Source organism: Jaculus jaculus, chromosome 10 (assembly GCF_020740685.1).
Source record: "Jaculus jaculus isolate mJacJac1 chromosome 10, mJacJac1.mat.Y.cur, whole genome shotgun sequence".
In the NCBI taxonomy this organism is placed as follows: Eukaryota; Metazoa; Chordata; class Mammalia; order Rodentia; family Dipodidae; genus Jaculus; species Jaculus jaculus.
The window spans coordinates 80,113,393-80,185,481 of NC_059111.1; the positions used below are offsets into that span (position 1 = coordinate 80,113,393).

At 36.2% G+C, this 72,089-nt stretch overlaps 1 pseudogene; it reads right to left on the reverse strand.

Annotated features, from left to right (window-relative positions):
* Positions 1-13,005: 13,005 nt before the first annotated feature.
* Positions 13,006-27,146, reverse strand: LOC101613157 (annotated as a pseudogene).
* Positions 27,147-72,089: the final 44,943 nt, after the last annotated feature.

Genomic DNA, 72,089 nt, shown 5'->3' on the forward strand with positions numbered 1-72,089 from the left:
TTCTTACCAACATTTGTTTCATTTGATTTTTTAATGTTTGCTATTCTTACTCTGGTGAGGTGGAATCTCATAGTTGTCTTAATTTGCATTTTCCTAATGGTTAGGGATGTTGAACATTTTCTAAAATGTGTGTTAGCCATTTGTAACTCCCTACTCCATTCTCTGCTCCACTTTTGGAGTAGGTTGTTTGATTTTTTTTTTTTTTATTGTGTAGTTTTTCTTAAGTTCTTTATAGATTCTAGATATTAGGCTTCATCCAGCTGGCAAAGATTTTCTCCCATTCAGTGGGTAATTAATTGACTCTGCATATGGTATGTTTGTCTGTGCAAAAGCTTTTTAGCTTTGTGAGATCCCATTGGTTGAATGCTGGTTTAATTTCCTGGGCTACTGGTGTTTTGTTCAGGAAATCTTTCCCCATTCCTGTATCATGGAGAGTGCCTCCTATTTATCTTTTTCAAAAATCATGTTTTTGTTCCTATTGAAATTGGGACAACCTCCACTCATTTCTTTCTCTTTATATTGTCCTATGATTGTGGAAAGGGTACTGATTTTTGTGTCTTGATTTTGTCTCCCACTACTTTGCTGAAGGAATTAATCACCTTTAGAAGTTTTGAGATGTAGACTTTTGGGTCATTTATGTACAGAATCATGTCATCTGAAAATAGGGATAACTTGACTTCTTCCTTTCCAATTTGAATCCCCTTTATTTCTTCCTCCTGTCTTATTACTTGGGATAGTGCTGCTAGGACTATGTGAAAGAGCAGAGGTAAGAGTGGGCACCCCTGTCTTGTTCCTGATTTCAGTGGGAACTCCTTGAGTCTTTCCCCATTATTATTTGAACTTTGGCTGAGATAGATAGATAGATAGATAGATAGATAGAAAGATAGATAGATAGATAGATAGATAGATAGATAGATAGATAGATAGATAGATAGATAGATCCAACATATTTATAGTGTATATCCTTTATTGTGTTAAGATAGAAACCCTCCATGCCTATTCTTTCCAGCATTTTGATCATGAACTGGTGTTGTGTTTTGCCAAAGGCCTTCTCCACATCAATTGAGATGACAATGTGATTCTTATGGTTAAGTTTATTTACACTGTGTATATAACTTTGACAAATTGCCATATGTTGAACAATTCCTGCATCGCTAGGGTGAAGCTTACTTGATTGAGATGGATAGTGCTTGTGAAGTGTTATTGAATATCATTTTGCAAGGATTTTGTTCAGGATCTTTGCATATAAGTTCATCAGGGATATAGGCCAATAGTGTTTTTTTCTTGTTGCATCTCTGTCTGGTTTTGGTATTAGGATGATTCACACTTCATTAAAGGAGTTAGGGAGGATTACCTGGTCTCTAATTATGTGAACCAGTTTGAGAAAAATTGGTTTCAGTTCTTCAATGAAGGTTTGATAGAATTCAGCTGAGAAGCCATCCAGTCCTGGAATTTTCTTTCTGGGGAAGTTTTTTATTAAATTTTCAATGTTCATGGATGTAATAGGTCTGTTTAGAAGGCTAATGTGCTCTGACTTTAGTTTTGGTAGAAGGTATGTGTCTAGGAAATAATCCATTTCTCCTGGATTATCCAATTTTGTGGAATAGAGATTTTGGAAGTATGTCCTGATGATTCTTCCAATTTCATTGATGTCTGTTGTGATCTCTCCTTTTTCATTTTTGATTTTGTTAATTTGAGACTTCTCTCTTTTTTTAATCAATCTTGTTTAATTTTTTCAAAGAACAAGATTGTTATTTCATCAATTTTTAGAGTTGTTTTCTTAAGTTTCCAATTTATTAATTTCTTCTGTGATCTTGATTATTTATTTCCATCTAGAGTGCTTTGGATTGGATTCTTTCCATTTTTCCAGTGTCTTTAGGTGAACTGTGAAGTTATTATTGGGTTCACTCAGTCTTTGTTATGAAGGCATTTAGCTCTATGAATTTTTCCCTTAGTGCTGCCATCATTGTGTCCCATAGGGTTTGGTAGGTTGTGTTTTCATTAACATTTAATTCTTGAAATTTTACAATTTCCTTTTTGATTTCTTACACAACCCATCCATTGTATAATACTGTGTTGTTTAGTCTCCAGTAGCTGGTGGATTTCTCGATGTGTCTCTTGTTCATTACTAGCTTGAAAAGCATTGTGATCTGATATGATGCAGAAAGTTACTTGAATTTTTCTATATTATGGAGGTACACTTTATGCCTAATTTATGATCTATTTTAGAGAAAGTTCCATGGGCTGCTGAGAATAAAGTATACACATTCTGTAGTGTTGAGGTGGAAAGTTCTGTAGATATTCATTAGGTCTAGTTAGTCTATGTTGTTGTTGAGCTGTATTATTTCCTGTTGATTTTCTGCTTGGAGGATGTGTCTATTGATGATAGTGGAGTATTGAAGTATTTGACTATGATGGTGTTGGTGTTTATTTTTTATTGTCAAGTGAATCTTGTTTTATAAACTGTGGTGTACCTGTGTTTGGCACATACAGATTTATAATTCTGATGAGCTCATTTTGGGTCATTTCCTTGATGAGTAAGAGGTGGCCTTCTTTGTCCTTTTGGGTTACTTTTAGTTTGAAGCTTGTTTTATCAGATATTAGTACAGCAATTATCAGCGTTTTTAAATTTCCATTTTCTTGGACTTCTATTTTCCAACTTTTTACCCTGAGGAAGTCCTATCTCTATTTAGTGGTGAGGTGAGTTTTTTGAAGACAGCAGATAGATGGGTCCATTTTTGTGATTCACCATGATAACTAGTGTCTTTCAATGGGTGAGTTAAGACCATTAATATTTAAGATTACTACTGTGAGGTTTGAATTAATATCTTCCATGATAAGGCATTTTATGGGGCTTGGTGCTTTCTTCTGTTTTGTGCTTTTTTGAGCCTAATCTAGTTTTGGCTATTGTGGTCTTCTTGTTGGCTCTAGAGAGTAGTTTTTTGACTATTCTGGATGAAGTATTCACTGAAGTATTCTCTGTGTTTGGGCTTTGTGTTCATATAATTATAGAGTTGACTTTTTCTTGGAAAGTTTTTTTTTTTTTTTCCACCATCTATTATGAGGGATAGTTTTGCTTGATAGAGTAGCTTAGGTTGGAAGCCATAGCTTTTTAGACCTTGAAATGTCCCATTCCAGTCCCATCTGGCTTTCAGGGTTTCCATTGGGAAATCTGTTGTCATCGTGATGGAATTGCCTTTGTATGTTGTTAGTTGTATCTTTATTACTACTTTTAACACTCTCTCTTTGTTGTCATTGTTAAGATACTTAACTATGCTGTGCCTTGGAAAGTTCCTTCTTTGGTCCTGTCTGTTTGGTGTTCTGTGGGCTCCTTGTATCTTTTGATAGATTGGGAATTTTTTCTTCAATAACTTTGTTGAATATGTTCTCTATGCCTCTGGCCCGAATTTCCTCTCTCTCTGATATACCCATGATCCAGATGTTTGGTCATTTTAGGGTACCCCACAGTTCAATCATATTCTGTTCACTTGATTTTTTTTTTTTTTTTACTCAACAAAATTTTTGGCCTCCTGTTCAATTTCTTCTATCTTGTCTTCCAGGTCAGAGGTTTTGTCTTCCACATGAGTAACTCTGTTAATGAGGGGTTCTAAAGAGGTTTTTGTAAGCTCTATTTGATTTTTCTTTTCTGTTGTGTTATTTTGTATTGTGTCCATCTCTCATTTGAGGTATGATTTCAGTTCAAGTTCTGATGTTCTTGATACTTCCTGGAATTCATTCTTACATTTGAGCAAGTCTTCATTAAGCTTAATCAATCAGCTGTTGAGATCTTCCATTTCATGACTCGCCTTAAATTCATTCAGATCTTTTTTGAGGATGAACACTCTAAGGGATGTTTCTGTCAAATTTCATTAATAGAATTATTGGTGTTTCGATAGTTTGCTTCCAGTTCAGCAATTCTTTTGATCAGGGTCTCATTGGTTGTTGTTTTCATTTTGAGGTTACATTCCTATTGGTTTATCTGTGATTTCATTGCAGGCTTCCATTGTAGGATTAGGCATCCTTGGTGGAGATCTCTCAGTTTTCTGACTTTCAGGGGCTTCTTTATGTTGTGGTCTACCATTCTTGGGGAGACACTTTATTCTATTGAGGAAGAAACAAAGTTTTCTCCTTGTAGGTTCTTCAGAGTGTATTCTATTTTTAATGTGAACCAGACTGATGTACTGATCTACAATGAGGTTATAATCAGAGATGCACAGATTTTGGAGATTGCAGATTCATCATAGGTACCTGCTGAACTGGGAGTTCTGGCTTACTCACTTCACTTGCATACACTCTTCAGCATAAAGGGATCATGGGTTGGGGAACCAGACTCCAGGAAGTTGGAGAACCAGAGACAAGATTCTAGCTCCTACAGTAGCCTGTGTAACTTCTGACTCCATTGGATAGGGACGTGAGTACCCAGCGGCCAGTCAGGATACCAGAGCAAAAGGTCTGCTTCCACAGCCTTCCCCCCAGGGACCAAGGCCTCCTCAAGCCAGGCTCAGTGGGACCTACTGGGGCCAGGGAACTGGGAGGAGACAGGGAACAGGGATATGGCCTATTCACTCTGTACTGCTTATGCATACCCTCCAGCACAGGCACAGGGTATCAGGACCAGGGAACTAGAGGTGCTGGGAAACAGGGATCTGGCCTAATCACTCCACACTGTGTCCACCCACTCTCTGGTGTAGGGTACCATGACCAGGGAACTGAGGAACAGGGGTCTGGCCTACTCACTCCACACTGCATATATATATATATATACCCTCCAGTGCAGGGTGTACCCACACTAGGAAATTGGGAGGAGCCAGGGGTCAGTGATCTGCCTACTCACTCCATACTGTACATGCATGCCCTCCAGGGCAGGGTACAGACTAGGGAACTGGGAGGAGCTGGGAAACGAGGATCTGCCCTACTCTCTGTGCTGTACCTGCACACCTTCCCTGTCTTGCCTACTTTCATAGTGTAGGCTGAGTTAGTAACTCAAAGAAGCAGAAAATGCAATGGAATGGCAGCTATAGCCTAAGCAGCAGAGCAACAGTAGGAACAGGTGACATTCATAGGTTGAGTGCAAAAATGGCAAGGGGACCAGCTGCTTCACACTTGAATACTGTTGAGTGGTCAATGCAGGAAGAAGAAGGGTTGGGGAGGGGTCAGTTGGATTAGAGGCAATATGGAACTGAAGAATAAGCAGGAGGCTTTAAAAAGCCAGAAAAATGAAACTGCAGTGCCTTGCCATTGTAATGGTTCCTGACAGATGTCCAGCCTTCAGGCCAAAGGTCCCAGACCCCTTACACCCAAGAGCAGACCTATCAGGGCTGATGAATTCAATATCAAGGTCCACACAGATGCCCAAGGCTGAGGAATCCTTACTAACTCATCTGTAAAAGAGCTATAGTGGTTGAGCTGAAACTGCTAGACCTACCCAAGAGCTGTAACACTTACAGCCAACATTAGATGTACCACTTGCCTGCTGATCAAATAACAAAGCCTACAAAATCTGCCTATACCCATAATTCAAGGAGTTTCTCCTTGTTTATCCATGTGTTGTACTTGGAAAGAGTAAAAGAACCTCAACAAGCTGATTGTTAACACTTTCAAAAAATAGGTCATTGGGAGTATACTTTGCAGAAGGTTTTTTGGGATATATATTGCCCTGGACCTATCCTGTTAGTGCTATATTTGCTCTGGGCCGACTATGAAGTGAACACACAGAGTCATCTTCCACATGTTCCCACTACCATGATGTTCTGCTCAAGCACATGGGTCAAGAAATCATGAAAGGACCCCTCACAACTTTGAGTTATAATAAAGTCTTCATTTCTCATTTTTTTTGATATTGGTTATGCCAGTGAGAAAAGTAATAATATATAGTCCATAAAGGTCTTATTGTGACCCACGTTTTAAGAAAAAAGTATTTAATCTATGAAATAGTATCTGTTCAAAATGGATGAAGAATACTTCTAAATCTACATGTATACAATGGGTTATAAATTCATGAATGGATGGATGGATGAATAAATGAATGAATGAAAACATTATGCTTAATAAAGCTTATTTATTGTAGCTAACTGATTGCACACAAAATATGCTTTATTTAATCATATGCACAAACATATATATTCATGTATACTCCCATGATTGGCAATGTAGCTTGTTTCTTTTCTCTTGTCTCTTTTCTTTCTCTCATTCTTCTTTTCCTCTTTCTTTCCTTTCTATCACCCTACTTCCCTTTTCTCCTATTCACTCTTTAAATTTTTATTAGATTTTTGAGATAGGGATTTTTCTATGTACCCAAAGCTGGCCTGGTGCTTGACCTGTTTTACCCAATATTGGGTTTAAATTCTGGCAGTCTACCTTCCTTAGTCATTAGAGTCCTGGGATTACAGATGGGTTCTACCTTGCCTAAATCCTTTTAAATTGTTTAGGAACATAGATTTTTAAGTATAACTTTCTCTATTTTTATTGATTTCTCAATATAATTCTGTTTAACATGCATATAGCTCATGAAAGACGCTGTCTAGTTAATATATGTGTTTCTCTCCCTTTCCCCTTTTCTTTCTCCCATCCCTTCATCTTCATCTCTTGGCCTGTATCTCTCTGCCTTTTATTTCTCAAACATAGCAGTGGCAGAGACTTCAATCTTTTTTCAAGTGTTTACATTTAAAGCAAGTGTTATGTAAATATTTAAATATTATCTGCAATTCATCTGACTTTCTATTTTATGTCTATTAATCCATTCCTCTGCAGAAAGATACTCCTCTAAAATGTTGCATGCATGAATGAAAAGGAAATGCTATATTAATAATTAGTGAAGGAAGAAGACATAAGGCACCATTTAATCAGAAAAAATATAAGCAGATCCACAAAACATGTTTCTGGGAAAACTGATAACTTATATAATAAGAAATTTTTGAAAGGCTATTTCAGAACAAATTGTGTGAATACATGTGTCCCCATGTATTCTGATTTTCCAACCACTGCAGGCTTGTATGCCTATTTGTTTTGTTATTTATCCATTATGCAATGGAAATCTGGTTTGCCAATTTCATGTTAACAGATATGGACCAGAAGAGTCTTTGTCTCATCCATGCTCAAAGATTAGACTTAACCACAGAGAAGAATATAAACTACCACAAGAGAAGTTCTGGCCTTATCACAATAACACTAAAATTGTGTATGCTAACATAAGCAGGTGAAAAAGATATTCATAAACAGAGGGAAATGTGAATGCTATTGCTAGCTCCAATCCCTGCTGCAGTGGCTAAAGGTTGTTCAGCTTATATGAAATCTATGATTGATTCTCATTTGCTTGGAAAGATTTTATTATACCCAAAGGGAAAGTTAAAGGATTATTGCTCTTATCACAATCAAAACACCAGGAATGAATTCCCACTGGGGAAACAAATATTTTAATAATCTATTATATACCCACAGCAGTAACACTGCAGTAAAATGTCATGGACAACCAAGATATTTCAACCTTTAATTTCACACTCCTTAGGCTAGCAGCCTAAATCAGACAGTCCAAAGATCCCAAGAGCCTTGTACTATTAAAACCAAATTCATTTCCAGCAAGTGCATTGCTATAACTTTACCATTCAAAACATACCTTAGACAGTTTGACAGCATTGAAATGTGTTTTCCTGCTCCTTTCTTAAGTACATATTCTATAAAATGAATAGAATCCATGGTCCACAGTGAAATATTTGGGCATGTGTGTAAATCCCTAATATATCTCTGAATATTCGTGACATGGATGCATGAGGATACACAAATTTAGGTGTTTATACAATTGTTAAAAAGAACAGTTTTGCTTATTTTCCTAGGAGTAATATAATAAAAAGTAAATAACATTTAAAGGGAGGTATGCCAGGCTGGAGAGATGGCTTAGTGGTTAAGTGCTTGCCTGTGAAGCCTAAGGAACCCAGTTCGAGGCTCAATTCCCCAGGACCCACGTTAGCCAGATGCACAAGTGGGCGCACACATCTGGAGTTCGTTTGCAGTGGCTGGAGGCCCTGGAATGCCCATTCTCTCTCTCTCTCCCTCTGCCTCTTTCCTTCTGTGTCTGTCTCTCTCAAATAAATAAATAAAAATAAACAAAATCTTAAAAAAAAAAAACATGTTTAAAGTGAAGATGCCAATATGTAAGACCCTACTGGTAGATTTAGAAGTTAGGGCTGACATAGCGGCATAGCCTTTAATCCCAGCACTTGGGAGGCAGAGGTAGGAGCGTCGCTGTAAATTTGAGGCCACTCTAAGACTGCATAGTGAATTCCAGGTTAGCCAGTAATAGTGGGAGAACCTACCTCAGAGAAACAAAAATAGATAGATATATAAGTAAGTAATAAATAAATAAAAGTCCCAGGTGAGAAAATGGAATGTAACAAGTAAGAGTAATTCCTCAAAGGCTGCATGAAAATTCACTGAAGTGATTGATGTCTTTCAAAATTTCAAGACATTTGCTTTGAAGAACTGAGAACTTAAGAAATAAAGATGTTTGATTAATAATAAGTTCCTAAATAATGACTTTTGCTGGTTTTTATTAAAGACAAAAAAACCTACCCATGCCATGTGAATATGAAAAATCAAAGGTCACCAATTATTTTTGCAGCTAGTATTACAAAACATTTAAAGGTTTGCATGAGAGTAAGACCAACTTTGGAAACACAAGGGATCCTAGCCAAACAATTACATTTGGCTGCCAAAAGTCAGCAGCTGACTACAGTGTTTTGTAAATGCTGTTCTGAACACTGAATGTGCAAATTGAGCCAGAGTGTAAAATGTGCAACCTTTAGCTATGTAATTTTAAAAGTAAAAATACCAAATCACAAGAGCAAAAATGCTTATCCTTCTGCCAGAAGCAATATTGTGCATTTTTCACATTAGCCTATAATAACAAAATACTTTGTTGCCTAAATATATTATTTTTATTCTTCAGTAAGTAAATGTTGAGTGAAGCCAAGATCACTAATTGATTACAAATGCAAATGTCTACTTCACTCTAAAAAAGTGTATAGAGATTGAGTTGCAACCACTGTTTTATTTTAAAATATAACAGGACTCAGTTCTACTAAGTTTTCTCTTCAAGGAGATAAAAAAACAGAACAAGGAGAATAAGTAAATCAAAAACAGGTTTTAGCTATTGCCACCAACAAGTTTATGTTTCAGGTCCATGGTTCAGAGCATACAGCAATCAGAAGATAGATGCTGAAAAATGACATATCAAGATACATCAACTGCAATGTCATAAACATTTCAAATATCCAATAGGTGAAAAATAAGGAAAAGGGTAATTGTAGAAATAAAACAACTCTATTGAGAAGAAGCAAGTACATTTCAAATAGTGCTGTAGGTTTTTTCCTACAGTTTCAGAGAGTAAATGGGTACATAGGAATATTGAATCTGCTTAATGGGTTAACTTTTCCTTTTTGGTGTGTCATTTATAAACTTGCTTTTTGTTTCCTATTGTTTAGTATGACATTCTACATTCAAATGAAAGACACGCCAAAATGATTAATTGCTAGTGTCAGCTCTTCCAGCAAAAAAAAAAAAAAAAAAAAAAAAAAAAAAAAGAACAATAAAGGAACTCATTACAATGAGAATGAGCCAGGTACCTTTGTTAGGCAGTTAGGGTGTCTGGATCCCAGAAAGTAAAGGAAGCAAAGGCAGAAATATCTGCCCTCTTCAGTCTGCAGTTGTTAGAGATCAAAGTGGGATCTGACTTCTTATCTCTTCCCTAGAACTGTTTTTCCACAAACCACCTGGGACCCTCTTGAGAGGGAGGTCTTCTTTCATAGGATTTCATCCTAACATTGTTGTTGGTCTAGTTTAGCCACCAGAACTTGAGGTCATGGCTGACCTCTTCCTGAGACAGCTCCTAGCCCAGACCAATCAGCTCTCTCTGGCTCATGTGAGCCAGGAGATCAGTTCCACCACCATAAGGTTATAAATATGTTTACCAGGGAAGCGCAACCTCTCTTGGTGGCACATTGATCACTTATTAACCTCCAGGTTCTGATGGTTCTCCCCCTTGCCACAGCCCAGCTGGTCTCAAATGAAAGGAGAACCTATTGATCCCTACTTCCCACATGGGCTCTTTACCCCCCTCCTGCCCTCCATATGGTAGCAGCTCTTTTGACATTGTTTTCTTTCCTCTCTTTTTATGTTCCTTCCAGGCCCACCACGTGGCTCTCAGACCACTTGAGTGCAATCATTTTCCTTCCCTTGTTTTTTTTTTTTCCTTCCCTAAATAAACTTAAAAATTTAATAATTATCTTTTTCTGTCTTATTTTACCTAGTTCTCTGGTGAGAAGTAGACATGAACCCAAGGTTTGGGATTCAAGGATTTTCCACAACTCCTAACACCCCATTTCAATAAGGCCTCCTAGTTAGTAAATTTGATTGAAATTTTCAGTCCCAGAACATCTGGTGACCATCATATAATATCAGAATGTGTGAGGTATGAAACCATTTCGTGATTAATGTTTACTCTGGTGCTCATTCATTAATGTCTAAATACACTTCCTTAAATTTCCTACAAACTTTCTCCATTGTGCAATTTAGCTAAGATGTTCACTTTAGAACAATGCCTTGTGGGTCGGCCATATTCAGATCAGCTGGATCATCACAACAAATTTCTTGTTCTACCATTAGGTGCCCACTATAATCAGGAGTTCATCTTGTCAGGTGCTCAGATAGAGTTTTCATGCCGTAGTAGTCGTCTGTTTTATGATAGAGCCAGCAATGCCACATTCATATGTAGCTATACCCAGTGTATTAATAAAATCATGTAATGGGGTGATTCGTGTGGTTTATATCTATATCCATGAGTACTTAGGCTTCACTGGTGTCTTGACCATCAAACCATCTTTCTAGCCTAAAGTATCTTTAAATGGGAAATATTTACCAAATGTAAAATTGGAATTTATGGGTTGTAATTAAGTTAGTAGTTGGTAAGTATATTTTCACTTCTATTACCATATATCTACCTAAACCTCTAATACAGTGTCATCTGAGAATTCCTATACAAAAAAGGTAAATATATATCCCATTTTTATAAACTATTATATAAAAAATTTCTAACAATGTGAATATGTTCTTCTGCCTCGAATATCGTACACCTATTGTCAGACCACATTTTATCATTATATGCTAAATTTCCAGTGCATCTTCTTCTGAATCAATGACTACAGCACAGTGTGTTTGTTTTAGGGTCTTACAAGATAGAGTACTGAGCCTGCGTAGGGGAGAAATGATGTTATGAAACAGAGAGCCAGCTCTATATTAAAATTCACATTGTCTTGCCATGGATTTTAACACTCCATTGATTTCAAACATATAATTCAGAATTGTTAATGACCAATACTATTCAAATTTAAATCATAACAGGAGGAACACCTGCATGACTGGAATTTTGCTTTTGAAAATGCAATCAATTACAAGCTTCCACATAGAAGATAATTCTGCTATGACTATGTCATAAAGTCAATTAGTTCAAAGTGCAGTGTCAATGTACCTCGCATATATAAAAACTGTCCTCTTGGGAAATGACAGAACATATATCTTTGGTTATTGTTGTAGGTATGTAAGCCAGAGATCTGGCAAAGCTACAGTATTGGTGACGCTGGCAAGCCACCAGAGAAGATTTATGATTCAACACATCTATTGATTCCACATTACTGGAACACATCCACTTTATAGAGCTGCTAATCCCTGGGTTCCTTGAAGCAAGAGCTGTGCCTTTGACTTGTAGGATATGGCACATGTATAGCATATAGATCAGTCTTGGAGAAAACTAGAGGGATACTCATATTCCCAACAATACGGACATTGTGTGTATGCCTCACACAATATGACTAGCTTCCATATATTACTTTAATGTTGTTATTGCAAATGTTTTCATAAAATTGTGTATTGCCATCAATGGTTAATAGTTTCAATCAGAAACTGAGTGCTTTACCTTTATTATGTTCAACATCAACCAAGCCTAAGTTTCACAAGTTAGATGGTTGAATCATTTAACTATACATTTGATTGGGTTAGCATCTGAGTGAGGTTCCTATGACAAATAAAGTAAAGAAAGTTTAAGGTATTTTTATTACATGATTTCTGAGTCCACATAGAGACTGAGTTGCTGTGAGGCATCTGGACTGGGATTGTGGAAGTAAGAATGCAAGCAGAAGTTCCCATTAAATTACATTTTCATGGTTCTAATGGTCTCAGTATACACGAGCTTTTAATCACTTCCTCCTGATTTTCTCAGTTTTCTATATATTTTTGCAATTTTAATGTTGTTATTCAGATACACACAGCCAGGCATTTAAAGTTGAAAAATGAAATATTTGAGAAAGACTAGACTACGGCTGGCTTCTAAGCAGAAAAGATTAGGTTAAAAATGCTATCTTTAGGTTCTGGTAAAGGACCCGTGGAGCTGCACTGCTAAGAAGAAGAAGCTGGCTTTCAGCAATGTGCGTTTGTTGTTTATTGAAGGTCTGATTATGCATGAGGACATGTTCTAACTTTGCTAACCAGATTGCTTTTCTTTGCTAAATTTTACATTCTTTAAAGGTCTGATGAATTGGAAACAACTGAAGTCTCTGTTGAGATTTGTGACTATCATCCTTCTGGGTAGAATTACTCATAGATCTTGTGAAAGTAGTAGAGATGTATCCATGATCAGCCTCAGACAGGGCAGTCATTAAGCATTTTCCATCGCAGAGATTGCTGTGCCAGATGGTACTTTCAAGAACAATAGATGATGTGCTCCAAACTGCCAAACATTTGTTAGGTGCCATTGCAACTACGGCTTTCTGAAGAATGAAGAAAAAAGAAATGTGCAGTGTTTAACAATATATATTTATCTATAAAACCATTAATTCACTAAAGTCAAACTCTGTGCCACTATACTGTAACATTTCCCTAAAAATGACCTTTCATATTTTTTACCCCATATACTGGTCCTGTTTTATTAGCTGACTGAAAAACTAGGCAACCCTCCCAAGCTCAAAGAGTTATGGGCTCATCATCACCAGCTCTGGCCCTACCCTGGCCCTTCTTGGCATTCTTCCTCTTCACATGACCTGGACGGCTACCACCATAAGGAAAATGGAGGCAAAAGTCGATGTGCTTCTGGGAATCCAGGCGTACAATGAAGGATAGGATGCTCTCCTCCTGCTTGGGGACCCTGATATGGTGCTGGCAGATGAGCACACGGGCATGGTGGATAGACTTGGCCAGGACCGGCTTGAAGACCTGGGTCTGCAGTTGCTTCTCCAAGAAATCCTGTCTTCAGGCTTAGGATGTAATCCATCTTCATCTTGCCCTCATTCAGCACTCCAATGTAAACAAGTCGCCACAGCGGGCGTTACCTTTGAAAAGATGCTGCGGGTCCTTTTTGTCTAGAGTCAGCACCTGGCTGGCAGCCTTGTGGATCTTAGCCAGGGTAAACTTGACCCTCCAGGTCATGTTTGCTCGGGAGCCCATACTCGCCGATCAGCTTCAGCTCCTGGTCAAGTCGGGATTTCTAGAAGGGTCTCCAGAGGGTCACATAAGTCTTGCAACAAACCTAACCCATCCACCCCCTAACACAAAGGGATCTTTCATATTTTCAAAAAAGATTTTTATCACACAATATGATTGTGATTTATATTGTCATAGCAAATGTACTGTGATACTTTTCCCAACGTATGAGATATTTATGATACATAATTTTGGGAAAAAAATGTTTCATTTTAAAACCTTAATTGTCTTATAAGTATGTTCATGTCCAAGAATACATTTTTATAATAGAATAGCAAACTGAATCTCATTAGGGTATGTTCTGTTCTCTTATATGACTGTGGAAGGTTTTCATTCTATCACTAGCACGTGAAAATGACCAGCGTGTTTTATATTCCCATTTTAATCTACCTCTCAGCTGTGTCCATTGAGCATCTTTACTGTGATGTAAATAGTTCCCACATGTCTCAGTTGTCCTCACCTGTCTTCTCCAGCCTGGTCTAGCTTAAATTAATATCCTTAATCACTGACTGCTGTTATATTCAAATACACATCTTTTCACTGAAACCCTCCCTATCCCTAACCTAACAAACCTTTTTAAATTTCAGTGTTTTTCTTTAATAACACCCTAATCATTCCACTGACCCACTGAATTAAGTGAAAAATGCTTCCTCTTTGACAGGCCACCCAACCTGGCTTCAGATGCCTGTGTCTACAGAAGTATGCCACAGCAATCAAAGCTGGCTGGGTAAAAGACCTTGGGGTCTCTCTAACACTGTACTTACTTTCTCTCTCTCCTTCATTCCTTCCCTTCTCCTCTCCCTTATTTTCTCTGAATTAAATTTGCATCTAGGCAAGCAAATTCTCTCTTATAATGTATTTGGAGATAATGAAATATTGTGGGATAAAAAGCCACAAGCAATTACCAAGTATCAGAAAAAGAGCACATGAGAGTCTTACCATACTGTCTTTCCTTCCAATGCTGCAAAAAAATGATTAAACTCTATATTTCCTGTAAATTAGTTCAGTTGTCTGGGATTTATCTTGGAATTTGAAGGTAAAAATTTCTATATAATAAGGTCTACAGTAGCTCAGAGGGGTGATGCACACCTTTAATCCCAGCATTTGGAAAACAGAGTTTGGAATGCTGTGAGTTTGAGTACAGCCTGGGAATACAGAGTGAGTTCCATGTCAGTGTGGGTAAAGTGAAATCCTATCTTGTAAAAAGCAAATAAATAAATAATTATTATTATGTATATAAAGATCAACATAATTTCACTATACTTGGAAAACATTACTATGATAATGGGAAAATACATTTTGGAAAAATGGAAAATACAGTTTTTCCTTGAAAGAAAATCTTCATGTAAAATATATCATCTTCAAGTTAATCAAAGAAACATTCACAATATCAAGGACTAAAGAATCAATATTAGCAGATGAATGCAATGAAAGACTTCATATGATCAACAGTTGAAATGAAATCAAATACTACTGATTTAAAAAGAAAATGTATTTAAAGATAACTCAGAAAATAGTTCAAACCATGTAGCATATTTTATAATGTATAACAGGTAGATATGATATAGAAATACACAGCATAAGCCTATGAAAAAGTATAAATTTAAATGATAAAAATTCAAATTAAATTATAAAAATATACCCTTTATCCAGATTTAGAAGAAGGTAACTTAAGTCTTATTAGATATTTGTTCACACATCATTTTATTTTTTATACTTATAATTTTGTTTTTGGTAAAAGTGATCCCTGCAAATAAAAACAAAAATAAAAAGTGATCCCTGCATTTATGTTTTATGTCTTGTGGTATGTATGTTCATGTGTACATGCAGGTGTGTGTGTGTGTGAATGTTAGTGAATATGCATATGGATACCAGAGTTTGATGTTGGGTGTGATCCTAACTTGGTGTCTATCATATACCTTATTCTTTGATACCAGGGCTAACCATGACAAATTGTTTGTCCTTATTTTATTTTTTAATTATTTATTTTTAGCATCATCTATGCAGCTGTTCTTTCCATGGCAACCTCACTAAATTTCTAGGGTATTTTGCACTCCAAATCTCCTTGTTCTTTCCATTTATTACTTGGCCTCATTATTGGTAGTATTTTGCATCCAATGTTTAGGTTTGTTTTTTTCTCTATATATGCATTATCTCCTTGAAATTGGATCATTTCTTATCTCAAACCTAATTTGTCCACATCAAACTTCTCATATCCATTGTGTTACCATAAATGTTTTCCCTTGTGGTTTGTCATCATCTCAGCTAATATCTTATGTTGTCCTGGTCTATCACCTTGCAATTATCAATGACACCCCCATTTCTCCTGTATTGATGTGTCACCTAATCATGTTAACTTTATCTCATATCCGCCTTGAGGTCTGGGTTAAGCTCATTGTGCATAGACTGGGAAGTCCAAGGATAATATGAGAAGAGGAAATAGACACAACAATCACTGGGAATTGATATAATAAATTTATTATTGCTTTGATGCATTCTGCTATGAAGCTAAGTAAAGAAAATTGGAGAAGTACATTGTATAAAAAGTAGGAATACAAATATTATGTCATGCTCTTCATTAATAGTTGATTTTAAAAGAAATATGGCATTCTTGCATTTGAGACCAAATGTTTATCCTTAAATAGATAATACTAAAGGTTAAGGTAGAATAAGATTGCAACCGTCCTCACAGAGCCTAGAAAGGAGGCACTGCCAAAGTTATGAGAATATAGTTATAAACTAATTAGAAACTATAAACATAAGATTCTCATCTACCTGGCTAGGAGAACGGGTGAAAGAAAAACATATGCATGAAATAAATTCCTATGTTATTTGAGAAAGCTGCATTTTTAACCAGTAGAAATATGTCAGTGCTATTTCTTCTGCTTCTTTCCTACTACTTGATGTAAGGAATGTACTCAATTTACAAATTCTATTAAACTCCTGTCAACTTGTTTAAAATACCTCACATATTCTTTTGTTTGCTTGTTTGTTTTGTTTTATCATCAACCACTTCTTTGTTACACTTTGACATGTTAGGCAGAGATTTTGCCCCTGACCTCTAACTTATGTACCAATCCTAAATTGTTATGTGACTTTGAAAAAGAAGACTTTTTGATGGTTATGGGAGACAGCTTCAGGTTCACTGAGAGGAACTTCCAAACAAGGCACAGTTATGGAAGAAGGGATATTTATTGAAGCTTATCGATCCAGGGGAAATTTCCTAATGGTAGAAAAAGCTGGCCTGTTTTTAAAGGTCCAAGCAGAGAGAGTGAGAAGCCATAAACCAAAAGCCACAACCACACAGCACACTTCAGGAACTCCATCCAGGCACACTTTGTATATCTTTAGATTGGAATTTTAAACCCACTACCACAGCTTAAGATCTTCCCAGTGACACCTTCTCCAGATAAACCTAAAATAAGGGATTATATTGGATTCGATAAAATACCACAATATAATTATGGGAACCCTCAAAGAAATCCAGAAAAAAATACAAGTAGTAAGAGGTGTTAGAATAAGAAATTAGAGGCACAGCAAAGTAAGCCTGAGGAAAACTTGCCAGGCATATTTAAGTATGGATGTACCTATGAAAGATGGGAGAGAGGAATTATTGTGAAATATGAACCAAAGACACAAGTAAGAACCATAATCCTAGCTGCATTTATGATTTCAGTTTTGGCAGAACTCTACGAGCAATTCTAAATACAATGTTCTGGACTTCCACCATTGACTGTCATTTCACATAGCTGCTTAATCTGTGTTGATATTTTTTCATAAAGAAATACCCTTTGTAAAGCCAGGTGTGGTGGCACATGCTTTTAATGCCAGTACTTGGTAGGCAGAGTTAGGAAGATTGCCCTGTATTCAAGGCCACTCTGAAACCAGCAAGTGACTTCCAGGTCAGCCTGGGCTAGAGCAAGCCCCTACCTTGAAAAAAAAAAAAAAAAAAAAAAAAAGAAAAGAACAGAAAACTAGTCCAAATAGCAGATAAATCATTGAGTCTAGTTACACTGAGAATGAGAACTTTATAACAATAGTCACATAATGATATAAGTGGTGGGCCAACCACCACTGTAGTAAAGAAGTGATTGACGTGTAATTAGCTGGGCATATTGAGAGGATCAAATTTGCTCCAATTTACAGCTAGGCCTAAGTTTCCATTTCCCAGAGAGGAAGGCAAGACTTCTGGGAAAAACCATGAAGAAAGGGCTGTTAATCAACAGCGACCCTGACATGTGGCTGGTGAAGATAGCCACCCAGTGGCCTGAGTCAGTTCCTACAATACCTCTGGACTATGACCAAAAATAAATAAATAAATAAAAGACTTACCTGAGATAGCAGGCTCCAGGGCTGAGTCAGTCCTACAAAGTCTCTACAACATGTCTAAACATGCCCAAGGATGGTAAAATCTGGGCTACAGCCAATCAAAGTACAAATGTAACTGCTGCTTGCTTAGCCAATCACTTTTTAAAGATGACCTAACCTTCCTAAAATTCCCCCAGCTGTGCTTAAAAGGGGCCTGTGACGTGCACCTTCATGGTCACCATTTTGTATGAATGTTTGACCCCCCCACATGCTGGCTGATTCTGCAGAGTAAACACTCTTTGTTTTTACATACCACTTGAGTCCAGGGTCTTTCTTCAGCGATTCTCAGACCCTTGCAGTATAATTTCTAGTTAATATATTCTCTGCTGTGTGAATGAGGCCTATGCAAACAAATGCAACCCTACTTGATATCTGGCCTGGGGCAGAGGGAGCAAAGGTCTTCAAGTCTGATAAAGGTCTCTGGTGTCAGTTTATAGCTCTCCTCCTTGCTAGGCAAAGTCATTATCTTCGAGGATTTCTAGACCAAGCTGTTGACATTTTCTAATGAGGTCTCATTCGATTTTTCTAATCTCTTCATAAGGGCTTTCCTTACACAATATAGATAGCCTAAGTAATACAAAAGTGAAATTTTACTGTAAGAATTTGTAAGAACATATGGAACAAGATCAAAGTAGTATGACTGTCCATAATCATTAAGTGCCAAGCAACAGGGAAGATAGAGACTGTATCTCTGCATATCACTGAAGCTCCAGAAAATTAGGTTTTTATAATGATAATCAATTACTATGAGCACATGAGTATAAATAATTGAATTTACTCAAAATGTCCTCAATGATAATGAAAAAAATATCACTACTCCTAGTCTTTTAATGATGTACATGTAAATGTGAATGAAAGGTCATAAAGCTCAGATTTATTGTGTATGCATTAGTATAGAGAAAAATTGAATATGAGGGCTGGAGAGATTGCTCAGTGTTTAAGGCATTTGCCTGCCAAACCTTATGATCTGAGCTTAGTTCCCCAGTACCCATGTAAAACCAGATGCACAAAGTGGCATATGAGTCTGGAATTTGTTTATACTACTTAGACGCCCAGACATCTCCCTTTTCTCTCTCTCTCTCTCTCTCTCTCTTAAATAAATACATAAAATAGTTTTTAAAAAATGTATATGAAGACCTTGAAAGATATTCTTTTCAGAAAAATATATGATGGAGCACAGCTCCCTGGTCTAGGTTCCCTGTGCAAATGGTATGCTCAATAGTGCTGAATGAGTAGGCCCAAACTGTGTTTCCTGGCTCCTCCCAGGTCCGTGGTCCAGGTTCTCTGGGCCAGATTGTGTGTAGGCAGGCTCAGTTCTGTGTGAGTAGGCAAGATTACTGTTCGCTGGCTCCTTCCAGTTCCCTGGTCCTGGTAGATCCCATTGTGTCTTGCCTGGGGAGGCCTATTCTCTGTATGAACTGTGAAATCAGACCTTTTGCACTAATATCCTGACTAGCCACTGGGTACCAACATCCCTATCCCTCTGAGTCAGAGAGAACATGGGCCAAAGAACAAAAACTTGTCTCCTCCTCAGTAAGAGTCACCCTAAAATAAGTAGACAACAATGCCAAAAAAAAAAAAAAAAAAGGAAAGTCAGAAACAGATCTACATCAACGATGTGTAGTCCTTCAATGGAAGACTCCATAGAAATCAATAGAAATGCATTCTGAAAATGAAAACAAAACAAACAATGAGACCCTGATTAAAAAAAGAAAAAAATAAATCAATGAAGTGGGAGCAAACCATCAAAGAACCAATAATTGTATCAATGAAATTTAACAGAGTTCTCTTCTAGACCATTCAGCTTTTGACAGTAGGCTTAACGTGATTGAAGAAAACATTTGAACCTTCCAAAGAGATATGAATAAATTGAAGGTGAATCTAAAAATGGAAGATCTCAACAACCAGTTGATTAAGCTTAATGAAGACTTGATCAAATACAAGAATGAATTCCAGGAAGCATCAAGAAAATCAGAACTCAAATTGGAATCATGCCTCTGACCTGGAAGACAAGACAGAAGAAATTGATAGGGAGGCCAAAAACTTTGCTAAGTTAAAAAATTGAGTGAACTGAATATGAGGGAATACCCTAGAATGACCAAACTTTAAGATCATGGTATACCAGATGGAGAGGAAACCCAAGCCAGAAGCATAGAGAACATATTTAACAAAACTATTGAAAAAAAAAAAAATTTCCGAATCTCTCAAGAAAGAGGTCCATCTAGATACAAGAAGCCCACAGAACACCAAACAGACAGGACTAAAGAAGAAACTCTCTAAGACACATCATAGTTAATACTCTTAACAATGAAAACAAAGAGAGTGTTAAAATCAGCAAGAGAGAAGTAATTTACATAAAAAGGCAATCCCATCAGAATTACATCGTATTTCTAAATGGAAACCCTGAAAGCCAGAGGGCCTGGAATGGAACACTTCATTCTCTAAAAATCTATGGCTTCAAACCCAAGCTACTCTACCCAGGAAAAGTATTACTCATAATAGATGGTAAAAGAAAAGTCAAATCTATGATTTGATGCACACAAAGCCAAATCTACAGATAATACTTGAGGGAATACTCACACAAAACAACCAACCAACCTCAAGAGCCAATAAGAAGAAGGCCACAATAACTAAAATAGACCAGGCCCAAAATAGCACAAAACACAAGAAAGCACCAAACCTCATAAAGCACCTCAAGATGGCAGGGATTAATTCAAACCTCACAGTAACAGCCTTAAATATTAGTGGTCTTAATTTGCCCATCAAAAGCCAAAGATTATCATGGTGGACCAAAAACTGGACCCTTCTATCTGATGTCATCAAGAAAGCCACCTCACCACTAAAGAAAGCCACTTTCTCAGGGGGAAATGTTGGGAAAACTCAAGAAAGAAATTGAGGAGTACTTGATACCTCCCATGCTCCTGAATATTTAGAATTAATATTGTGAAAATAGCAATTCTACAAAACAACAATATATAGATTTTATGCAATACCAATAAAAATACCAGCATCATTCTTCAGAGACTGAAAAAAGTGATCTCAAAATTCATATGGAAAGGCAGAAGGCTTTGGATATCCAAACATAGTCTCAGGGAAAAAAATAAATAAATAAAAAACCCTCTGATGGTATCACCATGCCTAATCTAAAGCTATCTTTGAAAGCCATAGTGACAAAAACAGTATGGCACTGGAATAAAACATAGACCAATGGAACAGAAGTAAAGACATAGACCTTAGGTCAAGTGACTACAGCTGCTTGATTTTTAACAAAGGTGTTAATAATGTAGACTGTAAAAAAGACAGCATCTTCAACAAATGGTGTTGGACAAATTCAATAACCATAAAAATGAAATTAAACCCACTAATTTCACCATACACTAAAATCAAATCCAAATGGACTAAAGACCTAAATATAAGCCCTGAAACTCTTCAACTACTAGACAAAAAAAAAAAAAAAAAAAAAAAAAAAAAAAAAATAGGAGGTACTGTCCATGATATAGGGCTGGGCAAAGATTTCCTGAACAAAACCCCAGTAGCCCAGTAAATTAAACAAGTACTCAACCAATGGGATCTCATGAAGCTAAAAAGCTTTTGCAGAGACAAACATACCATAAGCAGAGCCCACAGATTATCCACTAAATGGGGGAATATCTCCAGTAAACCACTGACAGAAGCCTAACATTTAGAATCTTGAAAGAACTCAAAAAATAAACAATAAAACATCAAACAACCCATTCTAAAAGTGGGGCAGAGAACTGAAAAGGGAGTTCCCAGGGGAAGAATTACAAATGGCTAACACACGCTTAATAAAATATTCAACATCCATAACCATTAGGAAAATGCAAATTAAGACAAATATGAGATTCCATCTTACTCAAGTAAGGATAGCAAACATTAAAAAAAAATCAAGTGGAAACAGTTGTAGGTAAGGATGTGGAGAAATAGGAACACTCATTCACTGTTGGTGGGAATGTAAGCTGGTACCACCACTATGGAAATAAATATGGAGACTCCTAAAAAGGATGCATAAAGACATACCAACAGACTCTGTATTCCCTTACAGGCATTTACCCTAATAGCTCCACATCTCAGTTTGTAGATATTTGCTCAATGATTCTTATAGCTGCATAATTCATTATAGCTAAGAATTGGAATCAACCCATGTGTACATCATTGGATGAATGGATAACCAAAATGTGGTATATCTACATGATGGAATTCTACTCAGCAATAAGAAAAAGTGACAAAATAATATTTGTAGAAAAATGGTTGAATTTAGAACAGCTCATTCTAAGTGAACTCACACAATTACAGAAAAACAATTGGTGCATGGTCTCACTCATCTGTGGTTCCTAAGCTGGATCAGCCTAAATTGCTGACATACTTGAATGGCATCTTAAGGCTTGGATAATAGGGAGGGTAGGGTTTAGGGGAAGGGGAAGGGTTGAAGGGACACAAAACTGAACCCAAGTTGAACTGGTATAAAATCCTTTATTCTGGAAGTTAGACTAAAAGTTAGAGCCCTCAAGAGGACCTTGGGGGGGGGGGGCGCTGAATCAAAGGACCCTGGAGAGGGTGAGATGAAACCTAACCTTAATTTTCTCCTGTTTCTCTTTATTCTCTTTTTCTTTCCCCTTAGCACTGGTCTGTAACTATTTGTACCAGGATGTGGTTTACATCCACAATGTGCTGTTGATCAGACAGACCTACTAGATCTCCCAAAACAAACATGGTAGACTACTGTCTGAATACACCATACAATATCCGCAGGGACCATGGAGAGACCTAGTTGGAATCTGAAAGAGATCCCGTCCCCAGACAGTTAGCCCATTTAGTGCTGGAAAGTGCTACATGAGCTACCAGTGGAAGTGGCCAACATCTGTCTGAGCAAGTGGAGGTCTAACCTACTGAGAAGCAAACCACCTGATGTGATGCTCACACAAGTGCAATAGTGTCACATAGTCATGGTAGGTAACCAGCTGCACTTGGCTTGACAAATAGATTAACTCAGTGAAAAGAAAACCACATCTGGAACCAGGAAACAAGTCAGAGTCATATGCAGATAATGACTCTGCTTTCAATTGTCAAGCCCACTAATCTTGGGCTATGAGAGGGTCTACACCCTTTAAATTCTGTCTAAATTAATAATGGTTATCCCATCTAACCAGTTTTTACTTCATTCTCCATTGGCGAATCTGCTCTCTTTTTCAGACGGGAGGCGGAACTGAGGAGATAAATGAGCCAGTGCACTCCATCCCAGCCCTAGCTGAAACTGCTGAGGAATTTGAAAAAAGAGAAAGAGTGCTGCTTTCTTAAGGAATCTAATATCAGCACAAGGGTGAAGCAGATAGACACTGAGGACACTCAACACCTACCAAAGCAGAGATCCAGAGGCTCCTAAGTGGCCACCACTGAAGTTAACTTTAAATGCACCCAACATGTCTCAGGGAATTTTGTGGAAGGAGCAGAAAGGGTGTTAGAGCCATAAGTTGGGACATTTTGCACAGAGACATTGGCTCTCCCCCATAACTGACGATTGTCCTCATAATGCAGGACCCGCAATCCCCATGGGGTTGACCTGCATCCCCAAGAGGAAGCCATCTTCTGAAAAGAGGCAGAGAGGAGGGAAATGATGGTACAAATATGTGCTTTTTACATACTAACTATGTACATATATAATAAAAATAATTTTTTTTTAAATGATGGAAATTGGAGAGAATACTTTTCATACTTCCTGGGAGTATTGAAACATAAGTTCACATACATATCAAAGTTGGACTAATTCTTTTGCCAGATATACAAAAATTCTGATATATTGTAAAAGGAATAGCATAGATTGATAGATAAAATACTGTGGCGAATAAGACACACAACCCATTTATGTACAGGGCCAAGTATATAAAGATGACTCAATAACACAGTACAGGTGTAGGGATCTAAAACAGTGCAAAGTTAATTATGTCCAAGTACAGAGAAGGACTTCAGTTAAGTGGGTAGATATATAAAAGCTTTGGAGAACACAGTTGGAGGAAAGAGACTGAGAGATAAAGAAGGAGGAATAAAGCAATGGGAGAATGGAGACAGGATGGGAGGGGCAAAAGAAATTATCACAGAAAATTCTCCAGCAGTCTTGGGGTTAGGTTTTGTATTAGATGAAGCAAGGATTTCATTTTGTGACATGGTGAATGATTCAGCTAATAAAGCATGGGCTGCAGACTGCTTGCTATAGCATATTTGGCATTCTGATAAAAATTCTTTATCAAAGTAACATAGGCATAGATGTGAGATGCAGGCAGGTATAAATAGGATACTCAGAGCTCAGGCTTCTGAGTAAGACAGGCCACCATTTCTGAACCGTGTGTCTATGAGAGCATGATTTCTCATATACATTTGTAAAGCTGTGAAATGAAGATAATGATAAAATACTTTTCTAATGGGTGTTGTGAGAGAAGCACAGACTCTAAGCAATGACAACTTAGGACTCAGCACAACTACACGATAACTTTGTAAAACTACCTCAATTCTGTGACACAAGTAAAGTGGAAACCTAATACAATTATAATAAAATATTTCCAATATAAAATTTTGGTATAAATATAATTTTTCTGTCTTAGAATTTATTCAAATAAATATGTTCTGGATGTTTTAAATCTAAGGTTAATTGTAAAGAAAATCAATGTCTACTACCACAATAACTTCTTACTATACTTTAAATGTTAAGAAACAAGGGGAAGGCTGGAGAGATGATTTAGTGGTTAAGCGCTTGCCTGTGAAGCCTAAGGACCCGGTTCGAGGCTCGGTTCCCCTGGTCCCATGTTGGCCAGATGCACAAGGGGGTGCACGCGTCTGGAGTTCGTTTGCAGAGGCTGGAAGCCCTGGCGCGCCCATTCTCTCTCTCTCCCCCTCTATCTGTCTTTCTCTCTGTGTCTGCCACTCTCAAATAAAAAAAATAAAAATAAAAAAAAAACCAAGGGGAAAAAAATCTGTGTATAAGGTTGCAATTAATTCATCACTCAAACAAGAACACTTAAGAAATAAAGAATGTTCTGAAAGCAATTAGCAGCACTTATTTGCCTATTCAGGGATAAAATGGGGATATTTAGGCAAATGGTTATTCTATCCACAGTCTTAAGTGTCTGTTCATAATTACTTGAAAACATGAAGAAAAGTATCAGAGCTGTTGATTTGAATTAAGCCCCAGATCCCCAGTAATCTCACTTCCACTGGAAATCAATCCATGATTATCATCAGGTTTTATGCAATAAGGCTGGCTTTTTGCTATTTTCTAAACTATTTATTTATTTGAGAGAGAGAAAGAAGCAGATAGACAATGGGCACACAAAGGCCTCTAGCCACTGCAAATGAAATCTAGACCCATGTGTCACCTACTGCATCTGGATTTATGTAGGTACTGGGAAGTTAACATCAGTCATTTGACTTTGGAGGCAAGTATCTTAACTGCTAAGCCATTTCTTCTGCCTGTATTTGCTGTTTTTAAGGTAAGTAGAAGTCAGAGGGGGTGAGCAGAACAAGTCTGGTGCATTTGTGTATGATGTGTGTATATGTACATCGTTATTTGTGTGAGTGGGAGCTCACAGGTTTCACAGTGTGTATGGGAAGGTCTGAGGTCAAGGGTGTAGGCCATCACCTAGTGCATTGTTTGAAGCAAAGTCTTTCAGTATTCATCACTGCAATAAGCAAGTTAGCTGGCCTGTGAGCTTCTGAGGGATTGCCCTGTGTGTCCGCCTTTATACTCACCACAAACATTTTTAGAATTACAGATGTTCATGCTACAGTGCCCTGCTTTTATGGGGGCTTGGGGACCTGAACTAGGGTAATAGTACCAGCATAGCAAAAGCTTTATCCATTGATCCTTCTCTCCACCTTAATCACCTTAATCAAGATAACCCCACCCTATACAGATACCCTGTAGGCTAACTTAATCTAGATAATCCCTAGCAAGTATGCAGGAAGGTCCTTTTCATAGATGGTTCTAGGTCCTGTCAAATTGCCAATCAATATAAACCACCACCTATGTATGCCTGAATTTAGATATTTCAGTTTATAGATCACAAAATTAGAGTGGATGTGAGAGGGGAGAAAAAATCTTAAATGAAAGTAAGAAATAGGGAAAGTGATGATGAATAATACATGAGCCAAGAATGCAGGAGGAAGGATGAATTAGAAGAAGAAAGGGAACCAGCTGAAGGAGAGGAGGGAGAATAGAGGAGGGTATTTTTAGAGAAGAATGAGTGAGAACAAAACAGAATGGTACATATGTATGATGATGCTATCATGAAGCCAATACTTTTGTAATTAAAGAAAAATAAACTTACATATTCAAAAGTGCCCTTTGAGTGCAAAGGAGATGGCACAGAAGACAAAGGACTTGCTTACAACCATTAGAGCCTGAGCTCTAATCCACAGAATCCACATAAAAGGTATAAAATTAGTTGCAATAGCATTGAAGGGACAGGAGAAGTAGAGATAGGCAGGCCAGGTAGGATGACTAATGAAGCTGGGAGTAGCAAGAGACCCTGCTTCAAAATACGGTCGAAGGTTAGGACAGACTCCAGAAGTTATTCTGCCCTCCACATGCCTAAACTCACCCCTCTACACACATACACACATGCCATACACACAGATCTTGTACATAGGCAAACACATACACACACACACACACACAGAAACACAAAAGTTTACTATTGATTACACAAATCAAGAAAGTGGAGGGTGGACAAGATTTACATAACACAAGTTTAGAATAAAGGAGATATTGACATAGATTCAAATTTCCCTCTTAAAATGCAGTGTTATATATGTTATATAAATTTTGGACACTTATTAAATAAATCTGTTATCTTAGATATTTTAGATTCATTAAAAAAGTTGTACAGAGAGTTTGCATGTAAACATCAGGATTCGTGTATAGAATAGGGATCTTGGATTTGTATTGATTGTATAGACTGTACAGAACATGTTCCAAAGTGTCAATATCTTAATAATACTGAGCATTCTAAATCATGTACATGGGCGCTCCTCATTTATTTAATTATTTGATTACTTTAAAATCATTGTTTTGCTCAGATATTTTATTTATTTTGTTAGATTTATATATACATTTAAGTAAACAAAAATATTTCACAAAATATATTATTTATTGATATTTTTATTAATAAAAAGGCTATGCTGTTAGTCACCCTCACCCCACCACAATTCTGTTGAGGCTCTTCTTCACTAGGGTTGTTAGTATCCATTTTGTGGACCAAGAGACCTCAGTCAGTCTCTGGGTGGGGGAGCAACATGGTGACCTGTTGTCTAAGGCTATTCCCTTCCTACCCTTGATGCTTTTCTGCAATGTTACTTGAGCCTTGGTGGGCAAAACAGACATGCAAATGAATGTTGAGCTCTCTCTGTTTTGAATCTCTGTTTTGATGAGATCTGAGTGACCACAGTGTCTGTATCCATCTCCCTGGAACTGGTTTTCAGGTTGGCCATGAGAGCAGTATTTGTGTCACTGCTTCCTCTGTAATAACCTCTGGGTCCAGGCAGATGAGCTGGAGGTGATAGTCTGCTCTCTGTTCTGGATGTATTGATATTCATCATCTGCCCTGTGAAAAGCATGCCCCAACCAAAATATGTTTTTGAACCCCAGAAATTTCCTTGGAAAAATATTTGGCACTATTTCTAATCCCCTGGCAAGATGAGCAACCAATAAGCATGGTGTCAACATGGTTCTTCTTAATCCGTCATTCACTGACCTAGAAGTATGGTTATTTCATTATGAAGGAAGCTAATTTTTGCTATCTTTTCATATTGATAATGATTCATTGGTCTGTGAGGCAAGACTCACATTAGGGTCATACATTTTTATTTTAATAATTATAATGTTTGCTAAAGTTTATACACTAAGGATTGAAAAGTAACTCATTTGTACACTACTGCTGTAGACAAAGCATGAGTTTATTATCATAACTTTGTTTCTTCTTGTTTACTTTCCTTTGAAGTAGTTCTTCTTATTTATACTGTTTGGATTCATTTCTGTGACTCTTATTTCCAATAATGGCTTGTGATAGCTGACTGTGATAAACATGACCAATCATAATTTACTTTGTAGAGGATTTGAATGGTATGAGACACCACACAGTTACATTACATATGTAGGCTGGATACAGAATTTAAAGTGAAACTACATTAATACATAGGGAGTTTCATTACTGACCACTTTGAAAGTATGAAACATATTGAAAGTATTCAAGATGGAATGGCAGTAATATTAAATGTTAGTTAATTGCTCCATTTTAACTTCTGATCTGTTAGATATTTAGACAATAGTTACCTTTGTTTATTTGAATTTACCCTATAGTGGCAATATTAAAAGTATGATAGCTTTTGCCACCAATTTTCAACTACCCAACTTTTAGAGTAGATTGTTCATTTTAGGGGGATTTTGTGCTTAAGATGAGTTTTAAAAAATATCACAAAATGTTAAGTATATCCTTTGTAAGAAAATATAAGGTTCCTAAATTGTCTAATTACCATGGTAATTCAAATGAATTGGTAATCTCTAACTGCAATCTTGAAATATATATATATATATATATCAACTTCATGTAGAATAGTAAAGTAAATGAGTAATTACCTGGAAGAGTTTTTAAATACCCATTTTAACCCATAATCCTATAACAAACATAGCTTCTTTTCAGAATTTACATTACCTTTGTCCATTAAACAACACTCCAGTAACAAAATGATAAATAGCTTAGAGTTACTAAGTTTTTTTATTGATTAGAAAAATAAAGTTTTAGGGTCTTGTATGCAAGATTTTCTTTGTCCTCATCCATGGCATCTAAAATATCATCAAAATATTGAGGTTAACATATTAAGCTCTCTCACAGGGAGCTGTCATATCTCACAGTACAAAGTGTATTCTATGAATCAGTAACATCATATTGACAAATAATTGCAATTTACTATGCAGCAAAATGATTCAAGAATAGAAATAATGTGTGGTGTTTCTTTATCTTTGTGTAGGCAATTGGTTACATTGATCTGTTTTTAATATTTGTACTTGGATAAAATGTCCATGTATGTATATAGGGATGTCACAGTGCAAGGTGCTGCTACCCAGGCACAAAGTATTAAAAAATACTTTGTGAAGATTAGTGGCTATATTAAAACTGTTGTGCCATTATACCTCAAACAAAAAGACAAATTACTTGTTTTAAATTATTTTATTTTTAATTTGACAAAGTTAGATATTTCTTATTTATAATATGATATTTTAAATTATTTCTATATTATGGATTGGCTAAATGAAATTAACATTTTATTTTTTAAATTTTTTAAAAAATATAATTTTTTTAATAATTTTTTTGTTTATTTTTATTTATTTATTTGAGAGCCATAGACAGAGAGAGAAATACACAGATAGAGAGAGAATGGGTACGCCAGGGCCTCTAGCCACTGAAAACAAACTCCAGACATCTGTGCTCCCTTATGCATCTGGCTAACATGGGTCCTGGGGAATCAAGCCTCAACCCAGAGTCCTTAGGCTTCACAGGCAAGTGCTTAACCACTAAGCCATGTTTCCAGCCCAACATTTTATTTTTTATCACAATTGATAAAATGGTTTTGACAAACATTTTCAAATTTCCTTTCATAATGAAAAATCCAATTTTTTTCCATACCTTTTTTTTTCTGTTTAAGTCTATACATAGTTACTTGTGACTTTTGTAATTCAGTTTATCATTACTATAGAATATGAAACAGAAGCACTGAAATCTAGCTAAAGCTCTTATTTCAAACATTAAATTCAAGCAATTTAATGAAATGAGCAAAATTGTTTCATCAGAAACTAACAAAAAATAAGTACAATAAAAATTTCAAATTCAAATTTGAATTGCAGTTCAGTAAATGTTTGTGTAATTCAAATGTTTGCTACTCTTAAAATGGGTCAGTTCCAAATTAGAAACAGCAAACTAACAGATTTTTTTTCTATTCATTATGCACTGTTTCTTCTCCAATAATGTTGTAGAAAGCTGGCTTTTCTTTTCTCCCTGTCTATCTGCTCTATGACTTAAACCATGACAGCCTATGAATGTAAAGCCTAGCAGTGGATCATTCTATTCTCTTGGGACAGTGGAAAGCTTTTATTTTACTAAGTTTTCCCGTGGGTCTGTAATGCAGATGGAATGCAGCAGTGCAGACATAATGCAGTCAGGGAGAAGCACTCCAGAGCCACTCATCTTATCACATAATGTGACTATCTGTGATTTTATTTTTAGTATCAAGGCTTCTTCCCCTCCTTTACCTCAGTCTTCCTCGAGCTTTATATATTCTTTATGAACTTTTGCCCCATCTTAGTAACAACAAATCTATTCTATATTCCTTGATGAAAACTTTTATGGAAGGAAATTAAGCTGTCCTTGAGCCAATAACTGTGACTGTGATTTTACTTTTGATCTTAAGTTACATTAGGATGATTCATTTCCTAAGCATAGATTTGATAGATAGATATACAGTTATTTATCATAACAATGATAACTGAAATTGGATGCTAAAAAATTCAATGATATAGTTTCTTTCTGGAGACTTGTGTCTCAAAAATCTGTTTAACAAAAAAAGAAAAATACTAAAATGTTTAATAGTTCACAATCAAACTGTTTTGACATAATGAGCATAGATGACAATAGAATTCTGGAAGAGCTTTTTAAGTCCAGAAATGGCACAGTTTCCTTCACTTCAGTATTGTCATCAAAGCCAAAACACTAAATATGTAAAGCAGACTAAGTGCTCTAATATTCTTTGGAAAATTAATTTATACAATTTTAAGTTCTTTCATAGTAAAATCTTCTTTAAAATATTTTGCCAATAGCTATTATAGTAAGTGTGCTTAACACTGGTTATATCATGTACATTCTTCTCTGATTATAAGGTAGTAGGTATTAGTACTCTTTCTAACACTGTCTTGATTTACTGAAAGGTTATTCACATTGCCTACAGATATTAATTTAGAAAACAACTAGCTAACCACACCATTTAGTGAAAATCCTACAATTGCATAAGAACTATATGGTTCCCATGTGAGTATTTAGAAAGGATGGAACACCATCACATATAAATCCATCTTACAGGTGCAGCAATTGCTTAGTAATGAACCTACAGAGCCCTAACGCACAAGAAAATGACCCTAGCGGTAATGCTGATGATGTGTTTAATGACTTCAGCTGAGTAGCTTTTAGAGAAGATAACCACACTGGGAAATGTGTTTTGAAATGTACCAAGGAGAAATTTTGGTTTGCTGAACACAAAAGTTAATTTTATAGGATTTTTGAAGTCAATATTTTTACAGATAAAATGAACAGTTATGTCTTTCTTAGGCTAGGATTTCCAAGGTGACAATGTTTATTGCTAATAGATTTCATTTTATACAGTTTAAATCCCATTAGATAGAATGTTGCCTAGTAGTATATTACCTCAATTATATAATGGAATCAAAAGCAAAAGAATTCATAAGAGCAGAGAGTATGACAGTGGTTCCCAGAGGCTAGAGGCTGACAGAGATGGAGAGATACTGGACAAAGATTAAGTTAGACAGGATAGTAAAATGAGAATAATTTATAATGATTTATATTTAACAATTTTAAACATAGAAAAATGCAATGGTTCTTATTATAAAAATAATTTCAAAAGAAATTAAAATAGATAAAAATGGATAAGGGAAGAGAACCAGTATGCCAGAAGCTAAGCAATGTAAGAGGATTTGCTACTAATTTAGATTCCGCATCTAGTGTGAACTGTATCCCTAGACTTCAGACTATAAATGCAGTGTGAAGATGAAGCAATTTCAATGTCTGTCATGGTTTGAATCTGGTTTCCTCCATAAAAGCATATATCCTGAATGTTTCCTTCCCAGCTGGTGGTAATTTGGGGAGTAGAGCCTTGCTAGTGGAGATGTGGTATTAGAAGTGGGATTTTGCATTGTATAGCCACCACAACCTTGCCAGAACTTGGATTACTCTCCTATTGCTATTGTCTACCTGATGTTGGCAAGGAGATGATGTTCAGCCTCTGTTCATGCCATGCTTTCATCTGCCATCATAAACTGTCCCCTCAAGACTATAAACCAAACTAAACCCTTCCTCCCTCCATAAAGTGTTTCTGGCTGGATGTTTGCCCCAGCAATAAGAAGGAAACTGCAACGGGAAAAAAATGGTGTGAGTGGAGTGGGATCATTGCTGCTGGAAACCTGACTATGGCTTTTGGCCTTTTGTAACTTATTGTGAAATGAACATGGAAAGGTTTGGATCTTTCATCGAAGAGACATTGTGCAGTGCTGCAAGAACAGATTGATGGAGTCTTGTAAGAGTTTAAAGATGTAAATGCAAAAAGAACTGTGCACTGTGCAAGCTTGACTCATGAGGGAAGAAAGAACTTTTCCCACACTGGGCTAGAGGCAGGTTGTGTGAAAAGCTTTCTGTGTTCTGCCTGTGTCATAGGAACTTCAACAGGCCTGAATTTAGAAGAAATTCACTGGTGTGATCAGATTGATATGGCCCAGAAAGTAATGAAAGTTCAGAGTGAAGAGTAGTTGCTTCAGTGGCCATTATTTATTTACTTTTTACCACTTTTGACATTGGGACAACTATTCTGTATTGGCACAGGAGAAAGAATTATTATTTTTTTGAAAATGGAGAGTCTAAATACTGGAAGAGTTCCCTGGTCTTCTGCAGCGGCTTTATTGCCCCTTAGATTAACAATTTGATTGCCTTCCTGGTCCTATGGGACTATAACAAATGCGGGAAAGACAGGGTCATAATATGCACATTGTTCCAGAAGTAACTAATATGTGGCAATTTGAAGAAGGTTTGTATCTCTGTATGTAGTAGGCCCAGTAAGACCACTGTATAGGACTATGAAGATGAAATGTGGCTTGTCATGAAGATTCAAGGAATATGGAGATGGTAGCACCATGGTATGGCTGCTAAGGAGAGCTGCTGGCTCAGGATGGAGGTTTCCCCAGGCTGTGATCCCCACAGGTGAACAGACATTATTGGAAACCCAAAGATTATGTCATTTGTTGCAGATATATTTGGAGCTACAAGATTTGATGTTAGCCCTGCTTATTTTAGATCTTATTTTTTAAATGTCATCTTTTGTAATGTGAATGTCTGTGTCATTATGTGCTTTCAAGACATAGGACTATGGGGATGTTTGAAAATTGTTAAAAAAAATAGAGGAGATTTTGACACTTGAAATGAATTTACTATATTTTATATCCTGGATGGTGATGAGTTTGTGAGGACTATGGGTAGAATGTAGTGAATAATTAGACTTGGTAAAAATATAGAGAGTGGGGCCTTGCTAGAGAAAGTATGTTAAGGGCTATACTTTTGGGTGTTAATAGCCAGCTCCCTTGTCAGAACTTCTCAGTCTTTTGTGGCTATTGTCCATCGGATGTTGACCAGGAGGTAAGGTCCAGGCTCTGCTTATGGCATGATTTCACCAGCAATCAAAAGCTTTCCTCCCAGAACGGAAGTCAAAATAAACCCTTACCTCCAATCAGCTGCTTTTGGTCAGATGTTTATACCAGTTTATTAGCCAGGAATCACTAGAAGAACAGAACCAATAGAATGAATTGTTTTTAAAAGGGAATTTATTGTATTAGTTCATGGCACTCAAACTGTACCATCACACCCACCAAAGAGGAATTCACCACAACAGTTTTACTCCTAATTGCAAAAAGGTAAGGAGTTAATTTTACTACCTAGCATCTGTAAAAACAGAAGAAAAATGAATAAAAGTGAAGAAAAACTGAGCCAATTTGTAGTCACTGACTAGTGAAAATACACAATAATCCAATGAATTGGATAACTTTGGTGGTTTAAATGCAAATGTATTTCCCCCATAGCTTCACATATATATATATATATATATATATATATATATTTGTTACAATTCAGTTTCCTGAAGTCTCCAGCTGGCAGAATTTTGCTGTAAGAGGTGTATCACTATGGGCAGATCATGATTCCAGCCTTTCTAGGCGAGTAGAAAGCTGGCTTGAGCATTGGCTGTTTTTGTTTGCTGGTGTTGCCTACTCTGTCTCTCTGTCTCTCTCTCTCTCTCTCTCTCTCTGCTGTGGATGTTGAAGTGAGCCAGCCTCTTCCACTATCATGAATCTTCTCTAGAATCTATAAACGTGATATAAACCCTTTCCTCCCATAAGTTGTTTCTGGTCAGATGTTTGTGCCAGTAATGAAAGGGTAACTGCCACAATAACCTTGTCTTGATATAAATGTAACTTAGTATATAATATGAAAATCTGTGTGGCAGACAAAGCTCCCCAAATAAATATTGAAATATGTCAATTCCAGGATAATAAATGGTCAATTTCCACATATATAAGTCTCAACAAGTTAAAAATGCAAACAACAGTTATACCACATTCAAGTAAAAAACAAAATATTGTAGTTATGTCCTTGTATTGTCAAATATATACTGTGTTACTTTGGAGTTCAAAATAACAATGTTTCTGCTCTGTGATAACCTTATGGTAGATGCATAACTGAAAGGTATCACATTTAAATTCATGTGAAATTTTATACTTTTTCCAAAGACTACTTTTGTTAAAAAAAAAAACAAAAAGTTTCATTTATTTACAATAGAAGAAAAAGAAAATCCTTTAGAATTATAGAATTGCTATATGTGTAAAGTAGTAACATGAATAATTTTCTTGAAGTAGCTGCTGTAACATATATTTCTAATACTTTGGACTTAAAATTACTGTTGTTGATCCAAAAGACACAACTGTCACCTCAAAAATAGATAAAAGATAGTTCATTCTGAAGCAAATATGAGTGACCATGGCCTGGGAACACAGAGTTATGTTACCTCAAATTCCATAGTCCAACATGTTAACAAAATCATGAAGGTCTTATAGTTACAGAACAAAAGAAAGTCATAAATCAAAGCAGTTTTCAAATATATTGGCTGACTATTAGGTAGGTAGGTTATAGCAAAGTGGTGGTGGTGGGGGGGTTCTCCACCATAGGCCTCAGCTGCTGTCTGATGATATTCTTAGCCTATGGGTTGGTGAAAGTGGGATTTGTTCTGTCATTCCAAAAAGGATTACACTTGATCAACTGATAGTCACCAGAATGTTACTTCAGACACAGAGGTGGGCAATAAATGGCTATTGGGGGCTAGAGGTAGCTCAAGGTAATTTGCCTCTGACTTGGAACATTCCATCTCTCTGTGATCACAGGAGATTTATCAGTCCATTCAGCCTTGCTGGAAGTAGGTGCAGCACATAGAGCTATTTTCTAGAAACTTTAGTTCACATTTGCCCCTGTTGGCAAAGCATAACATTTTGTGCATGCAGAGGCCAAATATAATATTTAATGTCCCACATAGCTAGGATGGCTCATTCCTAGTATCTAATACAGACAACGCTGACCAATAGTCAGGAAACCCATTTTTAGAAGAGATGAGTTCTGGCTAAAGTCATTAAGGAAGAAACACTTGGATCAGGTTATATCTATTAGCCATTAGGATCCAGGTATACTTATATTTGTTGTTGTTGTTTTCTCCTGTTTGTCTGATATAACATACACATGACATATAATAGAATGTTATATTTAGGGTTAAATATAGTTAAGAATAAGTCTGGCCTAACTAATTTAAAGCAGCAGTTAAGGAAAGGAAACACTTTCAACAAAGTAAACATTATATATTTAAAATTAGATTGACAATATGTTCCCCCTCTGTTTACACTTATAAAGTACTTTATTTGATTTGAAGTTTATAATGCTTAAATAATTCATTATCTTTTATTTCTACTTTTCTTTTGGCCAGCTTGTTTTTATATGTATGAACTTTTTGAAGTGGCTAGTTCTAATTTTAAGAGAGATTAGTTTATAATCTACAAATTATTACAACTCTTATTTATAGATAATAACTTAATCTATACTATTATCTTAGTATCATACCATGTCCCCATGTGAGGAAATACATGGACAGTCAAATAACAGAAGAAATCAGATAACAATACAATATCTTACAACATGTTTTTGGACCAAATATTTAGTGACTGGAATAGAAATGAAAAGTCAAACATGTTACAAGTCAGGGTTTGTATGTTTTGTGAGCATAACTAAACCTTATTTATTATTTTAGAGCCAGAAAAGGAAAATTGGGACTCTAATAGGAGTCATTGTTCGTCTCAATTTACTATATTATGGGAAACCTCAAATATTGGCTTAAGAAATATTAGCTCAAGTCATAAAACATCATTAATATTGTTATTATTAGAGATTGATGCCTTTTGTATAATTTAGATATGAAGACTTAACCCAAATATCTAATAGTAAATAAAATTAAAATTATATTAAAGTTTTCAGACCTTGAGTATATCACAGGAACCATGACAGCCTCAAATTCATTTTCTCTTAACATTTGTAAACATATTAATCTAATTAGCTAGATCAACAATATATATATTTGAAAAATGCATAGAGAAAAGTGTCTATTTTTGGTCTAAGAATTTGAATTTAAAAACAGTGTTATGCCAGAATGGGGTTCTTTTAAGTGGTTAAAGTAAAACTGTTAATTTAAAGGTAGGAGCTTGTAGTATACCCAAATTATACTGAATAATGACAGAAACTTAAATCCCTTTAAATATAAAATCTTGTTTCAAGTAAGGTAGCAGTCTGGATAAACAAAGAGTCATAAAAAAGCAATTAATGAAAGAACATAATATCATCCTTATTTGTAGTAAGTGAATATTAGCTTTATCTTCATCACTTAAAATATACCAAAGAAACATTCAAATTTCTTACATAATTTTTAAATGTTTAAATATAAAGGGACATGCAAAATATTAAAACAACAGAGATATTTAGTTACTTGGGTATTTAATTATTGATGCAATTGAAGATCAGTGTTATCCAACATTTCTGAAGTCCATGTGGAGGTTTAGATGTTTAAAGAGGGAAATATGAATCTGAGACTCCATCCCTTGAACTTCTGTAAGCAGAGGTCTTTGATGTCATCTTCATCTCCCAGTAGCTCATTGTGGAAAAACTGTAATTCTGACTTTTTTGTTATTAATTTAAAATTTCTTCAAAACTCTCTTATTAGCAATTTATACATATGCATATATACACTTAATAGTTACAGGACCCTTAGTACATATTTTATAAGAAGATATATTAAGAAGAACTAAATGGTAGTGTCATAAGGAAGCTAAATATTTTGTTAAGTTTTGATAAGTTATAAACATCATTTTAAAAAAAAATGCTTTTGCTTTATTTATTTATTTATTTGTTTGTTTGAGAGCGACAGAGAGACAAAGACAGAGAGAGAGAGAGAGAGAGAGAGAGAGAGAGAGAGAGAGAGAGAAGGAAGACCAGGGCCTCCAGCCACTGCAAACGAACTCCAGATGCATGTGCCACCTTGTGCATCTGGCTTACATGGGTCCTGGGGAATCAAGCCTTGAATCGGGGTCCTTAGGCTTCACAAGCAAGTGCTTAGCCACTAAGCCATCTCTTCAGCCCAACATTTTTTTTTTTTTTAACCAGTACTCTTGAGCATTAAATTTTAAAAAGCATAATATGTGGTAGTTTTTTTAGATGACCCCAATATATTCAGTGTTTAACTAGTTTGCAGTTTGGATCTGCAGCCACCTGGCTGTTGAAGGTGTTACTGGAGGAACTATCAAGCCATCTCTCTAGCCCTAAAATTTGAAGTTCTGATTTTAAAATTTACTAACCTTTATTTTTTTTAAATACATCTTATTCAGGAACTTAATAACTTTTGACCTAGACATTTAACTTAACATTTAAAATCTGGAAATATATTTATTATTTCCTTTATATCTCTAGATAGGTTTGAAATTCCTATCTAAAGATATGCAAAATGCATAGTTCCACCTGGAGTTCCAGAAGTGTGCTGTGTGGTGTGGCTTTTGGCTTTTGGGTCAGTCTCTCCCTCTCTCTCTCTCTCTCTCTCTCTCTCTCTCTCTCTCTCTCTCTCTCTCATCCTTTCAGAGGGGGACAACTTCTACCATTATAGAATTTCCCCTGGATCTGTAAGCTTCAATAAATATCCCTTCCTCCATAACTGTGCCTGGTCTGGACGTTTTATCTCAGTGAATTTGAATCTGCCCACTACAGTTATCAACATCATTTTCTTAACTGGTATTCTTGAGGATTGAATTTTAAAAACATAATAAATTTAATAATAGTTCAAACTTTATAAACAAATTTAAACTTCTATTTATTAAAATAAGCTTTTAATCTCATAAATGAAGGCTTATCCAAATGGAAAAGAATGGAAATTTAGCATTTAGATGTAATTTAACTATAGGTTATTATAGACTTCATTAGTAAAAGGATTAAACACCAAATCCTTGTCAGATACTTTTATAAACACTGGTAAAAACAAAATATTTAAGAAACCTTGTTTGAAGTGTACAAGTAGATGTTATTTGCCAAACAAAGGTTTACTCTAATGGAAAAACATATAAATTTACAACTCATTTGTAAAAATGGCATGCATTAGTAAAATCATGGTAGTACCTAACACACCTACCATTGGAGAGAGAATTGAGCATTTTGTAAACAATGTTAAATACAAAATCATCTCAGCAAAATTTGAAGTTCTGATTTTAAAATTTACTAACCTTTATTTTTTTTAAATACATCTTATTCAGGAACTTAATAACTTTTGATCTAGACATTTAACTTAACATTTAAAATCTGGAAATATATTTATTATTTCCTTTATATCTCTAGATAGGAAGGAGAGGCTTGGCTTTGACTTTTTCAGTATTATCATGGAAAAAGAAAGCTGTTATCAAAGGCAACCAAAGAAAGATAACGACTTGGCATCTCTTGTGAAACACTTTCTTTAGATTCATTTATTTGCAAGCAGAGAGAGAGACAGAGAAACAGAGAGAGAACAGAAAAGAAAAGAGAAGAGAAGAGAAGAGAAGAGAAGAGAAGAGAAGAGAAGAGAAGAGAAGAGAAGAGAAGAGAAGAGAAGAGAAGAGAAGAGAAGAGAAGAGAAGAGAAGAGGAGGGGGAGGGAAGGGAAGGAGAGGAGAGGAGAGGAGACTGGCAAAAGCTGTAAACAAACTCTACATGCATGCATCATCTTGCACATCTGGCTTTATGTGGTCACTGGGAAATCAAGCTCAAGTTGTAGGGTTTGCAGGAAGCACTTTAACTATCAAGCCATCTCTCTAGCCCTAAAACAAATTTTTTGGTTAATCTGTAAAACTCTGTAGGCAAATATTTTATTTACTTAATTATGTTAATTATTCAGGGAAGCAGAAAGCAGAGATAAGTTATTATTTCAATTTCTGGATTTCAGGTCTAAATGAACCATTCCTTTTTTCAATTCCCCAAGTGGGAACATTTGTGTTAAGGCAGAGGCTTGAGTCCTGAGAGCCAATCTAAGCAAACAAGGACTTTTGTGTAATTTGAATTAAGGAAAATGAAATCCTGATTAACATTTGTATAACTTTTTGTTTAAAAATTTAATTATATTACTTTTAAAAGGAAATTTGGACTACTTAACAGTCTTTATATGACCATTTACTTGTAAGTCAATTTAACATTACATATAAGCCATACATAGGAAGAGACTAAAAAAAAAATAAATAAAATAAAAAGGTTTTATAGTTTTTATTTAGAACTATCATTGTTACTTTCTTTTTTAGATATAAATATGGCTGTTTTTTTAAATTTTTAATTTTAAATCTATATCTTAAAAAGATATGACTGAAAAAATAAAGCAGAATTTTTAGATCTTAAAAACAGGGCTTTTAAAATGACTTTCAACATTCATAAAAATAAAAAATTGTAACAACCTTAAAAAAAAAACTGTTTTAAGGGAGAACACAGACAGGAAGGTGGTAATTTTTAACATCTTAAAGTCACAACTGTAAGTTAAAATTCATTTCTGATTTTGTTAATTATAGTCTCTGCTTTTACTTCGTCAAATTGGCCAAGGGTTTGTCAATCATTTTTTTTTTTTTTTTTCAAGAACCAGCTCTTTATTTCATTGAGTTTTAAAATAGTTTTCCTAGTTTCTTTTATCTGGTGGGGCTATCTTCTGAGACATTTGGAAATTTTTTCAACAATTTTTTAAAGATTTATTTATTTATTAGAGACAGAGATAGACAGAGAATGGGAGCACCAGGGCTTCCAGCCACTTCAAACAAACTCCAGACACATGTGCTACCATGTGCATTTGGCTTACATGGGATCTGAAGAATTGAACCTGAGTCATTAGGCTTCACAGACATGCACCTTAACTGCTGAGCTATCTCTCCAGCCCTTCTTCAATAATTTTGTTGACTATGTTCCCAATGCCTCTGGGCTAGATTTCCTCTCCTGCTGAAATACCTGTAATCTGTATGTTTTGTCTTTTTAAGGTATCCTGCCATAGCCTCATATTCTGTTTACTTGATTATTTTGAACTTAACAAAATTTTTAGCCTTCCAAATGTTATCTTCTGTCTTGTCTTCCAGGTCAGAGGTTCTGTCTTTCACATGAGTAACTCTGCTGGTTAAGGGTTCTAGAGAGGTTTTGATAATTTCTATTTGAGTTTTGTTTTCTGCAGTGTTATTTTGCATCATGTCCATCTCTCTTTTGAGGTAAGATTTCAATTTAAATTCTGACTTTCTTGATGCTTCCTGGAATTCATTCTTGCATTTGATCAAGTCTTCATTAAGCTTAACCAATTGGTTATTGAGATCTTCCATTTCTTGACTTACCTTCAATTTATTCATATCTCTTTGGATGGTTATAGCATTTTTTTTCAATCAAGTTAAGCCTACTTTCAAAATCTGAATGCTCTAGAAGAGAGTTCTGTGCAATTTCATTGATATGATTGTGGGTTCTTTGATGGTTTGCTTCCAGTTCTGTGACTTATTTTTTTAATATTTTATTTTTATGTATTCATTTGACAGAGAGAAAGAGGGAAAGAGAGAGAGAGAGAGGGAGAGAGAGAGAGAGAGAGAGAGAATGGGCATGCCAGGGCTTCCAGCCACTGCAAAAGAATGCCAGACACATGCACCCCCTTGTGCATCTGGCTTTCGTGGATCTTGGGGAATCAAACCTGGGACCTTTGGCTTCACATGCAAACACCTTACATGCCATTTTGGGAATGAATTTTGGTTTATTTTTCTGTGATTTCATTGGAGGAAATCATTGTAGGGCTAGTCATTTTGGGTGGATTTCTCCCAGTTTTCTGACTTTATTGGTCTTTTGTACTATTATCCACTCATTCTAGGAAGACTCTTTATTTCATTGAGGAGGAAGCAAGTTTTTGTCATTTGGTCATGCATCCTCTGACTCAGGTAACAGGGATGTGGGTACTCAGTAGCCAATCAGGATACCAGAACAGACCACCTGATTCCACAGTTCACACAGGGAATATGCCTTCCCAAGCAAAGCACAGTGTGACCTACCAGGACCAGGAAATTGGGAGGAGGCAGGTAACAGGGATCTGGCCTACTCAATCCATACTGTGCCTGCCTGTTGGAAGTCCTGCCCAGGAACCTGGACCAGGAAACTAGGAGGAACCAGGAAACAGGGATATGGCCTTCTCACGCCACACTGCTGAGCATGCCTGTGCACTGTACAGCAGGGAACTTAGACCAGAGAGCTGGGAGGAGCCAGGAAATAGTGTCTTGCCTACTCACTCTACACCACTGTGCCCCATGTTTTTTTTTTTTTTTTTTTTTGAGAACTAAAAATAAATTGTTCTATAGGACTTTAGCAATTCAAAACAGTTAAAATAAAAATAAACCCTAGGGCTGGAGAGATGGCTTAGCGGTTAAGCGCTTGCCTGTGAAGCCTAAGGACCCTGTTTCGAGGCTGGTTCCCCAGGTCCCACGTTAGCCAGATGCACAAGGGGGCGCACGCGTCTGGAGTTCGTTTGCAGAGGCTGGAAGCCCTGGCGCGCCCATTCTCTCTCTCTCTCTCCCTCTATCTGTCTTTCTCTCTGTGTCTGTCACTCTCAAATAAATAAATAAATAAAAATTTAAAAAAATAAACCCTAATTTATGATTAAATATTCCCCATGTGGGAAATATAAACCCAGTTTATCTTCAGTTAGGTTTCCTGATTTGTTCCTTTTTTCTCAAATACTTGCATGTTAAATTAAAAAAAAAATGCCATCTGGAGTACCAAATTGAAGTGTGTTTTTTACAAAAATTTCCTACTTTCAGGGAGAAGTATTAAGAGAAAAACAATGCTTAATGCTAGCATAGACAAACCAAAAAGAGTAGAAACTAAAATGCTATAAAAGATCTGCACACAAACAAGAAATTGAGTGGTAAAAACAAAAATTCTTTCAAAACAATCAAAATGGACTTCTTAAACCTTTTGAAAGCAAATAACAAGCATTTTGAGAGGAAATCAAAAAATAAAAAATGGTCGAACCTGGTACAGATCATTCTCAGTGAAATCACCCAATCACAGAAAGATGATCGCTGCACAGTCTCATTCATGTAAGGCCCCAGCTCTTATCTGAATCTACCTGAGATGCCGACATACCTAATAAGCATCTAGAGTATGGTTCAATAGGGTGGGTGGTAAGGGAGGGGAGTATGACTGGCAGTGGGGGACACAAAACTGGACCCAAATAGCAATGATACCATAAAATTTTACATCCTAAAAGACAGACTAAATGGTTGAACTTTCACCAAGCCCTTAGAGGGAACACCTGAATCTCAAGGCCCAGAAGAGGGTACAATGAAGACCGACTTTAATCTTCTCCTGTTTCCTTTTTTTTTTTCTCTCTCTCCCTCCCTCCCTCTTCTCTCTATCTCTTTTATATTACTTATCTATTTCTTTCCTCTCTTATTGGGCACTGACCTGTAACTCCCAGTACCAGCATGTGGCAATCATCCACAATGAGCTCTTGATGAGAGAGAACTACAAAGTTTCCCAAAAGAAGACAGATTTCTGTCAGAGTACTTGATGACCTTTGATAAGACCCTACTGCTGAAGACACCATATTCTGTTGGTATGGAAGCTGGAAGAGAGTCAGTCCCCGGACAGTTAGTTCAGATAAAGCCAGAAGCTGCTACATGAGTGACTGGGGGAAAATGACTAATATCTGTCTAAGCAACTCAAGGTCTAAACTACTCAGCAGCTAATAACCTGACGTGACACTCACACAAGTGCAATCGTGGCGCACAACCATGGTGGGAAACAGCTATACTATTGTTAAGGAGAACTTCAATGTTCACTTCCTTCTATCTGTAATACTTCTCCATGTTATTCATTCTAGAAGAAAACACACTATCTCCTTAACAATAGTACTAGTAGCAAATAACCAGTTTAATAAACCAAAACCAAAACTCATTTTAAGAAATGATTTCAATAGAAGAATATGAATGCATAATGAAGGGAAAACATGTAAAACAATATGTATTTTATTGCTAAAAGTAAACTGTAAGAAAAATCAAAACATTCTGGCAACATATGGCTTTCTGTGAGTGTTTAATGTAACATTCAGGAGTGACCAAGACCATAGATACCACTCTGAGGAAAAGATGGAAGTTTTTATTTGGGAAAAACACAAGTTGCTAGGACTGATTCTGAAGAGCAGAGCAGTCAATTTTGAGATTACAGATAGTGTGCTATACAGAGCTCTTCAGTTGGGGGAAAGTGAGGAAGGGAAGGAACTCCTTTGTTCTTTACATTAGCCAAAGGGTGTGAGACCAGAAGTGACCAGGTGGGAGATAAGGGGGCTGGAAGGTGGCAGAGTAGTGAGATCAAAAGCACCAATGTAGCATGTTGTTATGACTTGGTCTAGTACCTTCCCTGTATTGAGCTGGCTTCAGTGCAGTCACTGGCAGACACCTGTTATAGAGAAAGTGAGGGAGATGGGCTCTGTGCACCTAGTGAGAAGATAGAAGTGAGAATAAAGGAGTTTATTACTCTTGTCAAAACACCAGGTGTAAAGGGAGAATGAGAATTCCTAGGCAAGAAAGAGGCAATAGGAGGCAGAGGGGCGTGTTGGGATCAGAGTACGAGTAGGAACACAAGAGATTTTAAGTTTGAGAGTGCCCATTGGGTGGCAGTGTACTTACAGTGTACTTATCTTGTTAAAAATAAGCAAGAAATCAATATTATGAAGTAACATTTTTGTCTTAAATATGAAGACATAAAATATTTTATAATTTTTAAAGTTCAATGGTGGGATATCTTTATATATAATGAGGATAGTTAGCACTTTTAAAACTAAATGAGATGTCAATCCAATCTATAAGTCAGTTTCTGAAATTAATTTAGCTATATTTAACATACCCAATGAATAGAGGAACTGTATCATACTGTCATGTTCTAATAAGAAAGGAGACAAGTCTCCTGAAAAGTAGAGGGAATGAGCATGTCAGGGCCATTTGCCACTGCAAACGATTTTCAAAACAATTTCTAAATGTATGTTATACTATTTGCAACTGGCTTTGCAAATAAGCACCTTGTACAGATGAGCCCAATTTTTTAAAATCTCTTCCAAATCAATTTTATAGAACTATATGGAATTCCAAGCATACACAAAATTTTATAACACAATCTGTAATTATATGAACCTTAACCAATGCTATAATTCTGTCTGTGGTACTTTGGTATAATTGTTCAGTAATGACATAAGTTAAAATTAAAGTATTAAGACTGATTATTGGAGGAATTGAGGAATTACATCTTAAATCACAACTTAACTTTGTTTAGAATTTTTTTTTTCTGTTCAACATGAAGTAAATAGTAATCAAGTGAGTGACAGATAAAATACTGTTTAATGTTTCAAATGTGGTCTATTTACTTTATAAAATAGGGGAAAAAGAGTAAATAATTTTTCTGTATATTTTTTGAGGAAGGGTTTTATATATAATAACCTAAGGAGAGAATTGAATACTAATGTGTCAATTTTAACATTAAGATTTACTTAAAAGGTTGACAAATAGAGGAACTTACTTTTTTATTTGGGTATTTTAAGTTCAGTCTTTCATAACCATTATTATGACCAGGTTAACATTAATGAGTTAAAGTTAAGTTTCCAACCTGAATACCATAGCAACCTGCTAAAAGCCACATACTATGTTAGTTTGATGTAAGCCCTGGTCTAATAGTCATTTTAAATTTCAAGAAGTCTGTAATAAGATTAAATACTTTGTCTTTAACCTGTTTAAGTTTACTTATATCTTTATCTAAGTACTTTACTCACACCTTCATCTACATACTTTTACCCTACAATCCATGTAACCATTCTGTAACAATCTTTTTTTTTTTTAACCAAACATTTAACATCCAACTTATAAAGTTTTCCTTTTTCAGTCAGTTCATCTCATAACTACCCACAAAACTTATCATAACACCTTTTTTTAAATCTTTTTTTTTAATTTGAGAGTGACAGAGAGAGAAAGAGGGAGAGAGAGAGAGAGAGAGAGAGAGAGAGAGAGAGAGAGAGAGAAAGAGAAAGAGAAAGAGAAAGGGCATACCAGGACCTCCAGCCACTGCAAACGAACTCCAGATGTGTGCACCCCCTTGTGCATCTGGCTAATGTGGGTCCTGGGGAATCAAGCCTAGAATGGGGTCCTTAGGCTTCACAGGCAAGTGCTTAACCACTAAGTAATCTCTCCAGCCCATCATAACACTTTTAATATGACCATTCTTCTCCTCAAGTCATCTTGAAATAACCTTTTAAAGAAAGAGTAGATCAGATTTGATTTATACTACTTACCCAGAATAGACATATAGACTTTGGAACTTTGTTTCTTACAGCTTTCCTGAAACACATTTTTAAAAATATGAATGCAGATTTAAACATTATTAGAAATTTTAGAAAAAAAATTACAAAGTCAGTATTGGATACTTCAAAATTTAAGCATAAATCTTGAGGCTATTGTCTGTTACTCGTTCCTTAGAAGCATAGAAAGATAAAATAAACATAAAACTGTTTAAAATTTTCTTATAAGAAGCTCCCATCTGTTTATAGTGACTTGGCATTTTTTGTCATCATGCTCAGGCCAGGACCCTGAGATTCCATGTGCTTACAGCCCCACCCTGGCTCTGCAAGGCAGGGAAGCTAAGAAAGAGCCTTTTTCTTTCTTCTTTCTAAATTCCAGGGAGAGTTTTGGTCTTCCCTCAGGAGTACAAGGTAGCTTTATGATCCTGTCATTTTTAAAACTCTTTAACCTGTAAAAGAGTAGGATAATCTTGCATTTTTTTTTTTCTATTATCTTAATTACTTTTAGTGTTCCTTCTTGGGGATGCTCAACAGTAAAAATTGGCTATGTCATCTCATATACTGGTCTTGGTGGAAAACATCCCCACAATGAAATGGCACTGCTCAGAACAGAAATCATTCTGCAGCCTTAGGGCTGTGAGCCACATACATACTTATACACACATATTCATTTTAAGTACACTTTGCATATAGACTTGACAACCATTTCCCCTTCACACATTCATTCAGGTAGAGCAGAGACAAGGCCCTGCTGGCAGAGTGAAAATAGAGTATTTCAGAACATTTTCTGTATGTTGGCAGAAGTTTGTTTTCAATCAGTGAGAATTTGGAAATCAAAATTATCATTTTTCAGGCCATTTGGACCCATTTTCCAGCTTATGGATGTGGCCAAACAGAGTTGCAGAGAAATATAAGATGTCATCCAAGAGTTACAGAGGCTTTAAATTCTTAAGGAGACAGAGAAAGAGCAAAATAAGGGTGAAAGAAAAATAAATCAGAGCTTAAGCTAGGTTTACACAGAATACCAATATGACCCCCCCTGGCCTGTTAGGGTGAATCGGGCCTGAAACTTCCACATGGGCAGAGGCCAGACAGGTCACAAATGTTAGCTTTTTGGTCCATTGGTGGGTGAGAAGGGTGACTGTGCTCCCAGTGGTGAAAGTGACTGGCTCTGGAAGATGAAAGCAGCTGGCAGTAGAAGATGAGAGCTCAGGAGGGAAAGGATAGAGGGAGAGGTGGTGTCCCAAGATGGCATAACCAGACAAAAAGGCACCCCTTTGGCTACAGTAGACCAGAGTGGGGGGGGCAAGGTTTCAAGAGTACATCTTTCTCAAGACCTGGGGTTGGGGCCTAGTGGCCAAGGGGTGTAGCCTGGCATGCCAGCATGGCTTCCACCAGGAGGGGTGAACCCTGAGACAGGCCAACCTGAGAAAGATACTGGGAAGGAGGGAGGAGACAGGAAGAACAGTGAGGCCTAATCATGGTGGGTGTGAGAGCCGGTATCAGACAGAGATGGTCCAAGGACTTCAGAGGGCTGAATGACAGCTCGGTGGTCTGGTCAGGGAAAAGGAGATCTGGCCACCTAAGAGGACATTCAGAAGCCTTCCTATCCGAGTCAGGGCACCAGACGTAAGGTTCAGGAGTGACCAAAATTACTGAGACCACTCTGAGGCAAAAGTTGCCAGGACTGATTCTCAAGAGCAGAGCAGTCAACTTTGAGATTACAGATAGTGTGCTATATAGAGCACTTCAGTTGGGGGAAGGAGAGGAAGAAAAAGAACTCCTTTGTTCTTTACATTAGCTGTAGAGTGTGAGCTCAGAAGTGACCAGGTAGGAGATAAGAGGGCAGGAAGCCTAGTCTTGGGGCATTGTTAGAGAAGGAAGGGGTAATGGCTGGGTGGTTTCTTGAGAAAGTGGATGATACAATTCCTTATGCCTCTGTTGCTCTCCTGCTGTCCTTGCTGGCTCCATTTTGTTCTGACCTATCATTTAATACCATAAGAATAATGTAATGAAAAGTATGTGAGTGTGTCTATGTGTATGAGAGAAAGAGAAAGAGGTGTAACGTATTGAGCATTTGCTCATATACTGGAACAACAAGAAGAAAAATAAGAAAACATTATCTCAAAATACTAATGTATTATCTCTGTAACAAAGGTACATATATAACACATTGATCATCACTATCATGTCCTGTTAAAAGACTGTGCTCTTTGAAGCCTTGGACTGAAGTCATCTGTCCTCACATTTTATGCTGGTAGTCTACAAGAATAACTATAGAACGTGTTTTGAACAAACTATTCTGAGGTAAGTAGCAAGGTATACCATGTATCCTAGGACTGGATGTTCTTTAATACTTTACCCCAGAGGGCCATGTGATGCCAAAGCTTATAAGCAAGTGATCTGCTTTCTATCCATGATATAGATGGGCATGTGTAATATAGACTCCACTTGACCCATAAAGCTTTGTAAGATTTGAGCCACTATATCACAAAACTTCTTATGCTGATGTTGACTCACTTGATGTATCTAGAAGTAACCAATATACTGCTGTCACTGCTACATAGGAGAATGCTTACTCTTATCATACTCATAAAAGTCATCAAGCAATTCTCTATGAACTTGCTACTCACACAAGCCTTGTTTAAAAAAAAAAACAGGAGAGAGAAAAATATTTCAGAGGGACAATGAGACAGAAAACCAATGTGATAAAGACAATTTAAGCTAGGAATATAGGACGATATCTAGAGTTAAAAATATATGTTGTTGAATGGAAAATACATTTTTATTCCAGTCTCCACTTGGGAAACTGTAATTTGGAAAAAATAACACAGCTGCAGTCATTATAACAACAAAAGTGATATGATCTATGTAACTTCAGATTTAAGGTCACAAAGCAACTAACCTGAAATCTAAGGCAAAAGAGTCATTGTGAAAGAGCCATGTGAATATAAGCAGAAAATGGTCACATATAAATCATAAAGAACAATTTAGGTGAAAAGCTTAATCAAGACTGACCTAAATCTCCTACATCTTCCTTCCCTCCCTCTCCCCCTATCCCCTCTATCTCTCTCCTCTCAAACTCTTGTATATTAGTTATCTTTTTCCTCAATTTCTTAGTGGACACTGACCTGTAACCCCCACTTCCAGCCTGGGCCTACAATCCACAATGAGCTTTTGATCAGAGAAACCTACAAGGTTTCCCAAAACAATGACAGACTTCTGTCAGAGGACTTGATGACCCACCAAAGGCCAGTGGTAAGACCCTATTGCTGAAGACTCCATACGCAGCTGACACGTAAAATGGAATGACATGGCTGGAAGCCAGGAGAGAGTCAGTCCCCAGACAGTCAGCGTGTCTAGTGCCAGAAGGCGCTACATAGGCGACTGGGGGAAGTGACCAAGATCTGTCCAAGCAACACATTGTTTAACCTAAGTAGCAACAATTAACCGGATGTGATACCCACACAAGTGCAATAGTGGTACACAGCCATGGTGAGGAATCAATTGCTCTTGATTTGGCTAACTGATCCACTCAGTGGTACTAGACCCTTAGCTGGAGCTGGGAAACAAGTCAGAACCATACCCAAACACAAGCCCACTCTACAATATCAAGCTACCATCAATCACGGGGTATAAGAGGGCCTACACCTATCAAACTGTCTATCAAAAAAGTAAGTGTTATCTCAATTTTCTGGGTGCTAACTTACTCTCCGTTGGAGAATCTGCTTCTCTTTTCCAGATAGATGCAGATCCTAAGAAGAGATCTGCCCCAACATACCTCAGAAGGGGCCCAACTGAAACTAAGGACAACTGGCGAAATAAGCAAGGGTGATGTTTTCCTGTGAACTGGATACCAGCACAAAGGGGAAGGAGATCAATGCAGAGAAAAATCAACTCCTACCAAATCAGAGAGCCAGAGCCTCAGAGGCCCCCAACACCTCAGCACTGAAGCAGACCAAAAATGAACCCAACATGGCTCAGGGAAATCTTGCGGAAGAGGGGGCGGAAAGAATGTCAGAGTTACATGTTGGGTCATGATTTTCAGAGACATTTATCATACTAATAACTGGGGGCTAACTCCACAATGCACGACCCATTTTCAATAACAAGGAGGGGCTAATGGGAGGGGGTAGATCACAGATGAGCCTAAATAATGGTACCAAACTGCCTGTATTTACTGAAAAGAAAACTAATAAATTAAATTAAAAAAAAAAAAGAAAAGCTTAATAACTTGCTCAAAGCATGTTAGGGAAGAATATCCTGGCATAAAGCCACAAAGAAATAATATATACTTATTAGAACAATCTCTAATTACCCTGATTTTAACATTCAGTTATATATGGAGAGAGATATAGTAACATTTATGAAATTATCAGTTGTCAATATAAAGGAAATGTTGTATTGCTAAATAGAAATTAATAAAAATAGAGGACAGATGTTCCTATTTGCCAGCACTGAACAATATGTTTCACAGTGGCTTACTAGAAAGATATATTACAGTATTGAAAAGATGTTGATACATGCCTGGCTCAGAAAACCAGGCAACAAGCATGAATGTAAGGCCCTTCAGATCCTTCTCCAGAAGTTTTCCCATACACACTGGGATAAAATGGTAAGCCCACTCATATTCATAGCGTGGATAGTTTTCATTATAACTGGAAGAATTAAATAGAAAGGTAGAAGATGAGTGAAAATTTTCTATCTATATGGCCTCTACCATAACAAATTCTCAATACCTGGAGGAGGTGAAAAATCATTGAGACCTTCTTTTCTAACACCAAGGATGGAATACTGTCTTACCTTCTTACATCAAGGATGGGATACCGTCTTATTTTCTAACACCAAGGAAGGAACATCATCTTACTTTCTTACACCATGGATGGAACACTGTGTCTTACTTTCTAACAACACCATCAATGGAACAACACCTTAGTTAAGAGTTTCCAGAGAATCTGAACAAATTGTGTGTGTGTGTAATTCCATGACAGACTATCCCACATAGATAGGGTAAATAGTTCTATGGTAGACATCTGCAGGTTGGAGAGCCTAGGAATTTGGATCTACCCAGTTTACAAAGCCAAGACCATCAGAGAAAGAATGATTTTGAAGCCTATGTCTAAGGGAAAGGACAGAAAATTCCCTGCTAGAGATGTAACTCCATGCAAAGGTTGAAGAAACAGTAGCCTAATGTCCATAAGTGACAGGAGCAGAAAAGTAGCTCCATTCAAGAAAAGATGAGCACACAGGAAGTAGCCTTCTCATTGCAACTCAGATCTCATTAAATTCATATATATATTTGAGGATTATTTTAAAATTATCATGAAAAGTAGTAAGTTTTATCATTGTATTTGCAGACACACTTTGCATTTGTTGATCCATTTTCATTCCTCTTCTGTCCCATCCCTCTCTGATCCCTTAATTTTACCAGTAGTCCCCTAGACACAGTAATGTTGCATGTATCCTATTACCTGCATTGTTATTCTCTTATAACTTCCTTGATATCTGGATTTTTCCCCCTCTCATGGTCCCATTTATATTTTCATGCTAAATGCCACACACAGACACATACACAAACGCACACACATCCCCAGATATCACATAATATATTTTCACATTCCTTTATTTTCTGGAAATTTTCATAATTTTATTTAACTTATGAAATGATTACATATTTAAAGGCCCCTACAAAATTCATCAGAAAACTTTTAGATTGGATAAATATTTTAATGAAGTTTCAAAATAAAAGGTAACATATCAAAACTAGTAGCTTTTCTATTTACCTTATATTTTTACTAAAAAGACAAAGGATGAGGTTTTTTTGGTTTTTTTTTTTCGAGGTAGGGTCTCACTCTAGCCCAGGCTGACCTGGAATTCACTATGGTATCTCAGGGTGGCCTCAAACTCATGGCGATCCTCCTACCTCTGCCTCCTGTGCGCTGGGATTAAAGGCGTGCACCACCACGCCCAGAGGATGAGTATTTTAATAGAATATAGCAGCACCAGAGACCATTAAAGTGTGTTGTTAGCAAAGCAAACTTCTTAAATTTTATTCCATAGTGCTCTAGGTTTCACTACTTTTTGCCTCATTTACCAGTATTTGACTTGTGTGTGTGTGTGTGTCTGTGTGCATTGCATAGTGATAGCAAAAAAGTATATATAAAGGCATATATCTGAGGCTACATCTTAAAACACTCTTTCTTTGTGCATAATAAATGTTGGACTTGAATATTAATCCCTGATATTGCCTCTGGAAGAGTATTTATAAGTTAACAATAAAGATTGTATTTTCAAGTAGACGTAACATGTCTTTTTAATTATACCTTAAAGTCTTCAGTAACATGAAAATATCTTGTTCATGTTTCTGTTATTTAGACAATTTGAATACTACCATAGTCACTCAGTCTAATTATACCCATAAAACAACAAAAGTTGAGATAGTTGTTTTTCTTTTTTTTTTTTAAAGAATTTAATCTCAGAATGGACTTTATCAACATTCTTTCTGCTATGTCTGTCTTTAACATGAACCATAATATATTGCACAAGTGAATATAAAATTTTATATATACACTTATTGAAATCAATAAGAAAACCAAATGTATTCAACATTCTGCTTTCCTTTCTTGAAGGAAGACAGCATGTTCAGAGCTATAAGGATAGGCCTGGACTCCCAAGACCCCATCCTATTCTGAGGGTGCTTGTGTCACTCCACCTCCTATGCATGAGGACTTTTCACCTGCTATTCATCAACCAAAGAAATATCGAACAGTAAAGTTCACAGTTTTGGGTTAAAGATGCTGTAAAATAGCCATGTCTATGTAGATCATTAAATAACAAAATGAGACAGCCACAAATACATTATGTATGACATTATAATGCTGTATGCCCAGCTTATATTGTCCCTTAAAATGTATAAAAAAATTAATAAAAATAAGAAATAGACATATTTTATAATATGGAAAATGTTTAAGAAATTCATTATATATACATATTTTTTGAGACAAAGTTTTATTGGGTAGAAAGAAAGGAAAAGAAGAAAGCTGGTGTACCAGGTCTGCATTCCAGAGTTTGGGATCTCAACATGCAGCCCTTCCTTATCTGTTTGGAGTGTCATCTTTTATTGGAAAAAAACACATGATGTTTATATTAGAAACATGATCAGGATTTAAACCACAAAGCTTCATATTTTTAAACATAAGGGGGGTTGTTACAAGAAATCACAAGATTACATAGGTCACATAGGGGGAACTTAGACAAGAAACATTCTATGCTATGCAATCACAAAGATATTTAGAAACAAAGACATACAGGAAGGTCATGGTGTACTGCATAGAGGGATCTTCCCATTCCTTACCTGTTCCATTTTTCATTCCCCCCTCTGATATGACACTACGTCAAATCTTTGACTCCTGAATAAGAGTGTCTAGGGAGTTTCCATCTAAGGGGATGTATTGTGTCCACCATACCATGAGTTTAACAGAATTTATTCTATTCTTTTTATATCTACTTAGATCATTAATATTACATGGTCCTATGATAAGCCTAAGAGCAGTAATATCAGGAGGGCAGCAATAGAAGAGATAAGGGAAGTTAGCCATGGAGACCAACTAAATAAACAGAATGAAACCAATTACTAGTGGCTTGTCTCTAAAGATTTCTTTCTTTAAGATTTTCTCTAACTAAAGCCAGTGTATTTCAGATTATTCCTAACTTATTGGCATAAAAGCAACAAGTTTTACCTGAAGCCGTACCTAAGGCCCCTTGTTCTAGCATCCCAATACTGTGTATCTTGATCCGAACTCTGTCACAGAGCTGAAAGGGATGGGGGCAAACAGAATGTGTCTGAAAAGCGGCCTTGATTCCTGAAACAATGGACTCCTGGACTCTTTGTTAGACTTGGATAGAAAGATGCCTTTCATTAGTAAAGTCAGTTATCTTTTCAAGACCCAACCTGGTCTTGGGTTGAGGATGGGTTGAGAGGTTCTATACATAATTTTAAATTCAGATTAATTTAATTCTCATAAGATATTATAAAAATATGTTACTCATTTACCACAATTAGTAGACCAAAACATAATGAAATGATTTTCCTTCTGGGGTTTACCTTCAGAAGCTAGAATGAGAATGTAAGTCTCTAAACAAGTTAATACATCCAGCACATAACTGAACAAAAAGCAAAAGCATTGCTGGGTGTTGTGGTGGCACACACCTTTAATCCCAGCACTTGGGAGGCAGAGGTAGGAGGATCATTGTGAGTTCAAGGCCACACTGAGACTACATAGCGAATTCCAGGACAGCCTGAGCTAGAGTGAAACCCTACGTAAAAAAAAAAAAAAAAAAAAAAAAAAAAGCAAAAGCATTGAATGTATCCAATCGAATAATATCAAAAAGGTAAACACAATATTTGTTCTTCTTTATTTTATTAAAAATATTATTTAGAAGTGATTACTAAGAAAATCTTCTACACAAACATATGTGTCTTTTCTTTTTGGCTCTGAGAATAGATGATCCTAGAGAAAAGCTGTGTCATTTTTTAAATGCTGAAAAAATAATCAAACCTAGAAATGAAGATTAGGCATCTGAAAATTTGGAACTATCCCACTGCACCTGGGTCTTTCTATGGTCACATTCCATTTCAGCTCGGCTTTGTACTGCTCACCTTTCCCTAGGGTGGTTTAGAGTCCCAACCTCCATCACTCCTTTAATCATACCTTCACCAAATCAATCCCCTTCTTGTTTCTCATCCAAACACCAAGAGGCATCTGTCCAGAGAAAGACATTTCCTGCTAGAGGAACACACAGTGATGGGTTGGACATTTCAAAATTAGGCAACTCACCAGCATAAAGAAGCATCCTATGAAAGATGTACGGTAAACATTTGTGTCCTTCCCCTCCCCCACCTGAGATACCCTTGATAGGCCTAAAGGGCAAGGCTAGAATTGATAGTCACCTAGAGATATATTGAAAAGCCAAATCAGAGAAATATTCAATGGTCTATATAATATATTTTATATAATATATAATTTATATTATATATATGTGTATATATATATATATATGTATATATATATATATATACATATATATATATATATATATATATATAAATTACCCCACGAAATAAGTTCTGCCATAATCTTTGTTTGTTTGTTTGTTTGTTTTTACTTATTTATTTGAGAGCGACAGACAGAGAGAGAAAGAGGAAGAGAGAGAGAGATTGAGAGAGAGAGAGAGAGAGAGGAGAGTGGGCACTCCAGGGCTTCTAGCCACTACAAACAAACTCCAGATGCGTGCGCCCCCTTGTGCATCTGACTAATGTGGGTCCTGGGGAATCCAGCCTTGAACTGGGGCCCTTAGGCTTCACAGGCAAGCACTTATACACTAAGCCATGTCTCCAGCCCTCTGCCATAATCTTAACTGGCACTCACATTAATTTTAAAATAGAAAGCAAACCTACTATATTTTTTTAAATTTTTATTTATTTATTTATTTGAGAGCGTCAGACACAGAGAGAAAGACAGATACAGGGGGAGAGAGAGAATGGGCACACCAGGGCTTCCAGCCTCTGCAAACGAACTCCAGACGCATGCGCCCCCTTGTGCATCTGGCTAACGTGGGACCTGGGGAACCGAGCCTCGAACTGGGTTTCTTAGGCTTCACAGGCAAGCGTTTAACCGCTAAGCCATCTGTCCAGCCCGAACCTAATATTTTAACAGAAATAACAATAAGCATTTTAGATCAGAGTGTATATATATATATATATATATATATATAGTATAGCAGTACAACTTTTATGATTGGAGATATGGTAATTAAACTTTTCCAAATCATTTGTTTTAATTCTTCTATAGAAATCACGTTTACGATATAAAGGTAACTGAAAAATTCCTACAATTTTAATTTGTTTGGAGCTCTCTAACTCTTGCTTAGTAGTGTGTGGTGAATAAAATATGAGCACATATGTGCAAGGGAAACATTATTGAGAAAAAATTTAAATATTTAAATGCTGGGTGTTTTGTAAGAGTTTGTAGTCTAGGGCAATTCTTTTGGTAAAACATTCTTTTTGTACTATAGTAATCAGGTTAGAAATTGTGATTAAAGGTCCTCATATGTTTTGGCCATGAAATTCAAGGTTACAGCCAGAAGACAGCGAGCTACAAAATTTCCATAAAGCTTACTAAATTTAGGTTAGTGGTGATGCCTACAAGATGACAGGTTGGGCTTCTAGAATTCAAGGCTCATGAAGCATAGTTGCAGATGTTTACAAATTATCCAAAATCGTTTCATACCTTAGAGTTATAGACAAAATATGTGTAGAGGGGTGTTTTTAAGGAGAGCTATGCATACTCATTTCATGCAAACCTGGGAACAACCTCAGTCACAAATATTTCCCTCATTTTCTAGTAACAGACACTGCCTGTATCATGTCTCTCAAACCCTCCTGGGATCATATGCATAAGCCTGAAAATGCATTCTCACTGGCTTGATATTTAATACAAACTCTGGAAAACTTATATGTATCCTTTCCACACAACCCTGTATTTTCACATTTAAACATCTCTCTGAAGTAAGCATCAAACATATACCACACACACACACACACACACACACACACACACTTGGTGTACACACTATTTGGAATTAATGGAGGTGCAGCTTTTAACCCCTGTGACTTGTGACCTTGTCTTTGATTTTCTGTCTTATGACAGTAAATCATAAGGAAAAAAATGAAACAGCTTTATATTTTTCTTCATTAGATACTGCAAATATAATCATTAACATTTAATGAAATCAGTCTGTCTCCCTAAATTATTGTTTTCTTTTAATGGGAGGTTTACACTGAAAAAAAGTTTTATAAAGTTCTTACAAAACACATCATTAAGAATTAAATTAAGGGCTAGAGATATTATTTAGCAGTTAAAGCACTTGCCCGCAAAGCCAAAGGACCTAGGTTTGATTCCCCAGGACCCACATAAGCCAGATGCACAAGGTGGTGCATGTGTCTGAGGTTTATTTGCAGTGTCTGGATGCTCTTGCACACCCATTCTTTCCCTCCTTCCCTCTTCCACTTTCTCTCTCTCCTTCCTCTCTCTCTCTGCCTCTTTCTCTCAAATAAATAAATAAAAATATTTTTAAAAGAATTAATTTAAATTATTTATGATTTAGAAATTATACCTTTCACTTATGCAGGTTATACTAGTTAAATGTTAACACAATAAATATTGAATAATAACTATAGATTCAGGTGCTGTGAATTGTAATGATCTAAACCAGAAAAATATCAGAAATCATTTCAAAATGTGTTTCTCTATCTAATTTATATGGCAATAAGTAAGAAATCTTTCACAAAGAATGAGGAAATCTGAAAGACAAAACTACCTTAGACATTATTTTATAAATGGTATAAAAGTAGATTTTTTTTAAAAAATGAAAATTTAGACTATTAGGATGAGCAGTATAATTGCTTTGGTTAAAAAAAAAAATGACCATTTTATGAAGTATTGAAACTACTAGTAGCGATTTGGCACCAGGAAGGGGCTGGCTGGAGCTACTTGGAGCTCTGTTCTGAGTCTCAGATAACATTTTATTCTGACCACAAATATGCTTATCTCACAAACCATGTATTTCATTTTAGCAGCATTATTATCAACAGAATAGTGTTTAAATGACTCAGTGTTTCATAACATAAGCTAAGTCAAGATCTTTCAGGACAGTAGAGCTCGCTAGGAAATAATATTTTCTAATAAAATCAGTTAAAGCAAAATAAACCCATCAGGACAGAGACATCTCAATACAATTACTGCAAAATCTCGACCTGACTGACTTAATAATCATTTCAGAGATAATAAAAATGTTGATATTGGTCCTCATTGGTTAATGATTCTGTTATAGCTGGCAAGTTTAAAATATGAAAAGAGACTAAGGGTTTGTATTTCAAACAATTTATTTGAGAAAATCCTTTCATTAATATCATAACATTAAAATAATTCATCTGTATAAAAATTACTAGGTGCACTAATTGAAAATTGAAGCTGAGCGGTTAACTAACTGCCTTTTATTCCTTCCTTTATCTGACAATGACCTTCTTTTTTTCACTATAGGCAAACATTGCCTTTGTTTCTGGTTAACTGTGAGCCTTTATATTTCTCTTCATGCTGGGTATATACACTCACTTTAGGACACTTAGGCAAAGGCAGTGGGAAGCTGAAGGTGTAACTAATCCAGTGGTATAGCACTCATGTGAAAAACCCTGGGTATGATCCTAAGTACAGAAAGTGAAAATAAATATAGGCTGGAGAGATGGCTCAGCAGTTAAGGCACCTGCCTACAAAGCTTAAACACATGAGTTTGAGTCCCCAGTACCCATGTAAATCCAGACGCACAAGGTAATACCTGCATCTTGTATGACCAGAATAGAGGCCCTGGCAAGTCCATTGTCTCTCTGTCTCCCCCAACCCTCTCTCCCTCTCTGCTTGCAAATAAATAAAATATTTTAAAAATAAAATATGCTTCAAAACTAAGTGCAAATAGTCATTATTATTAAAATAATCAACAGATAAATAGTATGCAATATATAATTCCATGTCACGTATATGTTAAGCTTTATTAATGGTTCCTTCAGGGGAGCTGCTAAAGTCATTTTAAATTAGATTCATGCTTCCTAATGTTAATTTCTTCCCCTAAACATTTCTGTCTTAGAATATGGCATATGCATATCAACCAATATTTGTAAATAAAAACACACCTGTTACTTATATCTTATAAATGCAATGTTTATGAAGATTTCATCTGCTTGAAAAGTCATAAATAGAATACATAGTTTAACCTTGAGAAAAAACTTCTAGTTGCCTCCCATAACCTGTTAGATAAAGGAATGTATTTCCTTTTTCTACATTTCATTATTATTTTGTGCTGGGTAACTAGAAATATCAGATATGTTACTGGTAGAAGAATCACAGATTCCATTTATTACTTACTGGCCAAACCATATAGAGGTGATATGAAACTCTTCAAGTATGATTTTTTTTTAAATATTTTATTTACTTAATTGTAAGGAGAGAGAAAGACAGAGAGAGTCAGGGCCTCTGGCTACTGCAAACAAACACCAGATGCATACAATACCTTGTGAAAGTGGCTCTACCTGGGTACAGGGAAATCAAATCTGGGTCTTTAGGCTTTGCAAGCAAGTGTCATAATTGCTGAGAAATCTCTCCCACCCTCAAAATGTGTTTTTTGAAGATAGAGTAGAATACATCCAAAATGGGGTTTTATTCAACAGTAAAGAATATAATTATGACATTTGCAAGAAAATGAATGAAACTATGTATGTGTGTGATTTACAATAGAAAGGGGTCTATGAGACAAGGAAACTCTATAAAGGGAGGATGGGAAACAAGAGAGGGTGAAAGTGTATAAAAGAGTAAATATTGCATGCCTTCTTTCATATCTAAAATCTAAAATTAACTACATTGTAATCATACATGCATACACATATGTAACACTAAGCACAAAGGGGAAAATGTGAAGGGAGGAAGGAAGTAGTAATGGGTTCAGGAGAAAGGATAATAAGGAATGAATATGAGCAAGGTACAGTGATATGTATGTACAATGTTGTCTTTATAATAAAATTAATTATAAATGTTAACACTATGCAAAGGAAAAATATATATGTTTCAGAACTGGCCATCCACATAGGTGACTTGCTCTTCAAGTATTCACAGGTAGAGTTTCTGCTCTGTCTTACTTATGTTGTCAAAGAAAATTAAGTAAAAAGAACATGTGGATATCGCAAAGGTCTTCTGAGGTAGACAACAGAGAAATAGTGAATAGCTACCAGAAAGTTTTCCAATAGTAAGGCAACTACAAAAATGGGCAAGGAAAGAGTAATACAGAGTGACAGGAGATATTTAAAGACACTGAGAAACAGAACCTTGTCCCTACCGACAGAGGTTTGTCTCTAAAAATGCCTGTTAAGCTATGCATTATTGAATGGTGAAGTCATCTTCTTTGACATAGTAACTTAAGCAATAAAACATATAGGGCGTTCTGAAGACTTTGGTATTTAAAATGAATTACCTGTTTGGAAGGTCATTTGTGATTACCCATACCTACACCACTTAGAATCTTTTCATGTACTCGAGTGTGAAATAAAAAAAAAAGAAAATAGAGATTATTGCCTATGTTTTTATATGCAACCCGCAATGTCAAATGTGACACCAAAATGTTATAACTCAAAAAGTGCATTAGACCTTTCCTGACAAGATAATGTGCTTCCAAACATGCAGCCAGCAAGCCTTTGAAAAATCAGCTTGGCAGTCACCTCAGGAAAGCTCACCTCATTCTATGATTTCCTGCAGTCTAAATGCTGTCATTGCAGACTGCCGTGAATATAGCTTTAGGTATCAAAATGAGGAAACATTTTTTTGGCCTCATGCTATGTTTAGGAAATAATATATATACAATATAGATAATATAGATATAGATAATATAGATATAGATAGATATAGATATAGATAGATGATATAGATATAGATATAGATATAGATATAGATATAGATATAGATATAGATATAGATATAGATATAGATATATAGATACCTAGATACTATTTTCCCTCAGAAGCAAGTATCTGCAGATCAATGTCTTTGACATGGACACTGCCTGGGGCATGGGAAGTAATGCTGGGAATTACTTTTTCCCATTTCCTCTGTGAACACTATGAAGAATATGTCTAAAAGGGTTAGATGATTTAGCTTGGAAATAGGATTAAAGATTACATATCTTATTTTTTTTTTTTCCCAATCTTTTCTGATTACAACTCATCTTCTACTTCCAAGACAACAACTTGTCTTTGAGATTAAATTCTGCATTTCCTCTGGGGAAATACACACACAAACGTGATCTTTATTTAGCAGTAATCTCCAAGGTACAGCATGTGTATCCAAGCTCAAGGACTGCAAAGCAGCTACATTTTCTCAACACCTGCTGAGAATATCTGGTATTGGAATAGTCAGCTTCCTGTCATGTCCATTTATTTCTTCATCCGCTGGTTCAGAATTTTCATTCAGCAGGAACCAACTGTCTGACAGACATGGAGATTTCTGCAAAAAAAAAAAAAAAAAAAAAAAAAAAAGTCAATGTAATGATTTACATCTTTCAGGACAATAGTTTTTGCAGAAGATAAACATGTGAACTAATAACCATAATGAAGTCTTTGGAGAAATGTTTCTATATGAAAACCTAGAACCAAAAAAAAAAAAAAAAACATATGTACACATATACAGACTTTTTAATTCTTTTTTTTTGTTTGTTTGGAAGTTGTTTATTTGGTCAGTGAGACAGATTCTCTTTTTTTTTTTTTTTAATTTGATTTATTAGTTTTCTTTTCATCAAATACAGGCAGTTTGGTACCATTGTTTAGGCTCATGTATGATCTACCCCTCCCATTAGACCCTCCTTGTTGATGTAAATGGGTCGTGCATTGTGGAGTTAGCCCCCAGTTATTGGTATGATAAATGTCTCTGCATATCATGACCCAACATGTGACTCTGACATTCTTTCCGCCCCCTCTTCCTCAAAATTTCCCTGAGCCATGTTGGGTTCATTTTTAGTCTGCTTCAGTGCTGAGGTGTTGAGGGCCTCTGAGGCTCTGGAAGTGATTTTCCTCTGCGTTGGTCTCCTTCCCCTTTGTGCTGGTATCCGGTTCACAGGAAAACATCATCCTTGTTTGTTTCACCAATTCAGACTTTTTAATTCTTGTACCCTATCGCTCACAGGGTGTATATGCAAGCCCATATACAGACATAGTTGCATATGCACACATAAGAAATGACTGCAGACACGTTCACACTCACACATACATACCACACAGGAACACCCACATACAGAAGACAAAGCTGACAAAATAGTCTGACTTGAGTTTGTTAACTACAATCTCAGGGAGGAGTCTTTGAGAGTAAGACTGGAATGCCAGAGGAATTTCAGTATTCTGTGAAGACAGTGGTCAGGTGAGCGCCACTCATCGACCACAATGAGAGACTCTCGTTTACTTTTATAAATCATGTCATTGGATGCAGAGCATAATACGACAAAAGTGGGGATAGAGACCTGCCCAGGAAGAGCACAGTATTAGGATGAAAGGAAATTCATTCACAATGACAAAATAGTCATAAAGTTCTGCGTCTTTTTAAAAGAGTCACTCTAGGGCTGGAGAGGTGGCTTAGCGGTTAAGCACTTGCCTGTGAAGCCTAATGACCCTGGTTCAAGGCTTGATTCCCCAGGACCCACATTATCCAGATGCACAAGGGGGCGCCCGTGTCTGGAGTTCGTTTGCAGTGGCTGGAAGCCCTGGCGCGCCCATTCTCTCTCTTTCTCTCTATCTGCCTCTTTGTCTCTCTGTCACTTTCAAATAAATGAAAATAAACAAAATTTAAGAGTCACTCTAGATTATCACAGCAGAAGGACAGCTACATTAACCTAGTGTCAGGCTTCTTATACAGGGATGGATGAAGGGAGGAAAGAAAGAATGTAGAACGGAGGAAGAAGAGACAGTAAAAAAATGAAGTGGTTGAAATGTAAAGGAGGGAAGAAGAAAAGAAGAGATGGAGGGGGTGAGAGAGAGAACCCTAGCCTTCCCAGTTGACGCAGCTTATGATTCCCATTTCTAGTAAAATATATTTTATTTTCAACAAGCCATCTAAAATGCTAAGTATTAAGGCTGGAGAGATGACTTAGTGGTTGCAAAACTGGAAGGTCCAGGTTCGATTCTCCAGTACCCATGTAAAGCCAGATGAATAAAGTGGTAAATGTGTCTGGAACTCATTTTCAGCAGCACTAGGCTCTGGAATATTCTCTCTCTGTCCTTCTTTCTTATATAAATAAATAAAAAAAAATTTAAAAAATTTAAATACCCATCATAGTACAAATATATATAACTCAAAGAATGAATCCTACCAGCTTTGGAATAAAGGGAGGTAAGGTAGAAGTTTTAGAAAGGAGAGAATGGGCCATATAAGCATGCAAAAGTTATAACAGAAGTAACTGTAAGGTGCTGGCATGGTTTAAGCAAACAGGAGTTATAAATTAACTTTGGGTATAGGAATTAAAAACCGTCAACAAGGCAGAGCTATTTCTAGTTATATACTCTCATGCTTCCATGTCTACATGTTTATTTGGAAGAACTCTGATCATCACAGCTGCACCAGATACTTCTGATACACAGACACACACACACACACACACACACACACACACACGTACCATATATACCATATGCATATATATATATATATATATATATATATATATATATATATATATATATATATGGTAGACTAGTGTGCTAGTTGCTAGTGCTAGTTCTGGTGTGCAATAACATTTACATCACTGAAATACATACCTATGGTGAAAATAGGCACAATAAGTAGTTATAAAAGCCAGGAAAACTTGGTAAGGATGCAGTGACATGGAATACTCAGCTAGAATACACTCTATTTTTGGTTTGATTTTTGTTTGTTGGCATTTTAATGAAAAGCTTCAGCTATACTTGTGAGCAGATCTGTGTAGCTGCAGCCAGAAAAAAAATGACTTAGTACTAGTTGGGCTGTACTGTGACTACCTGCCTTGATTCCATGTTCTGATCCACCAACTGGACACTTCATACAGGAAGATGAAATAGGCAGGCATAGACAGAAGCTGGAGGCAGAATCAGAAACATCCTTTCAGAGTTGTTCTTTTCCATTCTACCTTTGAAAATCAAGTAAGCCATTGGATAGCTCTAGGATCACTTTTCTATTATAAAACTCTTCTCATCATATCAAAGACAACAGGATAGTATTGTATGACTTCACAATCTTATGTTGTTATCTATTAACAGGAAAGAATGCACATTTCCTTTTCAATTGCTGCAATATAACAAATTATAGGAAGTTGACCAAATAAGTGAAATATAATAATAAGCAAAGGTAGTTGTAAACTGCTTTAAATGCCTTAGCTTCATGCCTGCCTTAGTGCATTTATCTAGTGTGTAATTTTGGTAGTAACTTTTTATTTATTTAGAAAATACAAAGCTTTTGTTTACCTGTAAAAGATTTAAAAAGGAAGAACAATAGGGATTAGTGTCTACGATGACTATAGCATTCTACAAATTCTGAAAAAATGTCCAGAGGTGAATGCAGTATTGCAAAACTGGTAAAGTGACTAAGAATATGTGACAACGTTGGGATCAGCCCAAATCATGACATCTAAACCACACCCTTCAATGTTTGGGAACTTGAAGGAGGGGCAGAAAGAGTGGAAGAGCAGAGAAGAAGGGGACTAATGTGAACTCCGCATAAGATTGAGTGCTCAGCAATCTTTCCTCATGGATGGGCAGCACTGTGAGGCTCCACACCTCCCAGGGTAGCTGATAGATACTGGTGATTGCTAGAAGAGAAAGTCATGACCTTCCATGGTATTGTCACTGGTGGGTTGCCCATTCTCCAGCAAATAACTTCACATCCATGATCATGGAAGTGACCCTAAGTTTGATCAGTGTGTCAAAAATCAAGACATCGATATAGGATGGAGATTAAATTGAATGTGGGAGGGTTTTAGTGGGAGGGGGGTAAGTATGCCAGTGGGTAATTATGGGTGGGAGTGGACGATAAAATCAAGATGCATTGCATAAATGTTTGTCAATGTCAAAAGTCACATGCAAATTCTCTACAACTCAACCTTACTTAGTTCTTCTTAGAAGGATGCCCTTGCTACATTAACTGTGCTTAGCATATGTTTAGGAGCATGCCTTGTGTCCCAGACACATGCAGCAGCGAGTTGCACTGGCCCCATGCTGGGGTGCTCACAATTTAGGGATATGTAAACATAAACTAGTGTGCAGTATGTGAACAGATTATACATGTTTGAAAAGCACGACCCATTTTCATTAACAAGGAGGGTCAAATGGGGAGGGATAGGTCACAGATGAGCCTAAATAATGGTACCAAACTGCTTGTATTTACTGAAAAGAAAAATAATAAATTAAATTAAAAAAAAAAAGCAGATCAGAAAGAAAAGTAGATAAGCCTAAGAAAGCTGGTGAGTTTCAAGAGCAGGAGTGAATGGGAAAAATAAACCCATCATGTCACTGACAGCATTAGAATAGCTACTAACATTAAAAATTCTTAGACACCTTAGCACATGCATTTTGGCTTTGTTACAACTGAAACTTTTCCTACTAGCATTCCTCTTCATGTTTGCTCATGAACGATTGATGTGTAACTCTCACTGATGCTGCAAGCTAACCACACTGCCGTTGAGTGAACGCTTTATTGACTCAAAGTATTTATATCTCAGATAATATCATCATCACACTTTTCAATATGCATAAAATGGCAATGATATTTAGTGAACTAGTTTTCTGGGGGGTGGTTAAAACAAAGTGCCATTATGAAATCACCTGGCAAAAACATTAGAGATCTACTTTGTTATAGTTGTAGAAGCTGAAAATACGTTGTCAGCATGTTCACAGGGCTATGAAGGAATTATGTGGCATAGTCACTAGAAATCCTTTGTTTCACACTTCTAGGAGTCCAAGGGATGTGATTAACATGCCCATAGGGCTGAAAAGGGAAACTTATTTAATCCTCCTTAGTTAGCCTCTGGTGGTTGCTGTCAATCATTAATCCTCTGAACATGTAGATGAATTTCCCTTGCATCTTCATATTGTCTTCTTTTTACCTGTTGTCTTCACATGGGATTCTATTTATAATCATACCATCTATTTATAATCACACTTATTTAGCAACCATACTTTGTAGAACTTCATATTACCAAATTATATCTTTAGTGATCTCATTTCCAAATAAGATCTTTATTTTGAAGTACTAGGGACTAGAAATGCAACATCAGAATTCTGGTTGGACACAATTCCTTTCAAGACAATCATCTTTACCACCCCTCATCTTGCAACTTCTATTAACTTACCAAAATGTACCTTCAATTACTATATGGTAGTTTGATACCTAAATTATCACTTGAGGCACTACTTTGCCTACCCATCACTGGAAAATCAAGACCTGTGTCTGATATGTGTGTATATAAATATGTATATAATATAAAATATCAAAAGCAATGTGTTATTTTTGGTGGTACTGGTGATGGAATACAGGATGTGAGACATGCAGGTAAATAGTCTACTACTAAGCACCACCTCTAGTCTTCAAAAGTACTATATAAATCTGTTTCATCTCAAAATTTATAAAACTGCCAGTATCATTCTGTTATAATTTTACTTATTAAAGAAATAAATTGCTAACACACTAATAGAAAAACATAAATACATTTTGCGTTTTTTTGTTATTGAGAAGAAACTCTGTTTGCACACATCATATGTTGGTACTATCTTTTCTTTCTTCCCTACTCCCTGCCTTTCCTTAGTGGGGTTGCTGGTATTTCCCATGGAGTTGTATGAGTTATCAGTTAGAAGAACAACAGTCATTGTGTAGGGGGCAATGCCTCTGGATATTGCCTCCCACCCTGTGGCTGTTACATTCTTTCCATTCTTTCTTCCACAAACTTTCCTAGCCCTTGTGGGTGTGCTTTAATTTTACCTTAGTGTTGAATGCTCAGAACCTTCTGGATTTCTAATTTGGTGTGGAAAAACAGGAATAATTTTAAATATAAACATTGCCTCAAGTGTATGACACTATTTGCTCTTACAAATCTACTGGCATGCCATTCTGATATTTGATATGCTATGTATAATTTCTGTATTAACATCTAAGATTTATATGCTATGTAGTTATATAGTAAAAACAGTTACTCATAAACACTCACATATTCTTGGGGATAAATTCACCCCAAAGCTATTAAGTCCCTTGAGTATGAGAATTAGAATAGACTAAGCTAATAATTAATTCCTGATATCATAAAGTCATTTAATGGCTTGTCCCTCTAGAACATAATCATTAGCAAGGAAGAGTACACCTAAATAATAACTCCTAGCTACAGTGATAGCAAAATGAATTATTGGTATGTAACATAATGACAAATATTTAGTGCGTTAGAGAGAAAACATATGTCTATGCTATTTTATTTATATGTATAAAAATATACATAAAAATGAAGTAAGAACATAAAGTTTTAAAGTCTAAAATTCTCTTTAAATATTGAACGAGTCTGAATGACCTACAGCATTCAGTTCAAGGTTCATCTGTTTACTCCATTCATTGCCCGAGGGAGTGCTGAAGGAGAAAATTTATTTGAGAAGAAATTAGATAATCCCTAGGGGGAGTTGATTGAATGCTGACAAAATGTCAGCAAGTTGCTTCTTTAATTTATGGTTTTAATCAGGGAGAGTTCAGAAGAATCAGGAAATGTGCACATGTTTTAACCATTGTGCCAAGGTTCTCAGAGCTCAACATTAAACTTTGTTCAACTGAAATATGAAAACTATACTCAATGCTCCATTCACTTATTCATTAAATAATTATTCAGCGGCCAATATATACAATGACTTCTAGGAACACTTCCTACAGAAAATAATACCTCTGTTAATTCTAGAAGGATGGTTATGAATTGTCCAGGTAAGGTCATCTGGCAGAGCAATAGAAATGTCATATAATACAGGAAGTGAATATTTCAGAGAAAATGAAGACTTGGGCAAATAAATGGATTCATGTTCTAAATTAAAGTTAAAGAGGCCACAGGCTCTGCAGAAGTATGTGAGTAAAAGTAGAAATACATATAAGTTCAGCCATATTAAAAAAATTGAATTACATAGTAATCACACTGGACAGCCAATAAAGGGGTCTTATTAGTGGAGTGTACATGAAGATTAGCACCTTAAAAAATTACTCCAAGTCAGGGCTGGAGAGATGGCTTAGCGGTTAAGCGCTTGCCTGTGAAGCCTAAGGCCCGGTTCGAGGCTCGGTTCCCCAGGTCCCACGTTAGCCAGATGCACAAGGGGGCGCACGCGTCTGGAGTTCGTTTGCAGAGGCTGGAAGCCCTGGCGCGCCCATTCTCTCTCTCTCCCTCTATCTGTCTTTCTCTCTGTGTCTGTCACTCTCAAATAAATAAATAAAAAATTAAAAAAAAAAATTACTCCAAGTCAGAGATGAGGATGCATTCAATGGAAAGTTAGCTAGAGGTAAAGGATGTACTGATGGTGTTAACATAACAGAGACACTTCCTGGCTAGACAATTAGACTGAGTGTGCCATCATATGGTCAGTGTGCATAAAAAAGATTTGATTGAAAGAAAGAATCATTTATGTGGATCTGAAATATATATATATATATCAAGAACTACAAATTACTCTTGCTCTATATAGAGTTGGTGGTTTAAGTATTTTGTTTGTTTGTTCACCCATAGGACATTTGGAGAAAATGACATAACTTTAAGTATTATATATATCTTCTGATGTCAGAAATGGGTTATGGATATGACATCAATAATATGAATATTAAAATTTTAGCCTTTTTTTGTTTTTTCAGTGTAAATTCTCCCTCTAGTCCAGGATGACCTAGAATTTACTATGTAGTCTCAGGGTGATCCTGAACTCATGGCAATCCTCCTACCTCTGCCTCCCTCCTAGTGCTGAGATTAAAGGCAATTTTAACTATATGACTCCTCAGGATTCCCTTAGTTTAGATACTCACAACACATGCATATTACTATCTGCATTTTTCAGGATTCTTAAGAGACACCGAACCAATAGCACAGACATATTATAAAATGATGGTTATATAAAAGGAGAGTCATTGGATTGACTTATGATTTTGGAATCTGGACAGGCTAATGGAGGCCTGTTTGTTGACACACATAATTTTTATTCAGTTCCAAAGTCTGTAAGCTTCAGAATGGGATAGGAGTTATGGGGTAATGCTGACATCTCAATGGAAAGTGGACAATGTATAAGTTCTCTGGATAGTCCTTGCTATAAGTGAAACCTGGAGTTATATCCAAGGTCAGTGTCTGCAGCTCAGGAAGCATGTCATTGCCTGCCCTACCTTGCCTGCTTCTTTTCCATCTTTGTTCTATTCATGTTCTCAACCCATTACATAGTGCTGCCCACATTTGGAGTAAGTCATTTCCCCTCAATAACACTTGATATCCTTCTCTAGAAAAGCCCTAACAAGCATGCTCCAAAATTTACTTTGTTGATTCCATAAGCAACTCCATTTCAATCCAATTGTCATTAAACATTAAGTATCACAGGATCTCTGGTCTTTCTTTTACTAGAGTTCATCAGCCCAGTTTTTAAATATCTTTTAAAATTCTGTGTCATATAATTGTCTTCTTTTAAATGCATAAAATTTTTGTTTATAGGATTATGAAATATCCCCATAATCAAGTTCTAGAAAATCCCATGCTACAAAGAAACTATTTGAGCCAGTTGTGATAGTGCATGCCTTTAATCCCAGCACCGGGGAAGCAGAGTTAGGAGGATTGTCATGAGATCAAGGCTACCCTGAAATTATATTACAGGTCAGCTTGGGCTACAGCAAGAACCTACATTGAAAAAACAAAACAAACAAACAAAAAAAAAAAAAAGAAAGAAAAGAAAAACGAATGAGCCAATTTTTAATTGACCTGTTCCCCCATAGACTTTCTAAATTATGAACAAATTTTTCTCTAGCTCCAAACTTTTAATGGATATTTCATATGTACAAAATCCTATTATATGCAATGTTTTGTGTGATGGTTTTCCTTTATTACCTTAGTTATGTTCCCTGTGTTACCATAGCATGTTTGCATTCATTCATCAACTTATTCAATATAGCAGCATTCATACCCTTTCATTACTAAGTAGAGTTTTTGTCTATGCTGCTTTTTTTGGCGGGGGGGAGTGACACACACTTTTCTTAAATATTTATTTATTTATTTATTTATTTGAGAGTGAGAAAGACACGTGGAGAGAGAGAGAGAGAGAGAGAGAGAGAGAGAGAGAGAGAGAGAGAGAGAGAGAGAGAGAGAATAGGCACACTAGGGCCTCCAGCCACTGAAAATGAACTCCAGATGCATGTGTCATCTTGTACATCTTCGCTTACCTGGGCGCTGGGGAATCAAACTGAGACCCTTTGTCTTTGCAGGCAAACAGTTTAACCGCTAAGCCATCTCTCCAGCCTTATGCTGCATTTTTTATTTAACATTTTAATGCTTGCTTTAGTTATTTTTAAAAGTCCTATTTACATGCATAACTGTGATGTGTGTGTGTATGTGTGGTCTATTTTGAATCCATAATTAGAATGTTAAACAATAACAAATTTATGATTGGCTTTTAAGAAACTTACATTCATGCACAGGACTACCTTATATCATTTTAAACATTGCAGAAGCTTTAAATCAAAAGTTGAAAAAAAGGTTTATAAAAATATACTTCAATGTGTTAAAGTTATGGATAAGCCTTGCATTAAATATGGTGCTGGTACTGCAGGTATCTGCGGCTATTTGTAGAATATTAGAAAATAAGACCAACTCTCCCATCAAAAGATGGTTTTATTTGCAAGAATTTTTACAAAGTTATTTATATAATCTTTTGCCACACACACCGCTTTCATTTAGACAATTATCAATGACAAAGAAAAGAATAATAGTCCAAATATGATTCACTACCAAGGTTTTCTTCAAATTTTACTCCATGCCTATTGTAGAGTTGATAATATCACAATATCAAAGATTTCTTTTAAGGTTCAAACTCTTCCTACTTTCACAATACATATTTAAAATGGCATCATGTATCTGTTTGGCACTATGGTAAGAAAAAGGCTGCTGCAGCTCCAGACATACCTTTCATGCAGAAATCTGTTAAGCAGAATTAAAAAAGAGAGAATTTCCAAATGCTTCTCTTCAACCATATTTTCTAAACCATCTTTATCCTTTTCTTATTGAAATCTTCTTCAATTAAAGAAATGATTATCTAGAAGGACCTTTATAGCATGTGTGGTTTATTTCATTCATTTGTTTTCTTTGACAGTTGTGATGGTTAATCTCTGTTGTAAACTTAGTTGCACCAGAACTCAACTAAAAGATGCATCTGTGGGCCAGTCTATAAGGGAATTTTCATAAAGAATTAATGGAGGGAGAAAGATCTTCGTAGTGAGCAGTCCATCTAGGCTACCTCGGTAAAATAATTATTACTATGCCTACCTGTCTTCACTCCTTGCAGGTGAGTTAGTTCTACTCCATTGTTGCTGTCATCCTATACTGACACCTACATCTGACTGCAGCTTCTTCAGCCTTCCAAAGTGGACTGAAGACCAGGCGTTCTTCAGGAATGCCATAGGCCATCAGCATCAGATTGACACCACAGAGGCCAGACTCATGGACCAAACTGCTGTTAAGTATTTGGCCTCTCCAGCCTAAAAACAGCCATTGTTGGACTACCAAGCATGTGTTGTATAAGCCAATCAAATAAATCCTTTTAGTAGTATGTGTTCACTCTATTGTTACTGTTTCTGTAGAGGATCTTTATTTAAAAACTCAAATGTAAAAAGCAAGATGCTACTATAATATATAGAGGAAATGGATCTTGGGTTTGTAGTAGACCAGCAATTACCAATACATCCTAGGTTTTAAAACAAGTGAACTTCCATTTGCATCATTTTTTTTTGTACTAGTAGAAACTGTTTTAAAAAGCAGTAAAGTAGCAATGCTCATTTCATACACTTTAGGAGACAGTATGAACTATCATAGTGAGAAAGAAGACAAACATGCAGAGCAAATAGCCCAAAGAGCTAATCTATATTAGTTGTTTCATCAGTGATTAGCTAAATGTGATTTAGTGACCTGAGCCATGATTTTTAATGATCTATCACAAATAATAGAGCTCAATAATCTATACAATTCAGATTTATGATTAAGCCAATAATTTTAATTCTGGTAAAATATAATTTTAAATGATAAGAAACCTTGACATAACAGTATATCTGAGGTACTTGGTGAAGTCTACATCATATTGCAACAAGCTTATAATATTAAATATATGGATTGCTACTTATATTATTAAACAACAGATTGTCTCTGCTAGGCTTCACACAGTCAAATTTCATGTATATTCAACACTATCTTTTAACAAAAAAATCACTCAGTAATTTTTACAGTATCCTAGAGCTACTATTCTTTTTTATTATTTTTAATACATACTGCCCTACAAATTCCATCTCAGTAGTCCCATACTTCAATTTGCTTCTGCAGCAAAATGTACCCTTTTATGTTTGGTCTTCCCTGTGCTACTATAAGCAAATTTGCCCTAGATAAAAAGCTAAGTGGAGAATTGTTTTTGCCTGGTGTGATGCCCTTTGCTTAAGGCCTGTAGACTTCTAGTCACTGCCCGATGCTGAAAAATGTGTGTTTCACATATTTTGTGCAGTTTTTACTTTGTCTGTGGTGAATGGATGTGTCACATAACAGATACTATAATACATTGCAACCAACAAAATCATGTTATGCATA